Genomic DNA, 71,439 nt, shown 5'->3' on the forward strand with positions numbered 1-71,439 from the left:
CCTATATTCCTGGTTTTACATAGCAGAGGAAATGGGGCCTTTGAATCCATAAGCAGAAGACAACTGAATGAAGGCAGAGAAGCATTATAACACTGTAAATGAATTACAGGACTGTTCATGGTTTTAGTGTCCATGCTTCAAAAAGGAAGTTGTAGAGGTAAAGAGGATTTGGGATGAGCACTGAAGTTTGGAAGCCCTCCTTGAGGTGAAACACCAAAGAAACTCAGTTTAGTTCGTTTATTTAACAAAAACACTGAGGTGCAACTCGCTCCCAGTCACCAAATACTTATATGCAATAAAGATTTCTATGTAAAGACATCAGTCTAGCAAAACAAAACTAACAAAAAGGTATAATGAGAGCTAACGGCATGAAGCTGAAACTAAACAGATCCCTTACAGATAAAAGAGAAAGGCGCTCATTTCCACCACACCGACTTACCAGGCAGTTAGTTGGCGGATCCCTTCCACGGCAGGTTTCTTGAGCTGCCTTCTCCATGGCTGATCTGCAATAGCTCAGAGCTGCAAAGGTTGTGGGCTCGAAAAAGGATTCTGTGGGGGAAATTATTTGGCCTTTGAAATGAATAACGTAGAGTAGATGGTTGTAATGGTCCATCTTAGTCATAAATTTGAAGACTCTAGTAAAATGTTGATTTTTAACCTCTCAGTGCCTTAAATCCTGCAGCCAGAACATGGCATCAGGACAATATCCTCCCACATATTGGCGAGAAGCTGGTCTGTATTGCCAGAAAGGCCCGTCCTGAGTACAACAGGGCAAAACTTACTTTTGCAGAGCGTAGATTTTGCTGTGCTGAGAGAAGACGTGCGCCCAGCACCAGCTTGATCCCAAGCTGGGGGAGGCCAAAGCCAGCTGACTCTTACACCAAACGGCAGAGGCGGGGATGACTCCTTGAGCTCTCCCCAACATCCTCTGTAGATACGATGGCTGTCACAGCGTCACGCTGTGGCTGTCCAGAGCAAAGAGCTCCTTCTTCCGTCACCCCAGTCAAAGAAATCAGCCTGCCTCCCTGGTAACGCGGAGTGCCGGGGACGGAGGCTCTAACACAGACTTCCCTGTGGATTACACAGAAAAAGCCATCAGCTGGCTTCAAGCGTTAGAAAGGTAGAGGGTTTTTTTGCATCAGTTCTTCATCCTGATAAATGCCAAGAGCTGAAATAAACAACATGACAGTTTTGTAATGATAAAGTCCCAGTATATTTTAAGGCCTGATTTTTTTATTATGGCAAGATTTTCATTTGGTGATAGCTTCACCTGCATAACAGTAATATATGTTTTGTGTCTCTAAATAAAACTAAGCAAGAAAGGGTTTTTAGGGTCCTTTGAATTCTTGCTTGATCTATTCTGTCCATCAGAATAACAGTAACTTTTAAAATGATATTGTCATAAATCACTAGTTTTTGAAAGCACAAAGAGAATGTTCAAAATCTAACTACAGCTTTGCAAGACCAATAATAACATAAAGCAAACTTTTACCTCAAAGGATTCTAAACACTTCGTCAACTAATACAGGCAATATATACAGAGATCACTTCCAACTCGGCTACCAATCTCGCACAGATGGTGTAGAAAACTGGGGTAAATCTCGTTGAGACTAATCTATACAAACATATGCTTAATTAGCATAGTGCATCTTACACAGTGTAAAACAGAAACAGACTGTATTGCAATAACTGATCACAGCATAAATTGGTTTATTTTGATTCTTCCTAGGGAGGCACAAACTAGTTTTTTTATTTTGCAGATTTCACTGTAATGAATTAATTTCAGCTTGCCGGAAAAAGCAAACAGAGAAAGGAAATAAGGAGGATGATAGAAAAATTAATCATACCAAGGTTTGCATTTATGCTGAATTTTGTTCCTATGACTGATGCCACTGCCTTCAGCTGGCTTATCCACTGCATAGATTTAAACGCGTACACAAATCCTTGCTGGACCAGGGCCCACCGTTAATTCAGAAACAAAGCTATTGTCCCTTAGGCTGACTCACAAATTACACTTGTTTATTTAAGTCAATAAAGATAAACTTGTGTAAATCTCTTTGTAAACAAAGCTATTTCACTTTAATGACGGCTTATTTAGGGTTAGCATAAATGTGTTTCTAATCAACGTCAACTAATCCAAAATAAAGGATGTAGGCAGATGAATGGTGTAGTATTTGGAATAATAAGAAAGGACAGAGGGATAACCCTAGAAAGAACTGAAACGCTGTCAACATGAAACGTTTCTAATCTATAAAAATCAGGAAAACAGAGGAAAGAAAAGCCAGTTTCAGTGACTATTGACGACTGACAGTGGACGTCCCCTAGCCAGCAGTGAGTGGAGGGCGTATGTCCAAATGGGTCCTCAGGGAGCTCGCACGGGGAGCCCCTGCCCCTCCTTATCTCAGGAGGGAGCGGCGAAGTGCTGAGGTCCCGCAAAACCATCTCCGAGGCTCCGCAGCCTGCTTAACCGCAACCTCCGCTGCCAGCCAAGCATAATTAAAAAGTGTTCTGAGTTCAAGCAGCGTACGACCGTACCGTTCATCGGCGGTGGCTGGCCACACCTAAAGTTCGGCGTAAAACCGAGGCTTCGAAGCCGGGAGACTGGTATGAAATTGAGTTCACCGAGCTTATGCATAACAATCGTGATCGCATCTGAGCTACCACGCTCCCTGCACGGATCCAGGCCTTCGGGATTTTCCTGTAGCAAGACCTTACTGCCCGGTTGTGTGAAAGCCCCCCATCCGTCTCAGTGCAAAGTCAAGCAAGTTAACGCAGCCTCAAAAGAATTCAAAATTCAAGTGTTTGTCTGACTATGCCGAAGTTGTCTCTCTCAGCTCGCTCTGCTTTTGGTTACTCAGGGCAACTGGGTTTATGTGCAAATACGCACTAGGAATTAAGATAAGTTAAGGCAGTTAAATCATTTACTCACCAGAATTATACAGTGTAAATGAGGAATGTGAGCAGATACATAGATCTTCTCATTGTGTTATGAATTTCTTACAGGAGATGTCACTTCTAAGGGTTACTATCTAACTCCATTCCACCTGATAAATGTAATGTACTTCATAACATAAACACCGACCAGTTAGTGCTATGATGGGTCAGAAAGGCATCTCTTTGCTTTTAGCGCATTATTTTGAATACTAGTTATTTCTCAAGTCCACTTTGACAAGGGTATGAGACAGACACAGCCGGCTTACATCAAGGGCTGTCAAATTTTTTTGCACTGAGGGACTGTTTCCTTTTTCTTTTTGCTCTGCTTTGAAATCTCCTAACAGCCCAGTCTGAAACGACAGTGATTTATGTAATATTGGAAACGTACTTCTGCATTTCAGAAGAGGTAGTGAGCAGATTTGAGTTTCAACATTTCAGAGGAATTTCATTACTGAAAAGATAAATAGAAGAGCAGAAATATGAAATGCCTTTTTATGTATTTTGCTGTTACTCCCAGCCTTAAGTCACAGCTTTTTTTAAAGTTTGAGGAGTACTCGGCCCTGTGCCCATATTTAATCTACTATATGTCGGTATGACTGAGCAGAAGTTCCTGTTCGTTTTGGAGATTTTTATGCCTCATGCAATAGATTCCTTTTCATTTATGATGTTAAAGCTCTTCTCTAGTCGCTCTAATGTAATGCCTGTTTGGACACTACGCCAGCAGTTAGTTGTCTTGAAAATCAACCGACACGCTCCTCCTTATGTGATGGGAAAAGCATAGTGTGGTGTCCCCTTTAACCCTCTTCGTGCTGCCACAAGAAGTGACACAGTGTGAAGCTGCTTACAAACTTCATGTGACGTAAGGAGAAGTGGTTTAAGCCCGTACTGAACCCTCTGAGGCTTAGGGAGACACCAGCTCAATCCTAGAGGAGTTGTTCCATGCTGTTACCTACACGGGGGGGGGAAGTTTTTGCCAGCGCTGCACCGTTCGCCCCTGTGGCAGGCAGTCCTATCGTGACATGGAACGGCTGCTTTCACGCCGTTTGGCCATGAAGTAACGCGGCATGAAAGGGAATCTGTCCCTCTCTGAGTTTCCAGACGCAGCTCCTCTACGCACCATTCTCTCTTTCATAATCTTTTGCAGATTGGTGGATGATGGAAGCTACCTTCACGTCAGTTTAGAGAGAAAATAACATGCTCAGATGGCATTTACAGTAAGCAGGGAAGCAGCACTGCAGGCGCTGATGTAAGAGACAAAGCACTTATTGAAGTATTTGCTAGTGCTTCAATAGAATGAGCTAAGAAATCTGGGAGCATTTAGCAGGCGTTCTCCGTGGATTTATGGTCATTTTTGTCATACGTTATCTCCTGTCTCGAACATGCTGGCTGATCTTTTTGTATCGCAACTCTGTTCAAAGCTCTTCCTTTTTTTTTGGGGGGGGGTTCAGTTTAACAGGTCATTTTGACATATTGGTAGTAATGACCTCAACGCAAAAAACATCTGCTCTGCCTCCAAGCCCTGCCTTCCTGGCGTGGCACTTCACGCTTGCCTCCACCTTCAGGTAGTGATAGCCGATAGCATCGGGTCATTTAGAAATCCTACATGTCTTTGAAGTTATCCGACACCAGTGTCGTATTTCTTTTACCTCTTAGGGGATCTGGCCACAGCCTTTGGGAAGTCAACATGTATTCTCTGTAGCATTGCGCAGCCAGCTACCGTTTCATCATGTGTTCTTTAGTTCTGAGATTATTTCCCTTGTTCTTTCTAGCAGACAGGTGACTGCGAAATACCGCTGTGCTGCTTCTGTCTCTCTGCACAAGGACGCCGTCTGTGAGGATGTGGATCCCCCTGACACACGTTAACATACTTTCTGAGAGATGCTGATGCTCTTCCGCTGCAGGTTCAAATCCAAATGGGACTGTCAAGCACCTGTACCTAACCGCTAATGGCCAAAATGTGCTGAGCTACACGGCTTAGTTAATAGCATCCAGCTTTGGTATCAGGGATTGGTTTTTGCCATTTCTTTGTTTTCACCAAATCAGGTACTATTTCTGCAGTTGCAGGTGTGTGGCCGGGAGCCCTTTCTAGAGCGGTGTTTAAGTTGCAGATGCACATCTTGCCCGGCTTCTCCACGGCGGCCATGCTTCTCAGGTAACTTCTGGGCTCTGTGATTTGCAGCCCCAATGCCGCCTTCTTCCATTTGATTTATTTCTCCTGCCGCCTGCCACTTCTGGAGAACAAGTCTGATGAGGAGCGGCTGAGGGGACTGGGACTGTTTAGCCTGGAGAAAAGGAGGCTGAGGGGAGACCTCATCGCTCTCTACAACTCCCTGAAAGGAGGTTGTAGCGAGGTGGGGGTCGGTCTCTTCTCCCAAGTAACAAGCGATAGGACAAGAGGAAATGGCCTCAAGTTGTGCCAGGGGAGGTTTAGATTGGACGTGAGGAAAAACGTCTTTACTGAAAGAGTGGTGAAACATTGGAACAGGCTGCCCAGGGAAGTGGTGGAGTCCCCATCCCTGGAGGTATTTAAAAGACGTGTAGATGAGGCACTTAGGGACATGGTTTAGTGGGTGGTGGTGTTGGGTTGACAGTTGGACTCGATGATCTTAGAGGTCTTTTCCAACCTCAATGATTCTATGATTCTATGATTCCTTTCCTAAAGAAAGAAGGTTTATACAAACGTTGGGTTTTTTTTGTCCGAGTGCCCCAATACAAGCTTGTCAACCTTCTGACCTATTTCAACGAAACCTTTCCGAAGCAGAGCTTTTGGAAACACAAGGTCTGTCAAGTTTCCCGGCAAACAGCGGCTGCGTTAGGAAAGAAAAACCTTGTTAGTGCTCCGCCCAGGAGAAAGGCAGAGAAAGCTCAGCCCTTATCAGCACCGTTTGGCTTCCTTGGCAGTAGAGAAATGGTGGGCAGCTGGCCAGCCAGCAGACACATAGCCCTGAACCAGCCATAGCATGTGCTGCTCTCTGCCCAGACGGCAAGCCAATAAAAGTAGGTTGGGGACATAGAAGGGAGCTTTGGATATATCAGAAGTTAGCCTCAAGGATATGAGAGGAGAGGGGGCTGCGGATTTATTGCAGTGGAGAGGCGAGGGGAATGTCTGACACAAATCCACGGAAAAACTGAGCTTAATTAACTTGCTGTTCATAGAAAAAAATCTCTCCGAATGCAGTGAAACCTCCACAAAGCAAGTGCTGTGTTGGCTGAATAGCCTGTATCTGCTTCCAGGTACAACATGCCTGGAACACCTCCTTATCTTTCAAAAACATGATGGTAATCTGTTAGCAGCTCTGCATTGTCTGCAGCAGATATCTTCTCCATTTTACTTTTGTGCTTCTTTCATGACCGGCGTGAATCTCAAACTGATGGAACTGGAGGAAAAAATACAACAGAAGAACTGAATAAGCTATATGTCTGCTTCAAGCTGGGAAAATCCAAGGACAGACGAGGCAAGAGGGAGATTTCTGCGAGTCCACATCCATCGTTCTGTCAGAAGGGCTAAATGATGGGAGAGGTGCCTCACCTGGCTCCTGCGAATACCAAGCCTGTTGAGATGGGATACGTGCCCAAGACGCTGAATCATAGCACCTACGTCACCGAGTGCAGAAACCGTTTCAGTCCGGAACAGGAGCGTTCCTCTGGAAAGCAAGCTGTTATGCTGGGGAGATGGGGACCTCAGGTACTAGAGAAGTGGCCTGCAGTTGAGATATATGGGGAGGGGGAAGTAAGGAAAAGTATCAAAAAGTGGAAGCAAAAAAACCAGAGCATCTCCAACAGACTTACAGCAAAGCAGGAACAGACCTTTTCACCCGAAGAAACCCCATTAAACTCCCATCTTGTGGCTTCCCACTCATGCTTTGGGGAACCTGCCGGGCATCACCGCAAGGACCTCTGTAGACAAAGCAGCAACGGGTTTTGCACGCTGGTGGGTCCCCGGCCGCCAACAGGCTCTAATTTACTTGTGGTGAGCCTGGGCATTTACTGAGGCGCAGGAATTTGGTTATATTACAGCATTACCACACCAGAGGTGGTTAAAGCTGTGAAGAGTCTACTGAAGGCAGTCGCTAAGAAAAAAACCCCACAACCCAACGTGAGGGGAAAACCGCCCTCTTAAGAGCCATTGACGATGAGGGGGGCAGCCCCCACGCCGTGCGGTGGCATCGGCAGCCCCGAGGCTGGTGCAGGCGGAGGGAGGCCGGGCAGGGCGGCCTTATCTCAGCGTCAGGCCTTGGGGACCGTCAGGATCGCAGCAGCCCCGCAGGGCCCGTCCCAGCCTGAAGCCGTACGCGATCGCAGGAGACGAAGGCTCGGGCAGTTGAAATCTGTTTCGGGACCAGGTCAGGGAAATGGGGCCGGGGGAGCGGGGCCACGCCGCCCTCAGGCCACGGCTGTGGGGACAGTGGGGCGTCGTGCCCCCTGAGGGGCCGCCATGGCCGCCGCGCTGCACCGGCCCTCTGAGGGGGGAGGTTTCGCCCTCCCTTGTCCAAGGAGCATTTAAACTTCGATTTAGCTACAGCTTTATAGGCCGCTCGAGGGCAGGCGGCCCGGGGGTATCCCCGTGCCGGGCCCGCCGCGGTCCCTGAGGTAATTTCTGGCGGGAAGGAGCGCACTACTTTTTCTCAGCTCCCACCCGCGCCCGGCGCGGAGGGTTACGGGGAACGGCGCCAGTGCCCGCTGACGCCGCCAGTGCGGCTGCGCGCCTGCGGGTCACTCAAACCGCCGCCCCGCGTCGCCTTTCCCGATCAACCGCCCCCAGCGGGCGCGCGGGGCGAAGAGTGACGGCCGGCCAGACCAATGAGCGGCGCCGCCCCGCCCCCGCCGCGCGGGGCACGCAGCACCGCCCACCCGGCTCCGCCTCCCTTCGCCTCGCGTCTTTTTTTTAATTTCTCTCGCCTTCTTTTTTTTTCCGCCGCGGGCACTCGATTGGCGGCTCAATCCGCCAATCGGCGGGGCGGGTCGGGCCTCCGCGGCCGCTGCCCAATCCTCGCCCTCTCTTTCTCAAGTGACGGGCGGCGCAGCCAGTGCGCTGCCTCCCCGCCCACCGCCGGGGGCGGGGCACGGCGGGAGCCAATGGGCGCGGGGAGGGCGGGCGCGCAGGGGAAGGCAGCGCTGAGGGAGGAGGGCGGCCGCGCAGCTCGCCGAGGAAGAGGTTGGTCCCGGGGCGGTTTCGGCGGGCGGCCCGGCCGCGCCGCGGGAGGGGGGCGCCGGGCCGCCGCTCCTCGGGAAGGGGTGCCCCGGCGGCTGTGTACGGGCCGGGGGGGGACGGAACGGGCCTGGTCCCGGCGGGGGGACGGGGGCGCCTCCCCACGCCCTCCTCCCCCTTTGTTGTGGTGGGACGCGGCCGGCGCTGAGGGCGGCGGGCGGCGGTGGGCCCCGGCGGCGGCGGGCCCCGGCGGCGGCCCCGGGGCTTGGCGGGGAGGGGGGGGGGGGCTGCCTCTGCCGGCGGGAGGAAACGGCCGCGTGGGGCGAGGGGGGCGGCTCCTGCCGGCCGCTCGCTGGGTCTGCGAGAGGGGAAGGGGGGTGGGGGGGAAGGTCGCTGTCACCCCCCGCCGCCCACACGCCGGAATAGCCCCCGACGCGGGGCGGTGAAGGGTGGGAAGGGCCGGCTTGTGCCCCCCCCCCTGGAGTCTGTATGGGGGGCGACGAGGCGGGGGGGGGGGGGGGGGGAGTTCTGCTTCTCCTCCCTTTCCCCCTCCCTCTCTGCCCGGTCTTTTTTTCTTGCAGAGATCAGGTGTGCAGAACTTCGTGCCGGGGTGGCGGAGAAAGTTAGGAGCAAGTTGCAAAGAAGTGTTTAGGATTGCAGGCTTTGCTTCAACCAGTGCCCTTTTGTCTGTTCCTCTCCCAGTCCAGAGCCATGGATGTGAAACACGCACAGCTTACATGAGACGTGTACATGTGGATCGAGATTAGTGGTTTTCTTCATGGCACCGGTTTTAGTGCTGTGGCTATCTATGCATTGTAAGATGTAAACAAACATCATCTGCTGAGTGTTTCACCCACCTTGATAAGCACATGGGAGAAGTTGTGTTGTGATAAATACAAGTCGTTGGTGTTACTGCAGAGTTGTGGAGTTCCTAATTGTAATTTTTGGTGGGGAGTGGAGGGCAAGAGAAGAAGTGTGACACAGTACGGTCTTTTAGTCTTCACTCCGGGGAAATACAAGAAGGAAAAAAAAAAAAGTGGGTGAAGAGCCCTTGTGATAGTCTTGGAGAGCTGTTGAATTGAACAGCTGGGATTCAGACTGCAGCCTAGTCTCATGTCTTTTTGGTTGTCCATCACAGTTTTTGACTAAAAAAACCCCACAACACGTGTGTTGTGCTTTTCAAATACTTTACAAACAAGTGGATAGCATTAAGGAAAAGTTTTGCTTCCTGGGTTTACCAAACAAGTATTTCTGAAAATGCTGCTAGTGAATGCTACAAACTGTGTATGTTGCGTGTAAAGCTCATGTTGTCACAGTTCATAGTTATAAACGAGTCAGATTCCATCCGTAGCAAGAAGTTTATAATGACAGCTTATTAGGAGACCGCACATAACAGCAGGTTTTTCTGTTCTTAAGTGTTCCTCTCTTAGCCTGGAGAGCTGTACTTTCAGACTGATTCATGACATTATTTCTGTGGGGGCTGGACTCTGTAGTGAGAGACTGATTAGTCTTTGCTCTGTTCTCCAGACTGAAGGGGAGGAAAAAAAAAAACCTTGTTAAGGCAAAAGGCTTCTGTTAGCAGAACAAGGTTGCTGTTTAGACTTTCCTATGCTTTATCGCAGTTTTGGAGCTTGCATGGTGCTTGAGTAGATTATTTGTGTGTGTGTGTTTGTTCTGAGGCGTAGCTTTAAAACTTTAGCATTTACAAACTGTAGTGAATTAGAGGGGAATGAGAATGTAAGTAAAGGGGAGGTTTTTGAAGTCCCTTCCCCCCGTTTGCTTAGCACTATCGTGATGAAAGATAGCATTAGTTACAAATGCCTTTAAAAAGAGGAAGGGGAGGATCTCATTTAAGGTGGTTTAAACTTAACTCAAAGATGAGTCTAAGCACATGTTTAACAACATATTGGGATGTTTAATAGAGTAACCTCGTAGTTGATTGTTGTTCTGCAGTTGTGTGGATCAGACTTGGACTACACTGATAGTCACCGAAACGAATGAAAGTGTTTGAAGATCCGGTTTTCTTTATGGAAGAAGCTGGGTGTGTGTAATATAATCTCGGAGAATAATTTGTCAACTTTCCTGAGGTTCTGTTTGATGATAAAAAGAAGAACACAATTGAAAAAATGAGGTTAAAAAAATTGGTCTCTTAACTGATCTCTTCTTTTCCTCCACCCAGAAGCTAGATTCATGAACAAAATCAAATAAGTTTGAATTACACAGTGAATCTCCAAATGAAAGGCACTCCTGGGTCCTCCTCCATCTTCCTGTTCCACTTGATCTTTCAGAAGTGTTGAGCACCAGTTGATATAATTGAGTTTATTGGAGCTCAAAAAAACCTCTGCTACCGAGAGCAACTTTAAAAAACAAAACTTGTTTCCATCTCTCTAATCCCTTTCCCACAAAAGTACTGGGAGAACAGGCTTTGTAGTAGGTTCTGGATAACAATGAATCTGAGCTCTGCTTGAGACTGAAGAGAATTCCTAAGTTTTGTTTGTATAAAGAACAGTACGCAAAGTTTTAATTATTATAAAAAGTATTCTAGAGTTTTCAAATGTATTCAACGCTGCCTTAATGATTGTGCATGTAAATGCCCTGTAATTGAAAGCATCCATTTATGGGCCTGACTTGCTAAGTGAGGTGTAAATTCTGCTTTTCAGATTGGATTTAATGACTTTTATCATAAAGCCACAAACTGGTTGTGAGCTGTGCCGAGAGGCAAACAATACCTAAGCTTACTTTGCCAAAATATTTGTAATTGTTGATTTGTTAAACTGAATTGCTGCAGGTCATGCGATGGGATTAGTTTTTTGTAATAGAATGGAGAGTACAGGCAGCCCTGTGTTCAATACTCTCTGGGCTAGAAGAAATTGGCTACTGCAGAAAACCTTCCTAAACGTTGCTCTCCACTTCCAGTAGAGAAACTGTGTTACAAACAGTAAGGCTTCGTTCCTCATCACATTTTATTATGATTATGTGTGTTTGACAGCCACAGTGTGAAGTAAGACCAAGAAGAGGCTGCGAGAGAGCAGGAGCTCCTGGGTCCCCTATCAGTTTAGTCTGGGGCTCAAGCTTGATTTAATGACACTGGAGCAATACGAGCTTAACGTGAGACAACTCTTCAGTGCAGAGTGAACTCTGCTTATCAAGGGGGTGGGGGGGGCTGGCCTGTCTGAAGAACATTTATGTTAGGCCTGTTTTGAAAGTGAACTTGCATTAACTCATTGCTAAGTGCAATTATTTATGGTTTAACAAAGTGGAGAAACTGCTAAGCGATACAGATAAAAACAGAAACAGGTACCTGGGTACCTGATGATCAGTTCTGTGAATATTCGTGTCAAATTTAGCCCAGGAGTATTTCTTTTCTAAAATAAACTGACGCTTGCCTGTTACGGGATGGAAAACTTTAGCCAAAACAGATGAGGTGAGAAGGGCTTAAACTGCTGTGGTTTGGAGTGCTTGTTTGGTGCTTTTGTGGGGGCTATTGAGGCCTTTTAGTTTTAAGGAGCAATACTGTGAGGTTGTTCATAATACTAAGTACGTGGAAGAAGGTTGCTGCTTTGCAGACAGGTGGATTGGCCAACTGCAGTTGTGGTAATGTTCCTCTTTTGTAATTCTAGGAGAGTTGCTTAAATACATCAGTCCTATTAGTAGTTTAATCAAAGGTCAGTAAAATTAACATCTCTTCTTTCTCATGTCTCCAGTTGCATGCAATTTTAGTGTACTATGAATGCATAGTGTTAATACAGTGTGCTAATTTTCTAATAGCAAGATAGCTTTTCATTATTACATTTGTCTGTAATTTGCAGTAGTCTTTAGTAATTGAAGACAAACCCAGCTTCTGAAGCTTTCATAACATCATGATCGTGCTTATTTTAGTTCTGTGTATGAGAAACATGAGTTTTCTCATTTGATTCATAATCAAACTTCATGAAATGAGTGAGAGGAAAAAAGTCTACTTTCAAAGTAGGTGGGTAATTCTGTTCTCAATGAGCTGTATGAAGATAATACAGTTACACAGTTTCAAGATGCATTGCAATACTAGAGCATAATAAAAATTAATGTGTAAATTGATTCTGCGTATAGGCACGTTACAAAATCCTTGTTCTAAAGCTGACCCAGAGGAAGAATTTTATTCGCTCCTGTCCCCCCAGATCACAAGCAGCCTGCCTTGAATTTCATCGGCTCGTGTCAAAGCTGAACCAGGACCTTGGCTTTACTTCTCAGAGCTTTGGCCTGTGAGCTGGCCAGATGGAGCCCCTTGGGAGGGAGCTCTTTAGAGCCACTTCCCACTGCTGACCTAATTGCCTGAAAAGCTGAACTGGGGGGTGGATCTGGGGGCATTGCTCAGTAGGGCTGGATTCCCCTTCCCCAAAGCAAAAAAAACCCCAAACACCCAAAAACCAGTAAGGGGATACTTGAAGCTGTCCTGCTCTGACCTGAATATGAGGAGGGAAGGATGGGCACCATCTCACTTTCTCGTGTGGTGGTTCTTTAGAAAAGTATGTGTGTGGCAGTAGGTTTTGAGCTTCTCCAGTATGACAAAACCAGGTGTCTCTAATATGCATTTGTAGGGGAAGAAAGAATTAGCCCTTCTGGAATCTCAACAGGCAGTTTTTGGAGGGGTTGTGGGTGCAAGAGAAGTAGTGAAATGTCTTCCCTTGTGTCCCGGTTTCGGCTGGGGTAGGGTTAATTTCCTTCCTAGTAGCTGGTACAGTGCTGTGTTTTGGATTTAGGATGAGAACAATGTTGATAACACACCGATGTTTGAGTTGTTGCTGAGCAGTGCTTACACTAGTCAAGGACTTTTCAGCTCTTCATGCCCTGCCAGCGGGAAGCTGGGAGGGGGCGCAGCCAGGAGAGCTGACCCAAACTGGCCAAAGGGATATTCCATACCATGGGACATCATGCTCAGTACATAAACTGGGGGGAGGTGGCCAGGGGGCGGTGACTGCTGCTCGGGGACGGGCTGGGCATCGGTCGGTGGGTGGCGAGCAATTGCATTGTGCATCACTTATTTTGTATATTCTTTTATCATGATTATTATTTTCCCTTCCTTTTCTGTCCTATTAAACTGTCTTTATCTCAACCCATGAATTTTACTCCCCCCCCCCCCCCAATTCTCTCCCCCATTCCACTTGGGGGGGGGGGGAGTGAGCGAACGGCTGTGTAGTGTTTAGCTGCCTGCCAGGTTAAACCACAACACCTTGTCCGTTCCACCGAGAGCTTTAACTAGAGTGTATTCTATCTGAAAGGGAAAAGACTGGCTTTGATTTTAGTTTGAACAGCATACAGAATTCAGGTTTCCTGCAAGTTGAGATCATTAACGTTGGGGAAAACTCTCAGATTCCGCTGAGAATAAACTCTCTCCTTGTTGTTTGGAATGACATAGCCTGAAGGATCCAGAAGCAGATCATAAATTAGTTTTGTTTTGCTTCTGTTCAATGCAAGATGAAATACTTGTTTTATCGTTTCTCTAAGTCTTAATGACTCTGGATTAATATAGGAGACATATGCAGTACTGCATAAGCTATGTCCTTTAAAACTTCAACTCTCAGTATTGTTTAGCCTAACGTAAGGTCTTGATACTGCCTTAAATAGACTGTGCTTCAATTAATGTTACCTTATTCTGAAGCCACTAATATCACAGGGATGCAGATTTAGATCTTCTAAAAGATCTGAAACATTGTGCACTTGGTGAAATTGAAAAAGAAACTTGTCCAAATTCCAGGATTAATGAAAAAAAAAATTGCCTTTTAAAAAAAAATCACAAAAATGGGACTAAAACAGGGAGGAAATGAACTTGTAGACTCTCTCTCAAATGCCACAAATTATTTTCCTCGATCTTCTTTCCTCAGGAGCTTAACTTCTGTCCTCTTTATTCCAGAAGAGCTCTCGCAAATGAAATTCCTCTAAGCCAGAATACTTCTAGTAAAACCAAGAGAGATCAGATTTCTTTATTTCAAGTTTAAGATGAATAAGCAGACTGATATGAAATATGTTGCATAAGGCTTTAGAAGAAATCAGCCAGAAATCACTTGATATTTTTGGTAGCACCAATGTGTTTATAGTATGTTCCAGACACTCAGGAAAGGAAAATTTCCCTTGAAGATTTTAGTCTGCTAGCATGCTGCCCTTAAGGTTTTCATCTTTTATGCTTAGTTATTGCTGGGATCATGAGCTTAATACTTAATACTTGTTCCAGAGAACCACGGTAGAATGGAATAATAGCAGACATGACTCAAACTGTGACTTTAAAAGTTGCCAACTATGACACTGTTTGACCAACTATAGAAACGTGTGCATCAGGAGGCAGAGATACACTACAGGGGCAGAGATAAAACAAATACCACCAAAGTTAGGCAATTTGTAAATTTTCCAGTATTAATCTGTTGGGGATAACAGCACGTGCTCCCTATGTTCCAGCAGTCCAAAGAAACACTCGTACCTCTCTGGGCAAGAGAGTGAGTACTCCTTGAGTACTCAAAGCTGCAGTTTTAAGGCATGATCCAGAGAACGTGGAAAGGGATAAAATAGTGGAAGCTTTCTGCTCTGTGTCGCACTGCTGCCTTGATACTAGTAGCTCAGCTATAGTTGAGCTCAGAAAGGGGTCTTGAAAATCTCCCTGCCATTACTCACAGAGTCCCAATATGTTGGTGTGTTGTAGTGGGAACAGTACACAGGAAGGTAAAAGATCAGATTTGGGCTATGATGTTGGGCCTCAGTAGAAGAGAGTGAGCAAGGGAGAGACAGTGCAGAGAATAAGCAACGGCAAAGCACATTTAAGGTCCTTAAAAGCAAAAGCAAACTGAATGAGTACTCAGTTTTTGGAGATGGTTGGCTGTAGACTACAAGGAAATCACAAAAACTGTATTGCAAGGAAAAAGGCGTATTACATGTTTAGCGTGTATTTAATCTGCAGCCATTTTAGCAACGTGGGGATGTTTCTTGCAGTGTTGGCAAAGATTGTTTTCTGGGTGCATTTGGGGGAAAAAGCATTTTATATCTTTTTCCTTGTACGCTTTCTTCATCCACGAAAAGACTAGAGGAATGTTTTTAGCAAGAGGCTAGTGTCAACAGTGACAGTGTATGAGAGGATGATTCTTTAGGAGCAAAGATCAAAACTCCTTATGTTACTGTATCAGTTTGAAGGCAAAAGTTACAGGTGCTGAATTGAAATGGGATTTGCTGGTCAAAAAATGAGCTGCAACAGTGACTCCTAAACCCATTGGTGTAAACATGTTGTCTGAGACTGTCTAGGTGGATACAGATAGAACCCAACGCAACTGTAGGGCTCCTCATTTTTATTTGAGCTCCTGCCAGATGTTCAGCAGCAGACATGTGCTGTCTGCCTTCTATGTCCAAATTCCTCATGAGGTGTAGATTTCTGTCTTCGTACTTTTTATTTTAGTTATAATGTTGAGAGCTTTAGGATAATATGACCAAAAAGATAAGTGAAAAGATAACCATAGACTGATAGAGTTTTTTTCTGTGGTCTTTAGATCAGTCCTTATGAAATGTCTTCAAGTACTTGTAATTTAATTGAAGTAGTAAAGCTTTTTCAGGCTTGGCATCTGTCCAGAGGAGCTTCCCAAACTGTATGAGCTGTGTTCAGATACTTTCTTTGTGACAAAAGGCTGATAGTCTTCTATTTGAGGGAGGGACATGATTCAAATGTACAGAATCATGAAGCTTGTGGACGAGATGAATACAAACAGTTCTTCAGCAAAGCTTGCAGTGGTAGAACAAGGGGCACTTTCTGACACTAGAAAGAGATCAAATTAAAACAGCTAAAAGTACTTCTTCAGGCAGTGGGCAGTTAAACTCTGGTGCTGTCTGCCACAAGAGGTTGTGGAGGCAGGTTCAAAAAGCGGTTAGATGAATTTGTGGACAGCAGGTTCATAAATGGGTGCTAAAGGGAATAGGCAGGAATGTAGCCTTTAATTTCCTGCTGTAGCAGTTTAAGATGCTGAAGAACTATGGGGAGAATGGGCTACATAAAATGGCCAGGCTCATCTGCTTTCCTTGAGTAGGGTGTCCTTTTGCCACCTTTGGAGACAGAGCACAAGACTAGATGCACTGCTTTTCTGACCCAGTAGGGTATTTCTTATTAATGCCTTTATTGCTGCTTTTTCCTTGCATAATTTGCATTTATCAAAATTGCTCCCAGTTCAGCCTAACCATGCCTTGTACTTTGCAGCGCCTCCTCTAGGCTTGGAGCAGAGTACCACTTTTACATAAATTAAGCTGGCTGAAGTATTCTCTTATGAGTACTCATCGCAGTCGGCCGAAGTATTAAGCTGAATGAAGTCCTGTCCTACTTGTGTCACATTCTCTCTGCTCAGCCTTTGAAAGACATGGGGTCACTACTGGAATAACTAAGTGAAATTCTTATTGATACTCCTGGCAAATCCCTGACATGGCAAAACAATACCTAGAAGGAAGAAGGTAGTTTAAGCCTCCCAGACTCTTAGTCTGCAGCTGTGGTGTATGTTGTGTTTTGTTTTTTTTTTTTAAACAGCTGCTAAGCTGCAATAATCATTGTAATAAAGGGCTCTTTAAGTGTGTCCCTTTGTGGTTTTGCTTTTTTTTTAAAAAAAAAGCTTAATTTTCACAGGGGTAGCAGATCAACCTGTGCTTTCTGACATCTACAGAAACTGCATGAGCAAAGGTCTGCAAGGGAACTGGTTAAAACTAAGTATAACATCTGGAAATTTCTGATTAGTTAGGTCTGAGCTGACAGTCCTTTGGAAATGGGAAAAGAAAGATTTTTTCTTTTTTGCCTCTGAGTATGTCAAAAATAGTATGAGAGTTCAAATATCAAGAAAAACTGAAATGTATGGGGTTTCTAAATTCTTTCCCCCTGCAAGACTTAAATCACTCAATGTGCATTTGAAGCAGAAAAGCAAATCTTAGTTTAAAAAAAAAGTAAAGCACCAGAGAATACAGAAAGTGATATATAGATCAGTGTTATGTCTTAAGGGAGAGAATACTGCAAAATTGGACACCTCATCACAAGGAGTATTGTAAAGCTGAGAAATTAGATAAAAGCATTGAGAATGTTTAGAGGGCCTGGAAGAATAGGCAATTTACCTTGGTGGTAAATGAGACCCTACTGAAGCGTGTGTTTTATAAGGCTGATAGTCAAAGGAGTATTGTGGGGCATTGAAAGGTGTCAAATCTGAAGGTAAAGAACAGGAAATACGTATATTATGTGTCAATAAACAGCAGAAGAATTGGGGTGTGGATAAGCAATGATACTGGTACTCGGTTGCCTACATCTGTCGGCATTGAATTTGATGTTCAGATATTAAACCATCAGTTGCTAGTGTTTAAAACGGGATCTTTGCAGCAAAAGAGGCTATCCTCTTTGGTTTGGTCTTTCTGAATTTCTTGCGTGTGCCTCTGAAGCACCTAATGTTGGCCTTGCTCAAATGTTGAAGTCTTTTTACAAAGCTCCAAGTGACTGTCGTTCCCTGTTTCAGAAACCTAGTGTGAGTGTTTCTTAAAACAGCCGAGGCCATGCAAGCCTCCTGTTTCATCTCTGGAGCTACCCAGTGTACTGGATTAGGGTTCTAATGAGGTTCACTCCCAGGCCCGCGAACAGTTCAGATCATGTGGAAAAGGGTCTAAGACTTCTTAATTTGGCTTTGCCACCAAAATAAATGATCTAAATTAAAGTGCATGCCCAGGTTGCATTTCCAGTGATGCAGTCAACCCTAACACCGCTGCTGAAGGCTGGGGCTGGAGCCTTCCATCCATGCTCCTGTAACTCACCTCAACTTAGAGTACCATGTGTGAGCTGGTGCAACGTGTTAACCTGAAAGAGAACTAACTTGGCAAAAAAACCCAACTTGATCAGTTTTTACTTGGTTACCTAGCTGAGTCTTTGTGCAAAGGTATTAGTGGTGCTGAGGTGGTGGTGGTGCCATAGGAAAGAAAGGAAGGAGACCTGGGCTTCCAGTGGCAGGAAGCTGTTGTGTTGGCTTGGCTCCCTATGAAACCGTACCCTGAGTGTCTTAGTGTTTAATTTGAAAATGTTGGATATTGAGTTTATTTTTCTTGTTTGCTGCAGCCGGGGCTCCAGTGCAATGCTTTTGCAGGCTGCAAAACCTGCAGTCTGAAATATCGGGGACAATTCTGTAATAATTTAACGTTTCTGAAAGAATAAAAGTTCTTTTCATATTATAGTCTTGTGTGAAAATGAATGCTTTGACTTTTCACCAAGGCCTCTACTGACAGGACAAGGGTCAATGGTTTTAAACTAAAAGAGAGTAGGTTTAGATTGGATATGAGGAAGAAATTTTTTACGCTGAGGGTGGTGAGGCACTGGGACAGGTTGCCCAGAGAGGGCGTGGATGCCCCATCCCTGGAAACATTCCAGGTCAGGTTGGACGGGGCTCTGAGCGACCTGATCTAGTTGAAGATGTCCCTGCCCACGGCAGGGGGGTTGGACTAGATGGCCTTTAGAGGTCCCTTCCAACCCAAACCATTCTGTGATTCAGGATCGATTATTTTGAAGGGGTTTTTTTTGCATAAATTACCAGTGTTACTCTTGAGTCTCTGTTAATTGGAACCTCTGTCTCCTTGACCCCAGAAAACTACAATTCTTGCTTCAGTCGTATTTTAGGTGCTCTCAGAAGCTGGTGTATGGAGGTATGATTTAGTTGAAACTGAAATGTCATTCCTACTGAATGTTCTGTTTTGTGGAAGTTGAGAAGTTATGATTTAAAGTTACCTGTAGAATATGATCTAGTGTTTGACTTGTTGGTCCTCTCTGAAGCAGCAGAGATGTGACAAGGCATAAATTAGCCATGAATGCTATATCCTGAAGTATCCCAAGTCAACCATGCTGTTTTGCAGATGGGAAATTTCAATAAGATGAAGTTGGTGTATTTTGGATAGAAGTGAGGCGTGCGCCTGTAAAGGATGGAGAGACATGTAAGCTGCCTTGAAAGCTCAAATCGAGTAGCCTGAAGGTGGTGTTAGCTCTTAGCTAAGACAAGGTATTTTCAGCTGACTGAACTAACTTACACAGCTTGGAAATAAGGTACCTTTCTGGAGTTCGAATACCCGTTTGCTGCCTGGAAATAAGGTTGGGTTTGACTTCAGTGCCATACTTCTATCCATGGGACCCTTACGTCTTCAAGCAATTTCTAACAGCTTTCTGCCTGAAATAATATGGTTGATTTGGGACTTATGTTTTAATACCGAAAACTAGCTTAATAGAAGCTGCAAAACCAAGATGTTTTTTCTAAATTTCTCTTCTAAATTATTTGAAGTGCAAATCGCAGTGAATGCTAAACATAGCCCAAGTTTCAGCATCCTTTCTAATCTTTCATTTTATATAAACATCCTGATTGGGTAGTTGATACTGAATAAAAGGCTATCAAAATCAAAAACAGACAGTTCTTCTACTCGGGTGCCTGCAAACTAAGATTTTTAAATATCCTTAATGAATTTTGAAAGACTTGATGATTTTAGGTACTGCCAGTTGAGAAGATTCCTTATCTGTAGGCCGTTGAACTCTAGATTGAAAGAAAGATGGGAATAAGCTTATTACCAAACTTATGAGTGAATTTCAAATTGGATGTCCCTAGTGGAACAAAAATTGGTAGTTATTTAAAACATGACAAACAACATGAGAAAAGGCTCGTGAAATGGCTGGCTGTTGGAAGACTTCTGTCAAGCCGTAATGACTAAATGACATTCCAAACACAATTTTGCTTGCTAAATTGATTTGGAGACGGGCAGAACATGCATATATGTGTATGCAATTTGTCAATCACTTGTGGAAAATTTTAATAAATGACTAAAACCAGGCAGCCTAGGTGCAAAGCTAGACTCAAGTTAACTTCTGTATTTTTGCTGGAGTTGACTTTAGCCAGGAAAGACTTGAGGAAAAATGAAATGTCTAATCCAACAGTAACCTTAGTCTGCACTAACTGTTGGAGAGTCTGCAGCAGACTTGCATTTTAACTATTGATGAAGTACCTAACCATGATGCAGACTACTTCTGAAGTATTATCTGACTTGTTTGGGGATGCAGTGTCCTATAGCATTTGGTAATGAGAGGTCCTAAGCAAGGTATTTGTTTCATGTGAAACCTCAGTGCTAACGTGTCTGTTTTGGTTTGTGTTTTTAGGGCTCAGACGGGAATCTCTAATTTATTGCTTGCTGAGTGTTCTGTCTGGTGAAAGTCATGTCATCCATATTGCCATTCACTCCACCAGTTGTGAAGAGACTTCTGGGGTGGAAAAAATCTGCTGGTGGCTCTGGAGGGGCTGGTGGTGGTGAGCAGAATGGTCAGGAGGAAAAGTGGTGTGAAAAAGCAGTGAAAAGCTTGGTCAAGAAGCTAAAGAAAACAGGACAGCTGGATGAGCTTGAGAAGGCAATTACCACTCAGAATTGCAATACAAAATGTGTGACGATACCGAGGTAAGTGCTGTTGTGTTTGAAATTGTTACAACCACTTAAGAAATGATGAAATGGATGTTTCGGCTATCCTGTGAACAAATGACTAAAAAATCAGTTGCATGCTTTTGGTTCTTTAAAAATTCTTTAAAACCTATTTTGGTTTTACGTAGTGCTTGCTTACAACTGAATCACATGCTTTGTAAAGTCACAGTTTCTAATAATAACTTTACATTTCAATTTTCATTACTACGTAGATTCCAATTTATATGTATTCTGGTGGTGCCTAGCACAGCTCTTAGTTTGTAGCACTGCCTTATGCTTTTATTTTATAACCCTGTCTATAATCGGAGGGGCATACTTGAACCTACACTTCCAGTTAAAAAAAAAAGACTAGTTTTTCCTTGGTCAACACTTCAGTCATCTAATTATTTTCACTTGTAGTTTCATGTAAGTTGTACAAGCTGCATCCATTCTCCCTTTTGAAGGGACGTTTTATCTTTGGAGGCAGGTTGTCTGAAGACCAGTTTATTTACTGTAATTATTATTTGTTATTGGTTAATGAAAGTGCTTTTTATTTAATAACTTGGAGTATTTCTAGAACTGCTCTTCTGCTCCTGATATGTATATACATTTAGGTGAGTGACTTGCATTCTACCCCTTTGACTTTCTCAACTTAATTCATAGCAACTGCTGTGCGAGAGGCAAGGGTTACGTCTGTAAGTATAATGCAGTCTGCTCTCGATTCGCGTTGTACAGAAATCCCCCTAAGGTGCATGTGTAAGCTCAGTACGTGCGACATAAGTATCAAATCACTTCACAGGTGTGTTTTTCTGTGAAAAAGTTAGAGGATCTGGTGGCACAGAAATATTCTGGGCACTTGGCCCCTCGACTCTTAAAATAATTTCTAGGGGAGAGAAACTGCGTCTGGTTTACGACCTTACTTTCTGTATTAGCACATTCATCCCAGCTACTTTTAAGCTTTGCATTAATCATAGCGCAAGCTAGATTTGACTGGTGTCAGTAATGATTTCCATGTATCAAATGGGTTATAGGTGTTATCTGATAATGGTTTTAGCATTCTCTTTTAGAATTGACACAGCTTTCTGGGAAAATCATGAGTATGCTCTGAATGAATTACTACTTTAATTCTGTTCTCTCTTTTCTGTTCACAAATTTGTTTCTAATGCTGCCCCCCATGTATTTTCTTCCCTAGAGCAGTCCCAAAATTCTGTGGGTTTCCCTTCTTCTTTCTTCCTTTTGCCAGCTGGAAAACAATCAGAAATAAAATATTGGAGCTTTCTTGTCTTAGTGTATATCAGTAGACGAAGATTGAAACCTGTAGGGATATATATTTCCTGACTTGACATGAGATGACTATGTATTTAGCAAGTCTTTACCACGACAAAGACAAAATGCTTAATTGGAAGGCATTTCATACGACAGAAGCCAAATATGCCATGCACTTGATAATAATATGTGTATCTAACTTTTAGAGCTCTTAGACTTCCTAGAGCTCTCCTGCAGGGGTACTGGGGATAGTAGTAGTAATAGTAAATATTGCTACTTCAGAAGAATAATTGTCGAAATTTCATTTTGCAGATGATGTTGGAAGATACAAACAGTATGCTAATATATCATTGTTTTCCTAGTCTACTTGTCTGTATTTGAATCTCTCCTCCTGCTTGCGTGACCTTTTGTGTTAAAGTAGTAATAGTAAATAATTCTTTAAAACAGAATATGAAGCTCTATTGTACTCTGTATAGCCTCCATGTTGTGACCAGCAGTTCTTGCTGGGCTGTGATGTACTGTTCTGATTCTCATTCTCTCTTGTCCAGTCAGCTGTAAAAAGGACTGGACCTAGGTTTTACTTTTCTTGATTACCTTAGGGGTAAGCTGGTAGCTAGAGAGCTCTTCAAGTGGTGTTGGCTATTATACAGGGTTTAATTTTAAACTAAGAAATGGCTTTGGTATTAAGGGGTGAGATATCAGGGTTGCCAGCAGTGCTATACAGAATTCTTGAGTTTCATAGTTGGCTTTTGGACTGTTGATACTATTTCACTTTGACAACAGTAGTCTGGTTTCCCAAGAAAGAACAAATGTCAACTCACTACTGTAATGACTTCTGGAGATTCTTGTTCTTGGATTTAGTACGTTAATGAAACTGCTGCTTGAGGACCCACTTTAATGAACGTCTTAAAGATCTGCAGATCAGCAGGGATAAATAATAAAATGCTGAATTTGAAACTTTTTTTTTCTTCCTAGTCAGTAGGAAGTTTGAGGTGGTAAGCTGTTGAGGTGCAGTTCTGATGTGACAGCTGGGCTAACTTTCAAAACATTCTTCTGCTTGGGGAGGGTTTTTGTGTTTGGTTTTGTGTGGGTTTTTTTTTTAACTAGCTTTAGATTTAATTACTAATACTGTTTAACTTAGTGTAAATATTGACAAGTGTTGTGGGATGCTTCTGTTTGCAACTGTTCCATTATTCCCTCAACAGAAGTTTCACTTGCGGTTTCAGAAATTTCTGGTCCCCTTGGAGATTTCCAGAGAGTTGATGCAGTACTTAACTCTACCATACTTTTTCATCATTGACACCTAAAACAAATAAACACCTACAAGGTTTTCTCAAAACTGAGAGCAGCTTGGACAAAAGCTGAACTAAATTGCCTCTTCAGAAATCTGCATATGCTTCTTGTATGTCATTGGTAATCCTGCTGCGATTAGGATTGTTCTGTTTCTGCGCTGTTTGTCAAGGTGACTACATACTAAGTGAGGCTGATACTGTGTGTACTATGGAAAAGCTGCTCATGTGGTAATTAACACAACTTCTTACGCAGACTAATAGAGGTTGTGAGAAAGCAGAAGCAAACAGATGGAGTGGGTGTTGGCATCGCACAGCAGGGGTGCTTAGCTCTTCATAAGTGGGTCAGTAATCTAGAGCAGAGGCTAAATAAGTACAGAGGTCCTTTTGACACTAGCCCTCTAAGTAATTTGTAGTTATCTTGCTGACTCCTCCCAGCAAGCCAGCGGGATTCTAATCACATAATCCCTGTGTATCCTACAACTAAATGTTGGCACGTGAGTTCACTTTTCTAAAATACGTAATTCGGTAGAATTTAAGATCCCGTCTTTGTGCTCTCCCTTGCAGTTTTGGCACAAGTGGAGCACAAGAAGCAGTCAGTGACGAAACAGAGCATGAGCATCCATTTGTATAAGTTGTCTCCTAATGGAGCAGTTTCTTCCTTATTAGCACGGATTGTTCTGTTGAAATAAATACTTTGTAACTAGTGATAGCTAAAATCCAAGCCTTTAACAAACCAAACCATGCCGCGTAGCAAACAGTCAGCTGGCATATTCATAGTCTGTCTTCATTATTTAAAAAGTAATTTCAGTGGTGACCGAACGGAGTATTAGACTCCAAAGTAGGGAAACACAAATGACTAGTTTCAGTGTCCCAGTATTTTGGTGTGACCAGCTGTGTGGTTTTTCTGTCTTAGAAAGAGAATAGATCTGCTTCATGCTTTCTTCTTGCTTCTTTTAAATAAAACTTACCAAAATGTGGTTGCTTTTGTAAAATGCCTGATAATGTACAACTAATAATAGAGTTTGGTTGGAGTAGGTTTGGGATAATGTTGACCTGGGATGTTGTAGCTCCTATATTTTTAAAATTAAAAAAAAAAAAAGACTAGGGGAAGGGAAGCATTGAGTTTAGACCCCTTTGTGATGTCTTATGTTCCTCTAGAGCACACATATCTGAAAACTAATGCAGAACTGACTGTGTCCTTCCTGAGCTGTAACTGCGTACATCCGTATCACATGCTGAGTTCTGCTTCCATGCCAACATTTGGGTAATGTGACAACTGTATTTAGGGCCTTATCTTATATGAAGGATGAGTAGTAATGGAGATGACCTGCCTATATGGAGTACTCCCCAGGTACAACTGTAGTCCTCATTTATTGCATGTTGTAACCCATCCAGTCTTCCCCAGAAGATTCCGTCTTGCACTCTGCTTTCGCTTACCCGTTGTTGAACCCGCAGAGCACTGCTGTATCTCATCTCCTTGCTGGCAGCTTCCCTGTTCTACTGCTGACGTGGTCTGCATGATGCAATGCTGAACTGAGGCATATGAGATCACTCAATGTATAGGTGCACCTTTTTTCCTTCCGGCATATGCGGGAGGATAAAGAAGAGATAGGTGCCTCCCATCAATCTCAGCATCTCTAGCTTTCATTCGTTTTAGCTCTGCATAGTGAATATAGCTTTCATGCATGCCCTGACAAAGGCTATTTGTAGTTGGGAGGAAGGGGGCAGCTAAAAGATGCATCTATAACAGTATACCTCCATTTTCTCTTTCCAGATGTTTGCGTACTCATCTCAGTACTGTAGAAGGGTTTGATACAGCATCAAACAACTTCCTGATTGATAACTTAACTTTCTTCTTGAACGGATAGAATTTGTGTTGCTGTTAATAGTAGTAGTTATACTACAGTTACTACGTAAACTTGCTTTTGATACTGTGTGTGGAATGGGACTTAACACTTGAATCTTAGCTTTAATGGGAGGTCCTGTGTGTCTGCAGAGGAGGCAAATTTTATCACTGCTTTGTTAGAGGAAACTACAGTGCAAAAGCAAAGCAATGTTGAATGTTGATGGAAAGTGATCTGGCAGATTACTGGCTGAAGTAAGGTTTTAAGACCAACTTCCTTAAATCCCAATTCAGAGATTCTTTGCTGGGGTGCTAGTACCATGCAAATGCTTTAGAGTCTTAGGCAAAATGCAGCAGTTGCTTCCAGCGCAGAGAGAAGGCTAATACTCCTGTCAAACCCTTGCTTTCCAGCCTGCTGTGGCATTAGAGTTTTAGAAGGTATTATGTGAAAAATGTTTTTTCTTGCTTAACAGTTCAATATGTATGTAGAAAATGCAGTCTTATCTGTGCCCTCTGTCCTTCTTGCTTAACATGAGGATAGCATCCCTTGCTCTGATTCCTGGTTTTCAGAAGCTTATTTTTGCTTTTTCTGCAGCCTCCCAATTCTGACTTAAGTGAGAGGGGCTCAAATCCTGCCGTTGTTTTTTGAAGAATGTAGCTGATTTGTGGAATTTACAGTCAACAATTAGACTTCTGAAGCACCTGGCTTCTGCTTCAAATATGAGATGAATTCTGCATTTTTTTTGTACCATCCAGAGGCAAAGAAGAAACCCTGCAATGGGTTCCATGGTTTTGGGAATATGGAAGATTGTGAGGGAGTGTTGGGAATGTGAAGCAGACAGCTGCAAGTGAAGTGGCTGGTTGGCATTGAAATTAGGAGCTACTTACTGATGAATTTCACTAGCACTGCTGCTTCTTAGAGCTTGCTAGGATGAAGTAGTATTTTAAAACCATACCTGTTGCATATCTTTCACTTCAGCCAATAGTGAAGGCTGATAACTCTTTAAACTGCTGTCATGGAACCAATCACACCCTGATTCTCCTGAGGAAATAGCGTGGCGGTGGTATTTAAGCATTGCATTCAGAATACCTTTTTAATATTTTTTCCTTAAGAAAGTAAAAATGTAGTAGTATATTGACTGCTTCTGAAGGCTGTAATGTTTTTTTTTTTTTGTGAAGCAAAAATCTACATATCCAGGAGTTTCTTTTCCATGTGACTTCTGAGCCTAAAAGGCTGCTCTTGGTCTTAAAGTGACTAATGCTATTGACACTTGACTTCTTTTATTTGCTTACAGTGTCCAGGAAATAAATCCAGTACATCTTAATTTTGTTGTACTTCTGGTGTATTTTACAAGGATTCAGATACTTAAAACTGCAGAATCTGGTGCAAGTTCATCAAACGTGTGAAGGCAAGACCATTTGACATGGTCAAAATTATCTAAAGAAACTATGTATTTCTCTATTTTGCTGATGTTACTCCTTCGCTTGCTTGTCCTGCAGCCCTTTCTTCGTTCCCTGCTGTGAGTTAGCATTGTGGATAAGATAAGCAACCTAGGCATAGCTTATGGCACATGTTAAAATTGTTTTCTGAAGGCTGGCTCTCTTTATTAGTTAATAGAAGCCTCCATACATGGAACTTGTTAGTGCTGATCAAAGCATCTACAAAGGAGTTAACTGCAAAAGTAAACTAGGCAAAGAAAAGACCTGTTTAAAGATGGGACAACTGGCTTGGAACTGCTGTTTGAGAGCAAACAAATCTTTTAAAATGACGACATTTTGATGCTTGTTTTCTTCACATAACTGAGTAAAAAGTAATTTCTAATTTAGGTCTAAAGGGCACAGTTCTTCTCGAATATAACCTGTGCTACCACTTAGCATGGTTGGTTTTTTTTTAATTCCTTGGGAATATTTGTCAGGAAAGTGATCACATAGCTGCATGCGGTAACCTAGTTTTAGGGATGCTTTTGATCACCCGTAGAGCAGAGTTGTCAAGCTAATGTGGCTTCTAGAATAGATTGTTTTCAAGCTTTAAGATCTTTCCCCAAAATAGGTTACTTCAGAGGATAGCAATACAGAAATTTGTATTCCTTCTCAGGTTAAAGCCATAGGATATGGGTGATTTCAACAATTACACTGGGGGGGTGGCATGTGGAAAGTTCCTCTGGAAACTGTTTTAGGAGAGTGCCCAACATCTGCTGCTGAACTATGAGCGAGTTAGCTAAGAGGACAACAGCAGGCGGTTGGATTGGCACGGTAGATCCTAAAATAACATTGCTATCCAGACAGAGGTGAAGTCTGTTTTCCCAGAAACAGAACTTGGCACTGTCTGTTAGTTTGTAGCAGAGCTGGGATAATTCACTCTTCACACTGGGGATGGGCATTGATTCTTAATCATAGCTCACAAGCTGAGAACTGCTACATATAAAGAACGTCCTCAAACCATATACCATATTTCAGTCTGGATGCATTCACTTAGATGTAAATTGGTTCTATAAATGTTTGAAGACTATAGTTGAACATCTTAAGCTTTCTAAAATAAGTATAGATATTTAAGACAGTACATCAGAATACACTAAAGCACCATTTTTATTGCTAAGATTACAGGAAGAGCGTGCTTGTAAATTGTTTGTTGATAAGCTGACTCCTTTTTCTCATGACAGGATTATTGAGGATGAAGCAGAGCCCCCTCTGCTTTTCTCTTGTTGGAATTTCAGTAAAAATAATGCTTTAGAACAAGGCCAAAGTGATCTTTCCTGGAAGTATGGTGAGAGATGGCTGAGATTTTGGGGAGTGTTGGCCAAGATTAGCTTCAAAATCCCCTGATCCTGCTTGTGATAGCTGGTGCTGTGAAGACTTCGGCTGTGTTCACTGGAAAGGTGTAGCAGGAGGATCAAATTGCCCTTGCTCTTCTCAGTCCCGTAATTATGGTGGGGCTTGAATGTTGTCTTTACATTCTCTGTAAAAGACTAAAGGAAGTTTTTGGTGGTTTCTAAGTGTGTCGCGCCAGGCTCTGGCCTCCGCAGGGCAGTAGGGACAGAATGATGGTGTGCGTTGTAGTGGCTTCCTGTTGTGTGTGACATCTCTTCATCTCAGAGTTTGCCCCGTGCGTACGTACTCCTGCAGCAGCTTGCTGTGTAGCTTCCCGACTTCCTCTTAGTAAATGGTGTTGTGCAGCCCGAATGTCAGGCCTTGCAAACAGACAGGCAGCTGCTTGCCAGGTGAATAGAGTCCACCTGCACAGCCTGAACGCAAAATGTGAAGAGACAGTCCTGCAAGAGAAACTGTCCGTTGTTGCTGAAAGTGGCGAGTTGACTTTGGGGGTGTTTTTCTGACGTTTTGCAGTGTCTTCTAATCTGTGTTGAGAGTTTCTTTCAAGAACTTTATGATGACAGCTTTCAACTGGTCCATGTTCTGTAGTGCTGTATTGTGCAGTCTGGATTAGTGTGCAGAGAGAACAAGAGTGCTCTGAGAGACTGCACTAACTCCCTTGGGGTCTTTCTCGGAGCTGGGGTGGCAGAAGCTGGTGCCTTGTTTTCTAAGACCATCTCCTGTCCAAAGATAAATGGGTCCAGCCCTTCTTAGTTTCCAAATGTTCAGGATGGTGTCATTGTAGACAGAAGGATGCTGGCCCTAATTATATATATGTAAAATGACATGCTTAAATTCTAGGTTGCAGAACACCTTTAGATGCTGCATGGACATATAATGGGAAATAAAAATTCATGTCAAGTTTGACTTCAAGTCTCTATGAAATTTAATTTCTAAACTTGAGGTAAGCAATCAGTAAGACAGTTTTGTACTACCTGTTTGAAATCTACTCTTACACATTTCCTTGAACTACAAAACTATCTTAAAAATTATAGCCTCAAGTTAAACTATGCTTGCTTTCTCCTGTTTGATTCACAGCATCAGTGTATTTGATGTGTAGGGTAGGATGCAGGATTAATATGAGCATAAGAGAATGCTTTTTTTCCTAATAGTACATTTTTCCTCTACCAGCACTTCCTACTTGAATGGCCACTTTAGCAGCAAGACCTTATTCCTGATATCTGTGTACAGAAGAATATATGTGCAATCAGTAGGGCACTGCCTAGACGCTGCGTATTACAGCAGTTTGGGCCTTGCTGTAGTGTAGGTAAGTCATTCTTTAGAAGATGAATTTGAAGACTTAAGTTTTCTAGCCTTCTAACGCAGTGTTGATTGAAATTAAGAGTAGTGGTTGTGTTCAAGTGTAATTGAGTGAGGTTTTATTAAAAATACTAAAATGTAACTGTTAACTTGGTTTGTTGCACAGCTGTGGCTGATGTTGAGGACTGAATTGCTGTAACTAAGGTTAAGCTTTAGTGTAGACACAGTTCAGGTTACAGCATCTTATAATATTAATGTCATCCTGAAAAAGGAAATCTTAGAGTATTAAACAAAGAAACTTAGGGCTGCCAGCTTTAAGCTTGTGCAATTCAGAAAGCCACATGACTTACCCACGTAATTTGTTACAGAGTTGATATGCCAAGCAGAAAGTATTGGCATGTCATTTGAGGTAGGTCAACGTGTAAAAATATAAATGTGCAAGATACTTGGCCAATAGCAAAATGCTGCATAGTTCAAAGGAGCTTGCCCCTCGAGTCAGGAGGAAAAATTGTTGAATTTTGGGGACTATGTTGTATACTAACTGGATAAAGGCTCAGAGGATGTGGATTCTGGCCTTGGCTCTGCTGCTTTTTCCCAGGTAACCTTACAAGTTTTTAATTTGCTGTCATTTTTCAGTCTGTAAATTGAGATGAATTTTTGTAAGACGTGATAATGCTACCTCCCCACCTCCCTGGTATAAGCTGAATTATTTGGTTAGGGAGTTTAAGTCATTGTTCCCATTGGAATATCAGTGATATGGAAAGCAAATTTAGGGGTGAAAAGTTGTTGGAATTTGTGGAAGTTTTTTAGCTTCAAGTTACTGTTGCTCCTCATTAGGATTGCCTTAATGGTAAGAAGCAGGAAAAGTCAGAACCAAAAATAACTGTTAAAGCTTGCTTGATTATTATGCCATTAATTGTTTGGCAGGTTAACAACCGATGCTGGGGCTGTTGAATTTTAAGCACGTGAAAAATAGCTACTTGTGATTACTTTAGTGACTTACCTGCTCAGTGGATCCAGGTACAAAGCTCTAACTAGGAAGAATAATATCTGTATCTGACACTTCATGCTGCCGTTAAGAAGACATGTTGGTCACTCAAGAAAAATAAGTTGACTGTGCTTTATTGTCAGTATTGAGCCCCAAATTATCTCATAAATAGTACTTATTTTTCTCCAATAAAGGAATTGGGGCTTTAGTCAGCCCAAGTCAATGCTAAACTATTCCCTGGCTTACTGTAGTAATTAGTGTCTTTATATCAGGCCAACTATTCAGTGTGGCAAAGATTCTTTTCCTCATTATATTCTTCTTTTGTAGAAGTCAGCCAATTTAGTTTTCTTGGTACTGTAACAAAACACCTGAGTGCTGTTTTCACTAGTGTGAATGTTTTATGATAACCAGAGCAATTTTGCAGGAAAGCCTTCCCAATTGTGTAGCTCAGGCTGTTAGCCTAGGAAGAATTTATAGGATAAACAACATACTGCAGTTCTTTTACTGCTGCAGCTTTGAACACAAATAGCTAGTTAACGGGTTCCCTGCTGATTTAATCCTGCTTGTAATCTACACCTGCTAATTTAATAAAAGTAATTTCCTGTGTCTTGTTTACTACTTGTTTCTGTTCACTTACTCTGACTTGGTTGCAGTGCTGATTGGTGGAAAACTTCTAAAATTTACTGTATGCAATGCCGTAGTCTCATCATGAACAGCTTTTGTTGGCTTCTGTCATGCTGCATTGTTTGAAGCAGACCGGCAGGATACAAGAGAACAATCGGGAGCTGGAGTAAGTTCACATCTCGCTGCATATGCTTCAAAACTGGCAGAAGAACAATGAGATTGGGGAAATCCCCTTGGACAAGTGCTGCACAGTAATCTGACTTCAGCGTTTGTTCAGAAAAGATCCCCCAAATTGTGGCTTTTTATTCCGAAATGTACAAGCAAGTTTCAAGAGGTCAAGAATTGAAAGTTTTCATTTAGAGTCTTTGCCTGTAACTGTAGGTAAACCGACCATTTCTTTGGATGCTTGGGTTATCTTTTCTTAGGTACTGGATAGAGAAAAGCCTGATGCAAAAGAAGCAAACTCTGAGTTTTGCTTAAATGCAGAATTTCAAAGTTACTGTTTAGTTGAATTGGTGAGTTACATCCCAGAACTGGTCTTCACTTCCTCTTAGTTTTGTGGGAGGCTTCAAGTCAAGTTCCTCTGTTGATACTTGAAATAATTTTAACTCGTGCTGTAGTTTTGAAATTTTGAACAAAGAATGTGGACTCTTTCAGCTTTGTGGCATGGAAAGTTGCGTTTGAAATAGTGTTTGACTCTTGAGTCTTTGGTTGAAAAAGTCTCTTTTCTTTAGCAGACAACTCAAATGTGAATTTCATGGACTCCGACTACATTTTTCCAAGAACCACTTCTGAACCTTGCTGTGTTTGTGTAAGCTTACAGCAGCGCAGCATCCAACTGCCAAAGCTTATTGATAGGTCTTTACATCTTTCTGTAACAAATCACCCCTTCTGTTATAGTGGGGGAGACTTGAATAGAAACTTAAGGGCCGTATCAGGGAGGAATTCAAGTGTGTCCGTTCTGATGAATTCCACAAAGCTAATAATGAAAATACCTTTTTAGTTCCTTTGTATTTAAATTTTCTGTGTAATGTTCTGACTCTGTCCCATGTACCTGTCTTGCAGACTTGATTCCTTGTCTAAGCACAGTTAGTAACCAAAAATCAATGTTTTGCTATCCCCTATATGTCTTAATTAGATGAATATAGTAGGAGAACAGAAGGCCTACTAAAGTGATGGTGCCTGTTGCAAGCTGCATTGGTGGCAGCCATTTTAAAAATGCTGTCTGTAATAGTCTGTTCAATGATGGGAAGACGTTTTTACTGGAGCACAGTGTCAGCGTGTCTGTTCATCATGTGGGAACCCTTCAACGTTCTGGCCAATAACCACAGACATTCCAAGAAGGATTTAAGCAGCTCTCCTTGCAGCGAGAAGCCACATAACCGTTTACTTGAACGCTAATGTTCCTCAAGCCTTTGAAACTCTCATCTTTTTGGCTGCAGTAGGACAGGGAGAGAGAGCAGGGCAACTGCCACCTCAGCAGAGGGCAGATGGTGGTAGATCAGGGTTGACTCCTGTTAGGTGGAGTGACGAAAAGAAACTGTTGGATGTCCTGGGAAAGTGCTTTAACTGTTAAGCAATTGCATGTGAGGCAAGAGTGCTTGTGGGCATCGCCTTCAGATGCGTGTTCTGGGTGTGGATCGTGAGCAAGATGCCGAAGACCTCAGGACTTGTCCATGATCTTAACAATTCCTTTCTGTCTAGCTCTGGGCAGCGAAGCTCAGAAAATAGATTTTGATTCTTGTTGTAGGGGTGTCCCCTGCATACTCAGATTTTCTGTCAGTAGTATCTAATGGGGGGTCCAGTATTCTGTTCTGGGCCTGAGGAGAGCAGAGGCCTGTAGTTAGGCACCTTAGCTATTAAGTCTCTCTTGATTTTGCCTTTGCTAAGCACATAAGGCAATATAGTATCTCAGCAAACATGCTAAGTTCATTTTAAAAATTAAATACTGCTTTCTTGTACCTGAACGCTGAAACTCTTCAAGCCTTTTATGGCTTCCTTGCTAGTTGTGAATTTTCTTCAATTCTCATAAAATATGGGCATTGCTGTGAGTGAAGGTAACGTCATTGTCAGACTTAATTTTTGTATTTACATATTTATCAAAATGACGTAACAGTCATGGCCAAAGTACCATTCTGTTCTCTTCCTCAATACGTCGCTTGGGGAAGCTTCCTCTATGGCTCAAACCTTAACTTCATTTGAAATATCTTATAGGAAACACTGCATGCCTTAGCTATATGATACTTGATGTTTCTTTGAATTTTCATTTTTAGAGATAGTCTCTTGTTTGGACATGGGTCAAGTTCAATGTATTCTCTGTTTCACCAATTTTCTGCTAGGTATACATGGCTTGGGCTGCAACAGGGGTCGTTCTGGCGTGGAGTAGTGGCTTCCCTGCATTGAGCACTTTATATATAATTACACTATATATTCTGTGTTCACTTGTCTCCCTGGGTTTCTCGAGATGGGTGTGTAATTCATAGGGGAAGCTGTCCAGAGGCAGCTTCAGCTTGAAATGAGGTATTAAAAGATCCTGTAACTGTTGTTCTAAGTTTTTGCCATGTTAGCATATTTTCCAAGGAACATGGATAAGATACGTGTCTTGCAGAGCTAATCCCTCCCTCTCACTACCCCAAATACTCACTAGTTTGAGGTTAGTCAAAATGTCACATCTTTTTTTCAGCTGCCCATCAGTTGCAAAACAGCCCACTCATGCGGTAGCATCAACCGCTCACCCACTTGGAGGATGACGGACTACTTGAGAAAAATTATTTGACTTAGCCCTTGGTAGCTGTACCTGTTAGCTTGTGGGAAAAGCTTTCACTGCACCTACTATGACTAATAGCGGTTAGAGAACTTGAGATAAAGGTCATTTTTTAATGTCTGTCTGGTGCTAGTCCTGAAATGTGTATGCCGAGCTCTGTTTATGTCTTGAAAGTGTGATCTTCTATGAGATTGCTATCTGCTGTTAACAAACCAATTTGTTGTGGATAGATCAGCCAGTATTGTGATGGATATGTCTTCCTATAAAGATACTTTGTCCTTTGATACTTCTGGATCTGTTAAAGGATCATACAGAACGTTAATCTGTGAAACTGCATTGGGTGTCATCTTAACTCACTGCATGATATTGCTTACTAATACAAAACAGAAAAAAGAAAAAGTAACCACATGTGGTGTGAAATGAAATTGAGATGAATCTGTTAAGTTGTTCGTTCCTTATGTAACTTGCAAGTAAAAGGTATTTAACAGCTTGACATTGTTCCCAGTCTGGAAGACCATGCTAGTCATCTGTCTCTTTAGTTGGAGCATTTCAGTGGCAATTTAAATATTAGAAAGGGATTGCTTGATCAACTGTTTTCATAGGCATGGTATAATGAGAGTGAAGAACAGATGGTGATTTCTCAGCTAGACTGAGCTGCTGAACATACTTGCTTCATAGCTGCCTGCTACATGATGTGGTGCAACGTCTCGCTAGCTACCTGGAGCTCTGATTCTTTTCCTAAATGGACGTTTTTGGAGCGTGTGTTCCTGGTTGTGTTTCCTTTACTCCGATAACAGAGTTCTGATCCTTTATTTCTTTCAGGAGGTGGTGGTCTTGTGTTCTCTGGAAAGCTTTTGTCAGAAAGTCCAAAGACATTTTCAAGTGTGATGTTCTCAAATGAAATACAGATACCTTATCTTCAACATGAGTTTGCTCAGACATGTAATGAACACAGTACTTTCAGCTGTGGGAATTTCAAACTTGCAAACTTCTATATCAGTTGAAGCGCTGTATTTACATTTCTGAAGATACTGTAAGAAACTGCAAAATAATACAGCAATCAGAAAGCCTTTATTGGAAATGATAGTGTAACAAATGAAAGCAGTGTAGGAATTCCAAGTTATCATTTCAAGAATGCCATCTTAATGTACAAACAACCATGTCCTCAGAGCTTGTGGATCCACATGATAGTCTCTTCTTTTTTTGTTGTTGTTGTTTGGGGGTTTTTTTGTCCTGCCTTGTTAGTCTCTGGGGAGCTGCCATTGTGAATGCTGTTGTACGTATGTCGTCCACACTAGATGCAGGGCATCTACAAGTCACTGTTTTTGATGGCTTTTTTTGAACATATGACTGGGGGGAGTAAATCTGTGTTGTGGTTCATCTTATCTCCAGTAAGACTGCTTCAGAGTTTGAGATACAAACTGCAGCTGCTAAAAGCTGTGGTGTTATATTGGGAGTGGGGAACTGTAGGGCAAGTTTCCCAGCAAAGCTGTTAGCTCATGATTTCCATAGGCTGCTTTTGCATGCTCCCTGTCTTCAGTCTCTAGCATAAGACTTGTGGCCAGCTCCCTGCTGACTCTTAAGGGAGGCCGAGCTGTACTGCATGCCTTTTATTTCTTAGTCCTGAACACCATCTCTGTGCTGCTTGACCTTGCCATTTAGAAGCTTACAAGTTTGCAGGCTGCTCTCCACCTGACTTTGAACAGAGAGTAAAGACTCCTTGATAGGATCTGCATCGGAACAGGCCATATGGACAACAAGAAAAGAAATAAATATTTTACTTCTGCTTGGTTTCCATGGCATCCTGGAAAAATTGCTCTTGAACTCTGAGGTGCTATCCTTCGAGCATCTCCTAGCATCGAGAGAAAAATAAAGGTAACACTGATTGTTGGCTGCTTTATTTTGTCTGACAGTGCCTGGGATAGCATGTCAGGATTTGGGAGAAGGGATGAGGATAAAGTGCTTTGAAGAGGCCTGCCTTATATCTGTATTTTTGCCTTTGTAGGCAGTTTGTTGAACATGTGACCAGGAAGAAGTGTGCCTTTAGAAAAAGCAACAGAAGCATATACTGTTCATCAAGATGACTTGTTGGCCTGGCACTCTGCAAAACTGGAAGAAACTAGCTACTGGCCCTGAAATGAGCAATGGGCGGCTCAGATGTTAGGCTGTAACAGAGTATCTTTTGTACCTCATGTTCCACTTTTGCGTCCCCTGTGGACATCCTTAAAGTTTAAGCTGAAGTAAATGGGAGTTGTTCAATTACTTTTTTTTCTTTTCCCACAGTGTTAGAGAGGTTAATTGTATCCTGTCCCTCCTGCTTTTCTGGCTATGTGTTAATTTTTTAGCATACATCCATTTATAAGGAAGGTTACTTAAGTCATTTTCCTCAGTTCAGATGCTGCATTTTGTATTTGATGTAATGATTTTGAATGTATTGCAAAAAATTCTACGTAAACTTTATTCATAAAAGGGTTCTGATTACAAGATCTTGTGTAATGGTTCCTGGTTTATATTCCACTAAATATGCACATACATAAGCATTTCTTTCTTGGACGTAGTATGTCCTGAATGTGGGGGGGGGGGGGGGGGGGAGGAGGGAGGCAGGGAGAGAAGGTACAGTTACTGTTTTGAGCAAGTAATCTTTCTGTATTGCATATCCTTGAAGAAAAAGTCTGCTTTTGGATGCTGGGGGAGAGGGCAAATAAGGCTTTTTTTTTTTTCTTACGTATGTAAGACCAATTGCTTAAATAAAAGTAAATCTAAGGGGTTAGAGGCACTTGGGGAAGCACTCATAATTGTGGGAGCCGAGTGCCCCAGCTGCCAGTTTTACTATTGTTGAGTTTGTACTGAGAGAGAAACCTGTGCTTTCAGTTCTGTAAGAGCTTTCTTTTCTGGAGTCCAGGGCTCTTTTAGACATTACTTAATATCCTTTTCCTAGACTTAACAGGTTCTGTTTCTCCTTTGAAGAATAGAAGAATCTGTAAGCAAACTAACTGCCCACCTGTACTTATAACATGTGTAAATATCCTTTTAATCTGGTTGCTAATACTACCCTTTTAACAGAACTTTTCTAGGTGTCTGCTTTTCTACCCCAATGTCTATCACAGAATGGTTTCCATGGAAGAATCTTGTCGATGTTCCTCTTAAGGATGAGTGCCACTGTGACCTGTGTAAATTGTTTTTAAGAGGAATTCACACTTGTGCTTTTTATTAGGCATTAGTCAAGATATTAGCTCATCCCTCTAGCAGGTGCTTAGAAGAAAAATCATTATTTCATACTGAATTACTGAATCTTTACATTTTCTGTTGCAAGAAAAATGTGTTACTTCACATCATTCACAAGCAGGAATGAACTGCTGTAGCTTTGAATCATGCCATTTGATGAATGTGAATGCCTGGTTATGTACATTTGAGTGAGTAGGTGACACTTTGTCACCGTAATATGGGATGATGGAGATGCAAGCAAAAAGATTGGTCAATTCTGACCAATGATGTAGGATTAAAAGAGGAGTAGGGTAGATAGCTCATGAAAGTAAGTTAGCATTTGCATTGTTATTGCAGATCTCTCATGTTTTCCAAGTGAGCATAGTGCAAATAACCTTTTCCCTGGCCCCCTCAGCATGGGGAAAAGAAACCATGAGTACCCTACATTTAGTAGTTGAGATACTTAGGTCAGCCATACTACATTTTACAGGAAGCTTTTGTTCAGCCAACTGGCTATACAGCTAGCTGAGGTGCTGTTTGCAAAGACAGGTAGCATAATTAGGATTGCTGCTGGCTGGTACGTAGACATTTTAGGCTGTAGTAGGGAGAAATGCTAATTGCCAGTATATAGAAAGGACTGTCAAGTCAGACTATAAAAGCAGCTACACATATTTTCATTTGAAACCCAGAATTAAGGAAACCATGATCAGGCAGATTTGGTAGGAACTGTCGTCTGTGCTGAATACAATACTATATGTAAGCCAACGAACTTCTTCAGTTGCTGACTTTGATTCATCTGTATTACACCTAAGCCTTTTAAATCAGTCTTTCCTGTTACTGTTGTCTTCGAGATCCTCTCTGAGGTAGTTCCAAAGGTTTGGTACGTGTCCCTCCCAGCTTTACAGGTTCTTGAGCCCCAGTTGCGTCAGGAGGAAGATAACTGGTATGAGAGGAAGGACTCTCTTCTTTAATCCATCAGTCAATCCTTTTCTCAAAGTTAGTATCAGTGGAGTAATGGACTGTCGTCACAGGAGTGAACCTCAGTCCAGCTACACCAGTGAGGAACCAGAGCCCAAGTCAATATAGCAGTGTTCCTGCCTTGGTTTCCTGCTCAGTATGTTGCTGTATAAAGTCTTGGATCTAAGATCTTACATAGTAAGATTTAAAACAAACACAGAAAAAGTTAGTATGCAAGGTACTGATCTTCAATCTATAGACTATAACCTGTTTTCTCAGGCAACTTTTACAGAAGCAGTCATGAGCAATGTTAAAGCAATGTCATTTGCCCATTTGTTATGAGAAAATGGAATTCCATAAATCTAGTGACCATTTCTTACTGCTGTAACTCCATTTTTGGATAGCTTGGTGTAGCTCTTGAAGCAAATTGTGCAACTCTTCTCTGCCCCCTTGACAAAATCTCAGTCAAGGTAGTAAGTCCTGTAAATATTAGGCTGGTATAAAAGTGTTTGTGTGCGAAGTAACTTTTCTAGTTCAAGTGAAAACATTATATTCTTTTCTGTTGTTATTGCATTTTTCTTGTTTAGTCTTTGAGCGAAAACGTGAGTGAAAACAAATGTCAGTCTCACATCGGTAGGGAAGATTTTGCATGAGAATTCTAGAATTTGAAAACTAACTTTCATTCTCATCTCCCATTTTAAAACAGATAGATGGGGTACTATCACAGTTTACTGAAATTATTTTTCATTTCAGTCACAGCTCCAGCACTGCAAATGCCTCAGAAAATGTAGGGACAAACAAATCAGATTCAGTGGAAGAAAGGCTCGTGATTGTAAGATGTAGAAGAAAGACAAATGGAGAAGATTGCCTTGAACGTGGACTTGCAGACTTGTTAGTGGCTGTAGATTCTGAAAGATCTGAAAGATTCCGGAAGAATGTTAGGGGCTAGTGTAATACTTCACAAAAAAGCAAGTTAAATGTCCAAGACCATTCTATAATGACTCCTGTATAATATGGGCTTTGACTAGCGTAATGCAATTTGCATTTCAGGTTTTATTTGTTGTCTTTCTAGTGCTACCACTTCAGGTAAAGAGGAGGCTGTCAACTGACCTCTGTGCCTTTTAGCTCCTTTAGAGGTGTTCCACTTCTTTGCAAGACTTTGAAGAAGAAAGTGGAATTGTAGTTATATATGAATTGTGATGATATTTAACACCTTCTGTATAAAGTTTCTGGTACTTTGTATGTAAATATCTTTGAAGTGGTTCTGTCTGCTTTCATCTGATATTGTACTTGTTGCAAGCACTTTATTTAGTACAAAAAGTACCTAGAGCATGCAGCATTGCCAATACTGTAAATAGTGTTAGTGGTAGGATAGTTGCTTTGTTCATTCTGTGTCTCAGTAAAAACTGGTAATAAATTCATAGTAGCAACAGCCTGGAATATACAGGTACCAGCCTAATTGTGTGTGTGACAGTTTTGGTGCACGTAGGGTACTGTTTAAAACTCTGCTGGCTTCGGGTTCTTTCAACTATAGCCTCAAATAAAACAGCATCTCTGTAAAACTGGAGTATTATTGACGAGACCTACCACCTTTATCCCTGTCTGTATCTTCTATTTTGCAAATGCGCTTGGGGAAAGTACAGGGGTGTCTTGGAGTGTGTGCAGTGCCGTGCCACGCGTAGGCACTAGTTTGATGCTGTGGTCATGACTGTTTGGACAGTACTTGCACATACTTGCTTGGATCTACAAATCAGTACATCTGGCTTTTAACTGTGCTGAGAAACTGAACCTAATTAAGTGGCCTAGGTTGAGTACCAACCTGAGGTGGCTTTATTAGTTGGCATCTGGACATTAGTGAGGGGACTGTGGATTGTTCTGTGTAGCCGCAGCTCCAACTGCTGAAGTTTCTAATTCAGAATTAGTGCCACTGCAAGCCAGGATGCAAATGGTTTTCTGTATTCACTAAGATGAGGTCGTACTGTCACAGACTAACATTAATATGCTGGTTGGCAATGGTTATCTTATCCTGTTCAGCCTTATCCTGTTCCTTTTTTCACCTACATGGGTCAGCGTCCTTTGCCACCTAATCGTATTGCAAATATAAGAATCTATTTTTGGGCAGCGTGTTCCAGTTGAGATGATGTCCATCTGTATTTTTGGACTCTTGAGTGTGACTATAGTGTGTTACTTTAGACTGTTTCATCCCATGTAGTTCATATGTGGTTATTAGGGATTTTGATATGGACTTTGATTCCTCCAATAGGTATATAATACATTAAAGCAAGCAGTCGTATTGCTTACTTACGAGAGTGGCACAAACCACGTTTGTCCATGTTCATTCTTCATGGGGCAGATCAAGAATTCCTCTGTATTTGAACAGAGATTTGATAGTCCAGTTTTGTAGTAGACTTACTACTATTCCAGTAAGATAGTTTGCACTGTTGGTGCTGATTGGCAACATCACCCGTGACACGTAGACTAGGCAATACAAATACTTTTTGGTTGTCTTTGATATATAGGTTTTTCCTGTGTCCACATTTTTCTTGTGTGTGTCAGTATTTTCTGTCTTACTAAAGAAAGGCAGTTTTGGCACTTTTTGTCTCAAAATTGTGAAGCATTGCTACAGCTCTTTGCTGTTTAGGTAATTTCTTGCCCAGAGTAGGGTTTTTTGGAACTCAGACTTTCCTGTTAAAGGAAATGATGAAATGGAAGAAGTGAAGGCATACTGTGTGCTGTTGCATGCTGATAGCCACATTAAAGATTCTTCTTGCCAGAATTGTACAATATCATCTGAGATGCTGCTCCTTATAAGCAGATGAAAAGTCAGGTTGAAATGCCAACTCTTGCAACCCTTTCCACTTAGGGAAAGGCTTTGATGGAAGTAGCTTTGATTCCACCCAGGAATAACTTGTCTGACCCTTTCTTCACCACATCAGTCCTCTGGTCAGTCCCGAGATAGGAATTGCAGTTGTCGTCCCAGGTTTAGTGCAGCTTAACCAGATGTCTGCTAGACTTTGACTTTTCCCTAAAAATCCCTGGGTCTCAAAGAGTAGTTGTTATTCCTTGCAAGTATCCTTTGAGCACTTCTTCTTTCTCTAGGAAATGGTTTTCTTCTGTTAGAACTTCAAAACACCTGGGAAACTGAGCCAATTTGGTGCTTTATATCCCTGAAGTCCCTTATAATAAATTCACTTATTTTGTGGGGTCTGCAAAAGCAGCAATCTAGTATTCAGGCAAGCTTGCTCTGGGAGTGCTAGAGGCCACAGAACATGGTGATTTGCTAATCTAAGCTAGTGTTGAAAAGATAAAAATATTAGCTTTTGTATAGTTGACCTCGTTTCTGTCAACAGACAAATTGTTTTGAGAACAGCAATGAAAATGTTCCTTGTAATGAAAGTGTCTGCTCTGGTGGGAGAAAGTATATTAGCTGTAAGCTTGTATTTTGGAGTATATTTAAGTGCTGTCTACACAGGAAAGATTTAAGTACAGCTTGGATGCAGGAGCCAAATTATATTTTGGAAACAGTGATGGAGGATATACAGTGCTGCAGTATACAGTGAGTTCAAAACCAAAAACCCCTGTTTGGTAAAACATGAAGCCCAAAGTGTGCTTCTAGACTTGGGTTTGAGGGCAGTCTGCTTTCTAAAGGTGAAATGGTGATATGTCTTGGCTGCCTCCCTCCTCATAAATTAAACGTGCCTGGGAATGTTCCCAGGCACCGTGGCCAACTGGCTCAGGACTGCCTCGTCCATACTCTTAAACTCTTAGCTACCAGGGCAGGGTGGCTGCATCTGAACTGCCCAGTGCCAGTGGTCCCGATGGTGTGCGACTCACAAACCTGGGAATTGTGTGGGAGAGCAGTAATTGGCACGGCCCAGTGCTGGGGAATGTCCTAGCTGCTTTCTAGCATACATGATCATGTTCCAGGGCCTGGGAATGTTTCCAGACAGGACTTAACTTATGAGTACAGATGTTAGTCCTTGATTCTTCCAAATTCTTTATGGACTAAGGCATAGAAGGACTCTTGACATCACAAGGGATTTGGGACGCTTCAGAAAGGTAGGTTTAGGAGAGAATGCCTCCTATTTATTTTGGGGCAGTAATTCTGTACTACTGAAAAATCTGTACCTCTTGTCTCCCTTTTAGATGGATTTAGTGGTTGTTTAAATATCTTTCAGAATGCAGTCACCTTCTTTCCAGGCACTACCTTTCTGGGTTGAGCAGGAGTGTCTGCCCTCCGTCATGGTATTGCTTGCGTATGAAGGAACATACTGTGGCCTTTCATGGAAGTGCCGTGTATGAAGTATGCTTTTTATGGTTGTGAGGAATTTCATTCTGATTTGGGATGCGTGTGCGTGAATATTAAGTTTACTGTCTGGGTGACTTGGTGGGGGGACGGTCTTGCATCTTTTAGGCAGTGGATCTTTTATGTGAGCGGGAGAGTGGGGAGACCACTTTATTTCCTCAGATGTTTCTTCCAGTGAACAGCAAAAGCTGTGTTGAGCTGACTTTATTGATCATACAGGATGATTTCCTGCAGGCCCTTCAGTGTTTGATTGTGGATTATTGGAACTGGAGTATAGTCCTAGTGTAGATGAGCCAGTAAAACATTGATATTAATCCCAGCTCTAAGCATACGTACATCCTAGAAGACAGCATGTCATGTAAGCTGCTGAATATTGGAGAAGTTTTGCTCTAACTGATCACTTTTTCTGTACCTCCTGGCCTGCCCTCCCTCCATGGTGTCCTGAGTTTCATTGCAAGCTATGGCTCCGTCACACAGTCACTTCAGGATACTGTTTGTCTTTCCGTAGGTTATGGAATATGCTGTCAGCTTTGATAGTTTGAATATTTATAGAGAGAAGAGGTTAGCAATATAAAATACTGTTCCTGTTCATCGTGCTTTATCAAGGGCTATAAAATTTTACTTTAAGCTGTCTTAAGTCTTGCGTAGCAACTGTGTGGCATGTCACATTTACACCAGTGATGCACCCCACGATTTTGGGACCGTGTAATCTGTGTGACAGCATCAGCTTTGGAGCACTGCTTTGTATAAAGGATCCATTGCTCAAAGGTAGTAAGCTGTCAGAGCTGACTGTGTCAATTAATATGCAGCAGGCTTTGTGTCTGCTGATTGTTCTTCTAATTTTAATGTGCGTGATGATCTGTCTTACCAGCAGTAGTGGTGCATATTTAAGGACACAGTATGGCGCAGGGATGCTCCCTGATGTCCCACAGGCTGCCTGTGTGTTTTCAGGGCAACTATTTCAATCCTTACGCGGCTTCTGGCAGCCCACCATCCTGGAGGCGTCTTCGGAATATGAAAAAGAGAGGTTGCAGGCTTTACTGATGCCGTGATGGTCAGTATCCCTCTTCTGCCCGCTCTGTTTCTGGAGATGTGTGATGCTGCCTGTGTCTGAGATGGATATAACTTCTTCAGGACAGTTGGCTCTTTTGAAGAGCGGGATGTATGTCAGAGAATGGGCCTTTGCATGTGGCTCTGCTGCTCTCTACTAGACAAAAAGTCAATCTAGTACAAGATTTTACTTGTGTCCATAACCCGTAAAATGTCAAAGGCCATATTTTATTCAACAGTTTTATTTGTGATAAATGCAGGCTGCTGCCCAAAATTACACTCTCGCTCCTCCTTCGTAGTGCTTGTGTAGCTCCACAGTGAATAGAAGAACTGATCTGGCTGAAAAGTAACTCAAAACATTAATTTTCAGCCACATGTTCTGTGGTCAGATAGCCAGTCCGTTGATTTGGGTTGCTGCTCAATTGCATGGACATTTCAGCCTCCCTGGAATGGCATTAGAAATGAGGCATGTGGGACAAAGCAAGAAGGGGACGAGAACCATTCGTTCCCTCTGTCAGTAGCCCACACATGTTTTATTAAAGTCACTGGAATTGAGGTGGTTGTCAGCCCTGAAAGTGGTTTTAAGTACAGTGCTGTGGTGTCTGCTCTTTTGTTTCATAACACTAATGAATTTTCCCTGTGTAGGGGCAAGAAATAAAAATACCTGCTTCACTTTTCTTTCCTTGAACACTCAATCCAAGCTTGGGAGTGTATCAGCTAAGCTTAATAGCTTAAATTTAAATAGCAAAGCCTGTATTTAAAACCAGGAGTTTGGTGAACTTGGATTCTTTCTGTTGCAACTTTTCAGAGGCTATTAACTTTAAAGGTAATGTAGCAGCCAGTCAAACTTCAGGCTTTGTAATTAGGGAGTGGAGTTGTAAGTTGCTCGTCAACCAAATTCTCTTCATTTCTGAGGTGCGAAGTCTAGTTGTGTGTTACTTATGTAAAATAAACCGTCAGTTTTCAGTGGTCACAGAGCTGTGATAGAGCTGAGCTTGATTTATGATTCTGAAAACGCGCTGCCCGTTTACAAGCCCATGCTGGTTTCTTGCTTTACTTAAATCTGCTGCTGCTTTTAGTTCGTGCTTATCAATGGAGGCTCCTTTTTCTTCACCAAATTGGTTCAATGACAAGATCACAACAGTAAAGAAATAGTTGTCTTTCCTTTCCTCCTGCTTGATTTAGCAATTAAAGTTTTGTTATTCTATAGTTAAGGCTTAAAATACTGTACTGTGAAACTGTGTTAAACATTCTGTGTTTTGTATGCAGTGGAAAAGAGTATTCAGTCTTTTAATCAAGGATAGTACAGAAAACAGAAGTATCGGTTACAACGCGCTTTTCTTCAGAGTCCTGTTGTCCTGTTTTGGGAAAAGCAGCAAATTAGTATATGCATGGAGAAAGAGATCAATGCTGAAGTGGTGGTACCTGAAAGTTAGGTTGTGATGTTCGGTTTCAGATACACATGGCCTTTGTTTGAAGTCTTAAGGAAGCTTATGTTTAAAAACAAACAAAACCAAAAAACCCAATCCAGAAACTACCCTTTAAAACTGAATTTTGTTAAGAGCTAGGCTGAGGAAGTTTTGCCTGTTTTAAGGAACATTACAACTGTATTGACTACTTAAAACCAGAGAACTTGTTCACCTTTTAAAAACATTACCATTTACCTTGAATCACGTGTTCCATTTTGATAGCCTCCTTCATATAGAAAATATAGCATGAGATGTCAGTTTAAATGCAAGTCTAACAATGCTCTATCTTCTATGTGAAAGGAAGTATTCTGTACATTTTTCCATGTTTGACATCATGGTGTTTTGAATAACCATGTTCCATATTCATATCAATTTTTTGTTTTTGTTTTCAATTTATGCACAGCACTTGCTCTGAAATTTGGGGACTGAGTACACCAAACACGATAGATCAGTGGGATACAACAGGCCTTTACAGCTTCTCTGAACAAACCAGGTGAATATTCTGCCCTCTCTCGCATCATAGAAATCTTGTGGGAGGGATTGGCTTTGGAGGGTCTGTAATGGGATGCTTTAGCTGTAAAATAGACTAAAATGCTTCCTAGGCCTCTCATGGTACAGCATTTTAAAATATTTGCTTGCCAGTGTAGAAATCCAAGTGTTCTCAGCTGATGTTTTGACCAATGAAACTCTAATTCTGGAATATTCCTTTTTCACGCCAGTGCCATTGAAAGAATGGGAAGACTTGTTAAATGCAAGCTCTAATGTGATTTGGTATTTATATTAACAAAGTTGGGATACTTAATTCCTTAGACCTAATCTTACAAAGAGTTTAAACTGCTTTGTACGCCACAAGCTTTCAGTTAAATCTTGCTAATTGGCTCAGATACGAGCTACTAAAGAATTGTTTGTAAATTCTTCAGTAGTTAATGGTGGGCAAATTCTAAACAGGGTCTTTATTTTTTCATGTCACATTACTTGATTTGTGTATTGAGGTTTGTCTCCCATCCCATAACAATCATGAACATCTGCATTTGTGTAAGCATATGCAGCCTGTCTTAAAACTAGCAAAACGTTTTCAGCTGGTAGCAAGGCAGATGAAGTCACGAAGATAAACTGTACAGCCCTTACAAGATGTGCATTCATGCTTTTTGCATTACAGTTATACTGCCGTGTGGATCACTTGGGCAGCTGACTGCTTATAGGCTTATTTGCAGTCCTGTGGGAATTCTTGTGCTTAAAGCCATAAAGTATCCATGCCACAGCAAAGCCTTGAGGTTTAGCAGTGGAAGGGACTATTAAGTGTGTGACTTTTTTTTTTCTTAACAACTGTCTTCTGCATTTAAAAAAAAAAGCATATGAAGCAATCACCCTAAATACTTGGTTGGAGGTAAAGTGGCTTTTAATGAACTCTAAATTCACTGGCAATAATTTGAGCAGCTCAAAAATAACTTAAGACACTGCTCGATACCATCGTTTTTATCACATTTGAAGCCTTTTAACAAGAGTATAAATGTCACTAACAGTGTCAATCCACTGAATTCTGAGAATAAACTACCCATCCCATGTGTGTACACTGTTGCTTGAGCGATTAAGAGACAGCATGCAGTCTGTAAATGCTTCTCAACATCTTTCCCATATAGATCTCTCGATGGCCGTCTACAGGTATCTCATCGTAAAGGATTACCGCATGTTATTTACTGTCGTTTGTGGCGCTGGCCAGATCTTCACAGTCACCATGAACTTAAAGCAATTGAAAACTGTGAATATGCTTTTAATCTTAAAAAGGATGAAGTATGTGTAAACCCTTACCACTACCAGAGAGTGGAGACACCAGGTAGGAAGACTGCTTCTGACTTTCTATAGCAGCATCTGTACGTACTTGTTCAGCATAACGTTTTAAATGAAAAACAGAGAAAGATGATGCTTTCTCTTGCCAGAAGTACAAGATGATTAGAGATACAGCTTTTGAGAATACCATCCCCTGGAAGTTTTTAATGGTAAAGGTACTGAAAAAATCTTTTCCTTTACAAATGTGTTGGATAACTCAATAAACACTTCCAGTACCACTAGCAGTTTCCAGCTGGCTAAGCACGGTCCGGCATGACAAGGAGAATAGAGATGACTTACCTTTGCTAATGTGGAATAGTCTTACTCAAGAGGCACCTCAGGAATCTGTTTCTTCCGGTAACTAGCAGTACAATTGCAGTATTCGCAGTGCTGAGAGTCAGAAAATTTCAAAACATCTGAAGAAATTGTTAGATACTTTAGATTTGTCTTTTTTTTTCTTTTAGCTCACAGAAGTGTGTATTTTGAGGGTCTTACTAACGCTTTAAATTTTGCTTTTCCAGTCTTGCCTCCCGTACTAGTGCCACGGCACACTGAGATTCTAACGGAGCTTCCGCCCCTCGATGACTATACCCATTCCATTCCTGAAAACACTAACTTTCCAGCTGGAATTGAACCACAGAGCAATTACATACCAGGTATTTCTTAACTCCCACCATAAACAGTACACTTAACATTGTGCCACTGGAACAAAGATGGTAATTTCATCCTCCTAAGCAATCAAATTAATTGGAAGATGCACCAATAAATTAAAACTAGTTGATTTTGTGTATTAATTCCAATGGAAATACCTGAACACTGTTGTTTGCAGAACACGATCCTGTGTGAAACCACATTGCTGTGGTTTCACAACAGCTTACTTGGTTTCAATAGCTTATTTAAGATTCAAAATGCTAATGAGTACAAAGTAGGCCTTCACCTTATGCTTTAAGCCTCTTTTACAAACATATAGGGGTTGCCAAATGCTGTTTATTGGAGATTGAGTAGTAAACTGCTTCTCAGTCTCACCATGTGTAGTATGTGGAGAAAACTTTAAGTTGCAAAACAGTGATTTAAAAAGCATTTTGATCTGTAGTTCACAACCAATGAAGGTCTGCTTTGTGTATTTGTTACTATTGTGTGCATACAGTTTTGTCTTTTTAGTATAAAAGAACAGCCTAACAATATTGAACTCTTAAAGAATTCCTCCTCCCCCCCTTTGCCTCTTCCCCACCCCAAAACAAATACCAAGACTAATGTGCTACAGCGCACCCGAAAGCCTGTACCCTTACTGAAACATAAAATCAGTGACCTTTTGTTTCCTGCCCCAACTTCCTGTTTCCTATCTCTTCAGGAAGTTGCCTGGAGTGTAAAACCAAGCAAAGCTGAAGTTCTCTCATAAATGTTTAATGCAGCTATGTTACGAACAAGCTGAAAATTCAGATCTGGACTCTCACGAGGAATGAGAGGACTTTCTTGAAACTCAAATATGTGCAATGTACAAATTGTATCTACATGTCTTAAACAGGATGTTGCTTGTGTTTTCTTTCAATGTATCCAAGAATTGAAACGGCACCAAAAAAATTTCAATGAATTTGATCTCATCTGTTTAATTTGTGCCACGTTTGTTGCCACCTAGGGACAGCGGATCTTTAAAAGCAATTTAAGGTGCTAGAAGTTGGTGCTGCTTTCTTACGTATACTTTTTTGACTCAGTCTGAGGGCTTTTGATAGCATTTGCAGACAACTTACTGGAAAGCCACCATTTGAAAATCCAGTGCTATGGAAATGAGCTAAAGCAACTCTAGGTAGTTATTTGCAGGAAGTCTGTTCAAGGTGATCGCGGGTATTCGCATGATATTCAAATGTTTATGCAGCTAACCACATCTTGCCTCCTTCTCTTTGTCACTGACACCCTCCTGTTGTATTCGTATCATGGCATCTTACTTTATTTGACCTTGCTAACTTAATCTTGAATACTTAGCTAGGTTCTGATAAGTCTTGTATGTCTTGACAGCCTGCTTCAGAGAACCGTTTTCTTTAGCGGTAGGCCAGACTAACAACCGTGCTAGTTTTGCACCGCAATACCGTCGCAGTACTTGGTCTACAGAGAGAAACCATTCACCTACAGCTGGGAAGATGGTGATCGTGAAGGTGCAGGATGGCCTGCGGGGCTGTATGTTCCCTTTCAGGTTACGGATGTGCTGAGCTGCATTGTCCAAACTTCTGGCAGCATTCAAGCTCTGCTAAGAATTTTTAATGCCACGCTTGGGCATTTATTTCCAGCTGTGGTGGTGCTCAACCTCTGACCCTAAAACTGTATTAATAGTACTAGGTGGAGGAAACCTTCTCTGTTCAGACAGAGACTGGATATGGAAAATAATCTGTGCCAAAGAGCCTAGATTAGCAACTGGAATCAGGAGGCATGGGTTGGATTGGAAATGGTTATTGACCTTTTACCATGGCTGTGGGCTTAACTGTAACAAATGATTTGGAGATGGGTGGAGTCCACTTTATCACAATGAGTTCTATTAAAATGTTCAAAACAAGTATGATTTTTGTCATCATACTTGTTGCTAATAAAGATTTCCCTTAATCTTCCCTTTAAATTCTCACTTGAATTTTGTCGCATCTATATTTAGCACACTAGTTTTGCAGAATGAACCAAAGATACAATTCTTTTGGTTCATTTTTTATTTAATCAACTGACTTGATCTAGTTTCCCCTCACTGACTTCCTTCTGATCTTACTATATTGCTGCAAATTTCAGACATGACATTTGATTTCAATTCTTAAGCAAAAGGCTTTATCTTTAAATTTCTGCTGTTTGGTAATAATGTAATTAAATGTGTTTAATCTCTCAGATGTCTCTGAGACAATTCTAAGGCGATTGTAGAGATAGCTTCAAACACTTTGGCTAAAGAAATCCAGGTTTTGCCTTTAATATATAGGAAAAGACATTTGCCCAGTTCAAAGGAAATTATTTCCTGAAGGGCGGTTGGTTAACTCATTATCTGGATTACAAAGTACATTTTGAATGGAGAAAAGGAACAACCATACTCTCCTGGGTTTTGAAGACATTTCTGTGGAATTAGACAGAAATTAGTTTCTAGTATCAGAATGCTTCAAACTTGTTACTGAGTTTACTTTGGTCTGGGAAACTCCATCTTTATAGAAAGCTAGTTAAAAGAATAGATGATCGTTCTAATAGAGCTTAGAAGTAATAATAATAACAGAGCTTGTGCAGCGTAACTAGTTAGATAATTTGGTTATCATTAATGAGTAAAATCAACTGTTGGGTACTGAAGAAAAATGGATTTGGGGACTGAACTTTAAATCTAGCAACTTCTATAAGGTGTGGGAGGGTATCTGATCTGATGGTTATACTACATAAAGACAGCTCACTTTTTTTGTAGAAGTCACCAGATGGTTTTTTCATTTGTAATTCTACTAAATGTGAAAGCTGTTGATCACAATTGCAAAATTGTTACTCATTGACATGAAAGTATCTTGTATTAAATGGAACAAACAAGGATTATATGTTAATTATAGAACATATTTGAGCAATTGACTGCCATACAAGAGAGGATACATTTTATGTAGACAATAAGGCAGGTAATGCATTTGAGGTCCCACTGGAAGGAAAAAGGGACAGTAAAATTAAATTCTAATTCAGTATTCAGGTATCATATGGAGCTCGTGAAGACTTGAGGACAAAAACCCCAAATGCTAAATCTTACAAATTTCCTCAGTCATTGAACCAATAGGTGGATTTTTTTTTTGACAGAAACACCACCTCCAGGATATATCAGTGAAGATGGAGAAACGAGTGACCAGCAGTTGAACCAAAGCATGGATACAGGTAACATTTATTTTTTCACTCCTTTCAAGACTTGGGAATACTAGTTGTGATCCCTCTGCATAGTGGCATGAATTCAGCCCAAACGATGATGGCAGTAGCCCTCTGTACAACCTGATGTTTTCTGTTTAAAATATCACTTTCAGTGTTTTGTGAAGGAAATAATTTTTTGCTAGGGGAATTCTTTTAAAACATTCTGTGCCATGTTAAGTACCTGTCATTTGTTTCGTAATAAAAGCATACAGGTCTAAGTCTTCATCAGAAAGCCATAAAAAAGATTTTAATAGTTGACTGGTTTCAACTTCCCCTGACTTTACTTTCTGGAAACAGGTTCATTGAAGCAAAATGTCTGTTTGGCCTAAGCAAGTTGAAAGAAATGCTGCATTTTGAGAACTTGTCTCTTAACTCTGACCACCTTACCATTTCTGCCATGTTTCAAATTGATTCTTGTATGGAAGGCTCTATTGAAAGAGTAGTAGAAACATTAAGCATTTGTGCCTTTGTATGAAAGGGTTTCCAGATAATCTGGTTGGCCTTAGACTTGGACAAAGCACAGTTCATGTGCTGGATAAGAACCTCCTGCTATGTGCTGGCAGACTTGTGTGTGTGCTTGGTTAGCTAATGTTAGCAACCTTTTTTCAGTTAATTGGAATCAACTGCACTAGTTTCTGTAAGAACTGCAATATTTTCCCACTATGTGACAATAGGTACCTTAATTAAAAAAGCCTGATGTGAGCAGTCATTGTAGGAATGTTTCTGCGCGAAGCCTCTCTGTATTTTGCCTACTAGTGCACAAATTGTGTTGGAGAGTTCATGTTTTTCTGAGTTTTTTCCTTCCTCCTTCCAGGAAAGAATAATTTCCTCAAATGAGGAAATCCAGCTTGTTCTTTTCTAGAGATAAACCCTCTCCTTTGAGAATAGAGAGGTAATATCTTGATTGTCTTGTCCGCTTTTTCTTAGCTTTTTTTCACTGAATTTGGGAAGAATTCACTACCTTCTCACTAGAGAAGTGCATAAATAAAGTTAAGTTCACAGGGTGTGCATGAAGTGAGAGCTCTCCCAAATACAACACTAAGATGTTAATCGAGTCTTTGCAAGGAGGGGTAGGTTCCCAGGAGTCTGGAAAATTAAATGTAATCTTAATTCAGAATAATCTTAATCCAGAATAATCATGTGACATGCTGGAAAACTGGTTGTAGGATTTCTGAGGTTTCTTATTCCAAAGACTTTTAATGTAAAACTATATCTAGATAATGGTCATACCTACCCTTCTGAAATAACAAGAATCATTTGCTCTGAAACAATCTGTATTGCTTCAACAGGATCTCCAGCAGAGCTGTCTCCTAGTACTCTCTCCCCAGTTAATCATAGCTTGGGTAAGCAGGAAATACTTTTAATTGTTTCTCTGTGTGTGATGACTCTTCTTTATATATATAATTACCTTAAAAATGAAAATGTACTTTAAAAAAGTAAGAGCTGTATTAGGAGGAGACTATTGGGTTGGCTTCCTGATGATAAACATGATAGAGCTGGGTTAATAACTTGTTAATAACGCCTCTATTTCTGTAACTGTTGAGCTTCTAGCAAAGAGAAAGAATAATATAGTTGTGTGTGTGCAGGAATAGCATTTATTAAATAAATAGTTTAAAGGACATTAGCCTATCCATAGTGGTGCCCAGACTTTCTGTCTCCCTTGTGTGTGTGTTCTGCTGCTCTTCTCATGTACTGTTTCACCTGCGCCCACAACACAGTTGCTGTTCCCGCATTAGTTGCCCACCTGCTTTGATCAGGTGCCATTGCTCTGTGTCTGTATAAATGCCTCAGGAAGATCAGATTCCCTTGGGTTTATTTAAGGAATGGTGACAGGATGTGACAGGAAAATGCTGTTCGGAATGCTGAGTGAGTAAGTAAGTAGGGTAGGTAAAAAGGGGAAGCAGCGCAGGAAAAGCTGAAGGTGCACGGGGAAGATACTGAGCTCTAGTAGGGGAGAGTAAAAGGAGCGTAGAGCTGCCTTTAGATAAAGAGGCAGTGTATGATATAGTGTAATACAAGGGAACATCATTTTCATAATATTTTTTGCCTTTGTGTGGTTCAGTGTTTGATAGTTTAATCTTTTCTTTAACGGTGCCAAAATGTTTGCAAGTTATAGAAAGGCAACAGAAATGTCTCAACGTCTGGCACTGACAGCAACATTAGCTTAATCATTTTACCAAGAAAAATGCAAGTACTGAATTACATGAGCTGTGGTCCGATTAGATCACCCCTTCTTCCCCTCCTCCTTCCCTTGTGTGGAATATTGAATTCCATTCTGTTTACTGGGGTAGGTAAAAATGGCAGCAAGCAAAATATAATTTGAGTAGTTTGAGGAGACTACCGCTGTCGTTTCTGGAAGAGATGAATAGCAGGGCAGATAGATTTCTTTTCAGCCTCAAATTCTGTGTTTTTTAAATTTCTTTTTAGACTTGCAACCAGTTACTTACTCGGAGCCTGCGTTTTGGTGTTCAATAGCATATTATGAATTGAATCAAAGAGTGGGAGAAACCTTCCATGCATCACAGCCTTCTCTGACCGTAGATGGCTTTACAGATCCATCAAATTCAGAACGGTTTTGTCTAGGTCTGCTTTCCAATGTAAACAGAAATGCTACAGTGGAAATGACAAGGCGACACATAGGTAAAAATCTCTCATCTTTTAACTACATAATTTCATTTTAGCCGTTAAATTATCTGGAATGATCCAGGTAGGATGGCCAGATCTGTGTGTTGGGATCCTTTCACTCTTGTGCAGCCAGCCATTGAGCTTCTCTCTCGAGGCTTGCCAAGGAGAGCTTGGTCTCTCTTGCTGTGTGGAAAGACACACGGGTCACCGCTTCTGAAATCAGGGAGAAACGTAGCAGCTTCTGCTGCCACAGCCAGCTGCAATTGGGAAGAGATGTAGTGATGGCTGGAGCTGAAAGGAGCTGCCTTTCCTCAATCCGTAGTCACTGAGTCGGTGGCAGCAGCAGTCACACAGCTGTCAGGCTGAGAGCGGCACAGGAGGAAGCCGCTCAACTGTATGGGATTTCTGTTGCTCATGTTGCTGTTCTCTGCCTTCTGGAAAAAGGTGACGCACCGAAGCATCCTGAGGGGCAGGTTCTTGGCTTTCAGGTTCCTCCTTGGACCACTCTGCCCTGGGTAGCATTTATAGTCAGACTTGCTTATCATGGAAATTTAAGCTTTAATTACAAAATATTAACGTGTTGCTTAGTTTATTCTAATTTACAAAATGCAGAATGGACATTGGTAGTACTTCTTAAATTCTTTTCTGAAATGGGAAAAGCTGCCATTGAGATAACACGCTGTTTCGACATGATCAAGATTTTCTTTGTAGTGGTTAGTAGAGAGTATTGTTTTCCACAATGCAGCATCTTGGCTTTAAGTTTTTCAATAAACTACTTTTTTCTTTTTTTTTCCCCTGGATTCTTTTATTTAGCAATATTCACGAGGTTTTTTTGTTTTTACTTTTAGTAGAAAAAGTTCAACCTCTTTAGTAGAACCTTCTGACTACCTCTATGCCAAATCCAAATGCTTGTCTAATAAAATTTTAGATGTGCAGAAACCCAGGCTATGCCTGTGCTGACTGATCAAAATGGTCAGTGATGAGGAAAAGCAAAAGTGTTAAGGAGCTCTCACTTTTTTTTATAGAGCAGCTCTCATTTTGCTTGAACAATAATTTTAAAGAAAAAGGGGAAGAGAAACTATCGTCTTTAAAGGACCTGTTACTTATAAATAGTTTTCTTTGGGAGATCAATTGTATGTTACTTCTCTTGTGCTAGAAATAACCCATACAGATTTTTTTCCACTCAGAGAGAGAGAACAAGATCACAATTTAAAAGTGAGCAGCAGGATTTCTTAGGGGTGTTTTTTTGTAATAGGGCTAAGTGAAGTCCTGTTGGTTTTGTCAAAGTAGTACAGAGAAGGGTTATGCAGTGGGTTGTGAAATAGTGTGGGTGCATGTAAGCGGAGAGTGTTGAAGTGGTATGCTTGTGTTTTCCTTTTTTGCCACTTCACAGACAACACTTTATATTGGCACAAGTTTTAATTCTGTTGAATGTAATCTTTTTATTTCGGTTTGGGTATTTCTTTAAGTGAAAAAGGTAATGTACACTGCTTCCTAACTTGGCTTTGGTTACAAGCCGTTGGCTTGTAGAAAATTCTGTCTCGCTCTTGACAGAAGATTATTCTGCTTCTCCTTCAAATATTGTGTGTTCGTGGGAGAAAAATGCAAGTTAATTGTGTTCTGCTCCTGCTACAGCTGTCAGCCCAGCAGTGTGGTCCTGTAGATAATTGATTTCTGTTGTAAAGAAAAACCTTGGCCTTCTCTGAAACAAAATACTCCCTTGTTTGTTAATCTGCTTGGGTCATGTCATAACTAGAGTTCCTTTGAATTTTGCTACAGGAAGAGGAGTACGTCTCTATTACATTGGCGGAGAAGTTTTTGCTGAGTGCCTAAGCGATAGTGCGATTTTTGTTCAGAGCCCCAACTGTAATCAAAGATACGGCTGGCATCCTGCAACTGTGTGTAAAATTCCACCAGGTTAGTAGCCTACCAAAGGTCTCACGCAAACATATCTAGTGAATGTATTCACTGGATGACATTTGCTTTCCTTTTGATACCTAGAAGGGGTTTCTTCATAGTTTTGGGCTTCTGTGTAGCAAACACAAGTATTCATTGATTGTACCCTTTTGAATTTTTTTTTTGTTTTATAGGATGCAATCTAAAAATCTTTAATAACCAAGAATTTGCTGCTCTTCTGGCTCAATCTGTGAATCAGGGTTTCGAAGCAGTTTATCAGCTTACTAGAATGTGTACCATAAGAATGAGTTTTGTTAAAGGATGGGGAGCTGAATACAGGTAAGGAAAAAACCTTTGCTTCTAAATTTAAAGTTAATTTTTCTTCTTTCACTAATACACTATTTCTGTCTGGCTTGAAAGCCATATGTACAGGCTTCTTACTGCTATTGTAGATATGCTGACTGCAAGTTGAACCGATATTTTCCTTCCCCGCCCCCCCCCCAGCTATGGAGCTGCTAAGTCATAAAGACCAGTGAACTGATTTTAGTATTGCATTGAAGTCAGCTGTTGAGCAAGGAATGTCGTCAAAGTTCCATTTCCTCGCTCAGTCCTGCTTGCTTGTGTATTGTGGTGAAACCACTGACAACATCTAGAAGTCTCAGAGTTTGTGCTGTGAGGTTATTCGCCGTTTTAGACGTACGGTCGTTTTGGTCTGTGTCCTGTTCTATATGGAGTATGAGTTTGTTAGGTTGTGGTGTGGGATGCAGCTGATGGTACCTGACAGAAAGAATTGGAGTCACTTGGGGTGCATTCTGCAGAATAAAACAGCTGGAGAACACATATTTAAGGGATGGCAAATATGTCGGAACTTGTAGCTGCTAAAGCTTGCAGGAGTAAGATGACTGTGTTTATGTAGTAAAACTGCTAAAACCATTTTTTTGAGTGGAAAAAATATTTTTTTATCTGCTTTTGAATAGATTCCAATTATATTCTCTATTAGCATAAACTAAGAACTATAGTTGAGGACTGCCTGTTTTTAATGTACTATGGGAATTTGGGAAGAAAAGGCATTGACTTCTAACTGAGCAGTATTAAAGATTTCATTATTTTGGAGAGCTAGAGATGTGGTTTTCAACAAAACCCTTAAACCTCTCTAGAAATTGTCCACTGAAAAATGAAGTCTGACATATCAATACCCTATTTCAATACATAATGATTTTTTAAAATCCATATCGTTCCTGAAGTTGAATAATGGCATATAGGTTCCACTGTAAATCCTGGAGTTTCGATTCTTTTATCTGCCCTTGAAATATATACATGCAGATAGCAGCGTCAGTACGTGGGGGAGGCTTCTCGGCTAAATGAAGCCAATTTTGTAAAAGCCTAATTAGATGAAATGAGAAATTTGAGTAATGGAATAAATTGGTACCTCTTTGTTAGCAAGAGGTACACAAGAAAGAATCTGGCTCAAGTTTAAAGAACTGTTGGATTTGGCTCAAAAGGCGTATGTATACACTTACGCATAATTAAATACAACATTCAAATCAGAACAGAAGAAAGGCTTAATCAGTCAGATTATATGGAGACAACTTGAAGTGAATGGATTGTAAGTGCTGGGTTAAAACAGTGGGGAGGCTTTTGGTAAAGTTATTTCTAAGGAGAGAGAATGTTGGTTGTTAGTAGTCGATAAACCCTTCAGAGATCATAGGGTTGAAAAAGCTCCAGTGGAAACCCTGCCAGAACAGCACAGAAACTGATTACTGACATAATGCTGAACTAGTTTCTTTGCATCTCTGTTTAAGATGGTGCTAATAAATTATTGATGCACAAAACTTGTAAGTTACGCTGCAGTTGTGATTAAAGCAAGAAGAGGTTGCTCCTGCAAGCACAACCTTGAATTTAAATGAATGTAGCCTGAGTTGTCAAAATAGACCAGGAAGCAGGGTAAAATCCATCGTTCTTGTTAAAGCTTCAGTGCTTCATTATTGCGTCAAAAACATTTCTCATGGAACAGGCTTTGGTAAAGCCAAGGCATTACTGACATTTTAGGCTTATGGCATATGTGCACAAAGGTGTAGATATGGCAAGGTGGTAGATTTTATAAGCCTGGTAGACAAAACAGCTTAGAGCTTTTTGCTCGATACACGTTGGCTTGAATTGAGGATGGTGGTAGAAGTTCAGATCGGCAATCAAGAGTTCACGTTAACACAGGAACTCTCCAGGGCTAGGATCATCTTCCGAAGAAAGTTAAGTAGAGGCAATTACAGCAAAGAGACTTAGTGATACATGAACTGGAAATCCATGGCTAGAAGAGGCTGAGTTTTAGCTTTGAGACAGCTGCTAAGTGACTGTCACTATTTTATCAGCTTTTGCCAGTGTAGTGCAAAGCCAGGGCTGTTGAACAGAACCAGTTATAAAATTTTGAGGAAGTGTGTTGTGGAACACATTGTAGGGGAGTTGACAGCGGTGGAATAATGAATTTCCTTCTTTGGGAGAGGATTCAAGACTAAATGGAATTATATTTCCTGTGGTTTAGATTGTTCTTTTATTGGATCACTTTGTTTTGGCATAGGCATTCAGGGCTAAGATAACAATGTTTTTGAGAGTGCTGAGAGAGCACAGACCCCAGCCACTTTCTTCTCCTAGAAAATGTGAAACCACAGACAACTTTTGAAATCCATCCTCTCACTGGCTTAATCTTTCTGCCTTTTCAGTTCCTCTGTTTATATAAACAGATTTCCTTGAAGCGAAGGGTTGCAGTGCCGACAGTAAAAATGAAGGGGCTGGGTTTGTGTCTGACTGATCTGCTGCCTTTGAATCTTAATGCCTCCTTGCTTTGACTTTGGGATAGCTAGAAATTACTAGGAAAAACTGGCTTGGCAACAGTAGTCTTGCCAGTCTAGTTTGGGAAAACTCCCATGCCTGGAGTGGGTACAGTGAAATAACAGGATTTCTCAGGCAGAGTGTGTCCAATACTGATTTCTTCACTTTGGAGATGAGAAGGAAGATTTTTGAGTAACAGGTCTCTGAAACAAAGATATATGGGAGAGTGAATGAAGCTTTTATGGTTGTAAATCCTTCAGCTTTACTGAGCCTTTCTATATGGTGTTTAATGAAGGGCTTCTATTGTGGAAAATTATAGGCAAGTTTATATAGAAGACAAGGGAAACACAATTTTTACTTAACTTGTTTGTGTGAGGATGTTACAGTACAAAACACATGCAGAAGTGTAAGATTACAGGAAATCGGAGATAAAGTTTGGTGTTCCTTCGAGATAGCATCAGTTAGCACAGTATAACCACACACTGTGTTTTGACGTAGTGTTTCTGACAACATCTAGCAGTTTCCTTCTACATTTCTTGTCAATTGCTCCAAAAAGCCAGACCTTATGATTGCAATAGTATCGTGCTGCTTGGCCCTGCTGACAGTGCAGAGCCAAGTGTTTCTATTCCGTATTTCTCAGTAGTTGTCTGCAAAATTCAAACCCGGTTATGCATGAGGACTCTTTGAAGGTTGAGATACAGCTGCACGCAGCTATCTGATGTGAACACCACATTGGTTGGACAATCTTCAGGTTTGAATTTCTTCTTAGAAGTAAGGCTTTTGGTGTGGCACTTGAAGCAAATGCTGCAGTCCTTATCTCATTCTCCAGAGGAGAATATTCTCGATGTATTATGGACAAGCATGTAATTATTGATGTGTGTTATAGATATGGGGTGTTTGGGGGTTTTTTGTTGCTTTTTTTTTCCTTCTTCAAAGATGTCTGAAAAAAGCTTAGTAACAGTTATGGTAATGGTTGCAGATTTTTATCTTTCTGTGTAGTAGATGTGATGGAGAACTTTATGGCAGCCGAAGCTGCTTTCTGACTTTGCTATTACTCTTTATTTTCTAGGCGGCAAACAGTAACAAGCACTCCTTGCTGGATTGAACTTCATCTGAATGGACCTCTACAATGGTTGGACAAAGTATTGACTCAGATGGGCTCCCCTTCAGTACGCTGCTCCAGCATGTCGTAAAACTCCTTCCTCCGTTACCAGTGGGCTAAATATCGAGTCCAATCAACAGACTTAATATAACAGCTCGTCTGTCGTAGTATTTGTGTGTGGTCCCCATGAACTGTTTACTATCCAAAAAGGTTTTTAAAAAAAAAAAAAAAGAAAAACAGCACTTGAGGTCTCATCAATTAAAGCACCTTGTGGATTCTGTTTCCTATACTCTGATACTAGATGAAAATTTAGTGTATAGAAATGCCTTCTTCAGAAAGAAGAAGGGACAGTTCTAAAGACTCTTAATGGTGTTTTTATTGGGTATATAATTGAGTGTCCTAATGGTTTATCAATAACATGAATAGCTAAGTATATGTACAGGTAATGTATCATGATCTCAAATATCACAGTATTGTGCTGTTCTACATTTTAGTTCCCATAAATAGTCGTTTGTTTTTTTGATTGGGGCAAATCTCTCATAAAATTCCAAGACTCTACTCCTTTATTCTTTTATATTTTTTTATATAAGCAGGTTTTCGAGTTGTCCTAAACATAAAAAGCAGACTTTCCTTGTAGAAAAGCTTAACTTTTTGCTGCCTTCTTAAAGAAAAAGAAAATCCCTCCATTGGAAGGGAAAGAAATGTCTCGAGATTCATCTGTGAAATCTTAAGACACTTTATATGCTTAATGGGGCCTAAAATGAATTCATATTATAAATTCCGAGTATCCATCACACTAGGAGTCTACTTTTCCCTACCCATCTGAGCTGATGCATCTGTTGCCAGCAGTATTGCTGGCACAGATGTAATTTGGGACTTTTTTGTACTTTGAATCATTGAAATCAGTGTTTTTTCTCATGGAATGAGAATTTACTGTAGCATTGGATACTGGCTTTCAGTACACAAGGTTATTGGCTTACCCCTTACATCTGTGTTTTTTTCATTAAACAGATGTCGCTAAAAATCATGGGTTTTAGTTTTTGGAGCCAAATACCTTGAAAAATCCTTTCCCAGGGTAAACTAGACTCTTTCGTATAGGTTTTAAATAGATGCAGCTTCTTAACATATTTCAGTAACAGAATTTAAATTTCTGATCTGAGTGGCTTTGTATAGCTTACTTACATACCAGATCATACGCATTCATTATGTCATAATGGGCCTTGTTATTAAAAGTAGTTGCTTCTGCAAAACCTCTAGGATAGTGGTTGCTGAGGTATGACCAGCGAAGGAGGACTTCTAGGTTCTTCGTGACAGTGCATGTTATTGTGAACCCTTGGACACTACAGCTGCACCATATTAAAAATATTCTGAAATATATTCTACAAATAAGTCTGGGTTGGGGAAGGGTTGGGAAACTGTATAGAAGGGTTATTCTGACTTGAAAAATATACATCTTACTAACAATCTTGTGATCTAGCTGTCTGTCATTCTTCTGTTATCGTGGCAGTAGCAGGATTGCCTTTGTCTGTTTTTCCCATTGTTTCATCCATTACACTAGTACTGTACTTTGTAAGTACAGCTAGTGATAACTTAGCTTTGAGAACAAAAATGTGGCCAGTGTTACAGCTTTTAATCAGTTGACTGAATTGATGATCGTGATGGATATTTTTATGCCGTAATGACTAGGGCATAGAAGCAATACCAAAAATCAAGCCTTGAAAAAGTGGGCCGGACACCTTTAAAAAAATTGGCAAAGCAGTTACCAGTTTGTGCTAGTTTTACCAGTAGACTAATGTATTGGTAGAACTTGTGAACCTAAGAAATAAGCTTCATGCGTGTTGCATTTGCCTAATATGTGAATACACTAATAAAAGTTTTAATTCTCATGATGGCTGGTTTTTTTTATTAATTGCTGTACGTATCTTCTGTTGAAGGTTAGGAATCATTCTAACCCACCCAAATAAACAGCAAGTGTCCTGCATGTTGTGGCTGGAAAGGTGTAGTTTAGATGTTAAAAATCACTTCTTACACAACTACCGTGGAGGTTCTGGGTCTGTGTGTGTTTAATGATACAGGCTTCTACTCCAGATCGAGTTTATTAAATCAGTTGCTTTTTCCTACCATAATCAAATTACATCCTACTAGCTCAGATGTTTACTTTCACCTGTGAAACAGTTAGATAAGAGCGACTTGTCTGGGTGAAAAGACTCCATTGCGTTTATGAGCAGGTTGCAGCTTGAATCAGTTGGGTGACCTAATTCTGTAGTCTCCTTACTGCGGATTTCTGTATGTGTTCTTTCAGTTACGGCGATATTACTTGCTTTGCCTTGAACATTGTAATAACCTTGACTGTACCCTTTTTTGGTGCGCGCTTCCAAGTAGCGTGCGAGGACGCTGCAGGCATTATCTGTGGACCTGTGGTGCTGCCTGCGTGCAAGGCCATCTCAGTCTGTGCAGAAGTCACTTCTTTTGACTTCTGTTAGTACCGCTAAAATAATTCTCTCCTGCCATTACCGCTTCAGCCACAGCTTAGTGGAACAAGGGAACTTATCTGCATTCGAAATGTTTGCTTGCCTGTATTTCATTTAAATGCCTTTGGCAGTTCCTGAGTAATTTTAACCTACTCCTGTTTCTTAATCCAGTGCCCTTCTGATTTATCCCACTGCTGTTCTGCTCTTCCTCAAAATCTGACCAGTGCCTGCTCAAGCATCTTAATGTGGAATGCCTGTGGTACGTAAGGAATGTGACTTCATCCCTCTTCTCTTCTGCCAGTCAAAGTACTGCTGTCCAAAGTACAAATGAAAAGTGAATTATTTTTTTTCAATGAGGCTGTCTTGTTAAATAAAATACCTACCAAGCAGGGAGCACTCAGCTGGAGATACTTTAAGTATGGGTAGCCAGCTGCTTATCTGTATTGTGAAGCTGGAAAAACTCCGTATAGAAGTGTTGCCTTAAGTTTGGACTGGGGTACCGTGTCTGGGTCCTGATCTCTCTCTTGTCACCAGCCCTGTCTGAGCTTGATTTTCATAGCACTGCCAAAGCCGAGGAATCAAAAATTAGGTAGTTGATGTAAACTGAACCTAAAAATTATTTCTGAGTTGCTGTTTAGCAGCTTGGATGCACTGAGCCGACATTTCAGAATTCCCCCCCCACCCCCCCAGAGTAAAACCCAGTTTCATGTAGAAGTTCTTCCAGTGCCAGGGCTGGGGCTTCGAGAACAATGTCCAATGCTTGGAGTCTCGCACCTTTAAACTGTGAGAATTGATAGCAGACCACGGCCTCTGTGCATTTCCCCCTTCCTTTGTGCATGTCTCCTAGCTAGGTGGGCAAGCACTCTGCAACAGGAATTCTCCGCTGTTACTTTAGCGTCTTGCACGGAGCCCTTTGGCTTCCAGGTGCTGTTACACAAATCTAGAATGTGGTGAGAGCTGAGGTGTTTTCTTGTTCTTATTCAGGACGTTGTGCTAATCAGAACTTAACCTCCTTGAGACTGATTGCAGGCAGACAGTGTAAATAGTTTAACTTCAGACTCGCTGTATAATCAGCAGGGAGAGGTATAGTCTGAATTTGGGGCTCTGAATTGCTCTCTGGTAGAGGCTGTTGGCTGAGGCGCCCGATACAAATGCATAAAGGAAGTATGAATATCTGCCTTAAAAAGTTCTTGGGTGCTGTCAAAGTAGTCAGCTTAGACGTTTAAGAATAATAGCTTTAAACTAATGTACACAGTAAAAACCAGAAATCACAACTACCGTACTTCAGTAAGCTTTTTATTTTTATGTTTCCAACTTGACTTTTCGTGTTGAAGTGGGAGGGTGTGACGTTTGGGGGTTTGATAATCATCTGCAGCTCTAAATTGTTGGCACAGGGAACTGTGAGTGTTTTGTTTTAACCTTCAAACTTGTCATACTTCATTGTGGTTACGGCTTTTTTTTTTTTTTTTAGCATTGCAAACTGAAATTTTACTGCAGCTGGGTTTTGAGTTAAAATATTGTGAAATACAGGATTTCACTATACTCCACCCACACAGTGTTTTACTTGAGCATGAAGCAGTGTTCCTTTTACCAAAACAAGTTTGACTATAACCTGATTTTGGGGACGCTGAAGCTTCAATACTAGCTCTGAAGAGTCAGTGAGGTACTGTCTTGGTTAGAAGAATGACACATATCGCAAGTAACATGCCAGCTGTATTAGAAAGTGCTTCCAGAAGGACCTGCTCAGGGAATGAAATTGCAGCTGGTCTGAAAGTTTATTACTATTCAGAAAGTATTAATGAAATGTGTGTTTTCCTGACCAGTTAAGCTTGGCTAGTAAATAACCATCACGACCCGTATTAAAGGAGGCCATTTAAAAATAACCTTCAGTCATGTTGGTCCTCTCTTCCATCTCTCTTCTGTAAAAAATTCTCCAAGTAAGGTCACTGTTTCTTCTCTTGGGAAAGCACAGTTTGTGGAGTAAGTTTCTAGTACTAGATTGTCACAGCTACGAAAACTAGAATCAAGGCTTCAAAGCTGAGAACAGGCTTTGTTGTTACATTAGCTGTTGTTTCATTAACTGTAATCGGGATTAAATCTAGTTAGTTGGCAGAAGAAAAATGAATGACAAATAATGGATCTGTAAAGATGTCAGACCTCGATGCTCTTGCTCCTTTTCCCCCATGTGGAAGACCTAGTCAGAATGGATTCAGTAAAGCCCCAGTTGCTTGGTTTGGAATAGGATCCAAAGTGGCAATGGACATATATGCTCCAGCCCTACTGGTGGTTTTTTTTTCCTTTTAATTTGTGACAGTGAAAATTGAAACAAAGCTTCTGTCACTCTTGATTTTTCTGCGTTAGCAGCATCTAGCTATTTTGCTCGTCTAAAGCTGTAGTAAGGTAACGTAAAAAAAAATATGTATGCCTCATGAATTAATTGAGCTTATGAGCAGTGTGTACCTGAGGCTGCAAATTCTGTTTGATTTTAAAACTTACCTTTTGCTTTAAAGTCTGCCTTACTTGCCTTTTCATTTTGAAGTAAAATTCCAAGACCAACTGTTGTAGCACCAAGCGTAGAAAACCATTGAACTTAGGCTGCAACTGCTGGCACAACCTATCTTCGGGTAAAGGGGTGGGCGCTGTCCATCAGTTCTTATTTGATCTTTGAAAGGAGCGGTCTTGGCGGTTGGTCACCTTTGGTCAAGGAGTAGCGAGGCAGGGAGGCTGGAGCCTCGAGCACGCAGCCGGTTTACAAGGAAGGCGGAGTTGAGGCAGGTCAAGCTGTAGAGCCGTACTCCGGACCAGGGAATTGCAGACTCCCAAGGGTTAATTGTGATATGCTCCAAACGTTTAAGAGATACAAAACAGTTGGACAGGGAATAGTATACAGGTAAGCTTAGGTTGTCTAGATTCATGAATTACTTTGAAATAAAATTAACGCATAATGGGTTTAGAAACGCTTCAGAAGTCCTGTCTCTTCTGTTTGTGTTGCACGTCCTTGAAGAGTTGATCTGTAGGATTCACAAAGTGAAGCTGAGACAAAGATGCGCTTAAGCTGTTGAGATTTGGGTGGGGGTTATTCAGCATGGACTCTCCAGGGCTTTCACAGCTGGGTGTTGGCGTATTTTTTTTCCTGTGGGATCACTGATGGAGCCTGTGGTTAAAAAAAAAAAAAAAAGCAAGCAGCCTCAGGCAGGAGAGGCAGGCTTCTCAGGAGAGGAGCAAGACTTGATCCTACTGAAGCTCCGAGATGAGTAAAATTTATCTTGCCACGAAACAGTGGCACGGGCAGTGCCGAGATTCGTGAGCCGGTGGAAATCCGAGTAACGCCGCGTGGGGAAAGGACTGTGTACTATCGGAGGGGATGTTAGCTCAGGTACAGGTCCCGGTGACGTTTCTTACGGACCTGAGCCAAGTTGTGCTGTGCGTCTGTACTGTGCTTCCTCACGTGCTTGGTTCCAAAGCTAGCAGAGGCAGATGAAGCTTGGGCTTGTCTGCGCTGCCAGCGTAGACGGGTAAGAGCTCAACAGGGTGCACTTGAAGGTTGAATGAACGTTCACTACCCAGACTGCTGTCTAAGATGGAGAAAGGACTTCAGGCTTAGTTGCCGTGTGTTTCTGTAAGCGGTCTGCTGAACAGCAAAGAGCATTGACTCTGGTAGAGGAGGATGTGGAAGAAAAACTAGATTTGTAGTGGGGAGCAAATGAAATTGTCTTTTGGACGAGGACTGTCATGCATCTGAGGAGCTAAGCAGTCTCAGAAGTATGGGAGGACTGTCGAGCACTGAGGCAGGCTGTGGGTTGGGAAGGACTGTCTGTGGTTGCTCTGGAGAGCATCCACCTCCAGACTGGATATACCTAACAGGATCCTGGTTTACAGAAGAGTTGCGTATACAGCACTGAGGTGTACATTCATACGCCAACATGAACCCTCTCTCCTCTTTTTGTAGTTAGGCCTTGGAAATGATACCATTAATTGAGGAACAATAAACAACAATCCCCTTCTAGACAAGTACGCTCTCTTTTCTTTTACAGCTTCAGAAGTCTGAGAGTCCAATGGGAGGAAAAACCACAGCTATTAGCAATGCTGATGTTAGTACTGATGTGGGGGAAAATATCTTCATAATGTGCTCAGACTTTGAGGTTTGAGCAGCGTAGGCAAAGAGCCAGGGCTGAGAAATACTGAGGTTTAGTAGAACAGGGAAAGTGGTGGAGCTGGAAAAAAAAAAAGAGAGAGTGGCTGATGCTCAGCTTCAGCAGTGATACGCAGTCACAAAAGCACCCTTACCAGTTACCTGAGCGCTCTTGGTATGTCTCTGTTAGTTAAAGATCATAAAACTAGTTTTCCTTTTGTTACAGCATTGAAAGAGTTGTTGGAGCACAAGAGCAGGCCTGATGGAAATTGGGCTGAGGGGAGCACGGATCTCGTTTTGCACCTCTGTTGTCAAAGCTAAGACTCAGTGTAGTCCCTTGAGGAGCAACTTGAGCTCAAGACTGAAGAACTGACGCAACTTGTCCTGCAGCCTGGCACTGGATGGAAGAGACTGTTACCTGACCGCAAGGAGAAGCGGTCTTACGAATAAATAAATAATAATAGTAATAAAAAGCCCACAACCTCTGTGGGAAGAGTAGTAACTAAATGAATTTTGGTTTTGGAGGAGACGATTTTGCTTTTTCTTCAATGAGAATGCTCGGACAATCCTTGGGAGTGTTCAAGTGCTTCTCAGCAAATAGTACATCTCATCCTGTGGAGTGATGAAGGTGTTTTGTCGTGGGGTTTTGGGAGGGGAGACTTTTTTTTTTTTTAGGGACTTAGCAGAGAGTCTGACTTAGTGAAACTCTGCAAGACTTGTTCTTTGTCTCCTGGTGTCGTTCTAAAAACGCCGAAATCCAAAGTTAGTGGATTTTTGCGTGGCAAACGGCAGCCGTACTTGTTGAACGTGGAGAAAACACTATGCTCTTCTGAGGCCCTGAGGAAGAATATTGAAGAGGATTTTTTCCAAAATGCTTATTTGCCAACAGCAGGAAGTCATATTAGAAGGGGGGAGGAAAAACCAGCTTTCCAGGTAGGAAAGGAATTAGTGTGCAAGTAACAGTCTAAATATTTTAATTGTGTTTGGATTGAGAACAAGCACTGGGTTGAAACTTGCCCGGCTGATGGACTAAAGCCTAGTTGAAGTTAAGCTTGGAGAGACCTAATTTCAAGTGTGGGACACTTGATCACAGATGTGTATTATATTTTTAGTTTGTTGTGTCAACAGACACCGTTTTGTGTAGTTTTGTTTGGCTGACAAAGCAGCATGGCAAAGGTGTCCCGTCTCCAGTGAAGACGCCTGAAAACAGGTCAGCCATCGGTTGAATTATTAATTGTGTGTGATACAAGAAATGAATTTGGTGCATCTGGGAAGGCAGTTCTGATCTTGGTGCCATCCCAATGGCACAAGCTGAAGCTCAGTAGTCCCATTTCTCACGTGTGCATTCACATGTACCCTCTCGGACCTTATTTCTGATCATCTAGTTGAAATCAAGGGGGACTAACAGGAGGCTTTGCTGCTTCTGTCGTAATTCCATAATTACATGATAATGACCATAATTTGTGTTCTCTCTGAGCTCTATCTGCTGTCAGTAGAGCTGTGGCCAGTTTACGCTTGAGCGGATGCTATTTGGAGTCAAAACCCTTGAGCGTTGTCTTTGTTAGGGAACCGAAAGGTGACTTTGTGAATTTGTGGGATCTCTACCCAGTGCTTCCCCTGGACGTGCTCTGACAGCTGAGATGCTTAAATGAGCGGAAAGAATGATTTATCGTGACATTGGGAGGATGAGCAGGATTTTGGGAAGCTGAATCTCTGACCCAGGGTAAGCAAAGAAGCTTCTCCCCCTGCCTTCCCCTAATCCCCCATGTCTGGTGCTGTCAAAAGATCTGGGTATGTTTAGAACGAATGTGCTGTTAATTAGCACTGCAGTAGGTAGCACCGGCCACGCTAATTGCTAACGTTGGGACTGTTATGTCCAACTGGGTGGCTAACAAAATAGAGACAGGTGGCAATGGATTAACTGACTTTTTTTGACTGTGGTTCGGATGCTGGCTTGAGGAGCTCCAGTCTGCTTGCAGAGGCTGCTGGTAGGCTAAATTTGCTAGGAGCCTGTCGAAAGCCAGCTTAATGAGTTAGCTAGGTATTGAAATGCATTTGTATTTCTTTAATGTTAGGCCCAATCATTGAAAGTCGTCTAGTTAAGAGAACATGTAGCTGGATTAAAACAGTGGGGGAGCAGGGAGGAATCGGTGGACTTCTTCCCATGTCAGGGGATGTTTATGTGATGGTTCCAGTTCAACCCAAAATTCACGTATCTGATGCTAATACTGGCCTGTCTGCAGCCGTGGAGCTCTGGCTATGAGACTTTTCCCCAGCCGTGGTTGAGCTAATTCCAAAGCAAATGATCCTAAGATGTGCCTTTTGAGGTGCGCAGGAGCTATTCCTCTTCTTCTGATATTCCTAAATGTCCTGTGCTCTAGCCGGCGTTGATGAAACCTAGCCTTTCCCTGGGCAGCCTGGGATCTTTTTTGTATTTTGTGTTCTTGTTATCCAGGTGGTCAAGGCGACGTCAGCTCTATCTCAAGCCAAGTCCCTTAGAGCCTCTTTTCCACAGAAAAGAACTAATTAATTGTGAAGATTAAAAAGGGATGAGAAACTGATATTGAATATGATAGAGGTAACGTGACCATAATTTCAGAAGTCAAAAAAAAAAAAATAGATCTCTTTCTCAGCCTCACTCCCTTAAAAGGTGCTTGCATGGGTTGTTTTATACAGCAGAAGCACCAGGTTCTCTCAACGCGAGCGTCAAACCTCCACAACTATGGAGGAATAGGGGGAAAATGATCTGTTAAAAGTTTGTGTGGAGGAGAGCCAAGGGAGGCAGGGTTAGAGTACGATGAACGGTGTCTATGTACAGATGGAAAGCAGGTAAGTACAGTCAGTGGGTCATATTTCATGCCCTTGTTTTGCTGGAGTCCTCGGGTACTTCTCGCGTGTGTCAACCCTACACAATTCCAAATAAGTTTAAACTCCCGGGGAATTTCTTGGTTGCCGTTCCCCAATGATGCATCTGCAGAACCGGCATTAAAACCCACATCTTCCCCATGTGGCTGATTTCACTAAGCCACAATTTTTTTTTTTTTTTTACAGGGTACCACTGTTGGCAGCCCATAGCTCTGAGTCATGGAAACTTTGAAGTGACTTGTATATGACTACAGGGATGTGTTTTGCTTTGTGTCCCCCTTCCTTTGGCTTGTAGAATTGGGCTGGTTTCAGCCCAATGAGACCCATCAGGGTGGCTCTCTTGTCCTTATTTAATGAGACAGTGGCGGAGGTAGTGTGACCAGACTGTAACTCAAGATGGGGTTGGCCTTCTGACCAGCTGAAATAGGAAAGTATCTTCTTCAAAGAGGCAAAATAATGAGAAACAGGTGTTGATATTTATGAAACTAGTTGTGCATCAGTTGACTGACTATTTTTGTTCTTAGTAGTCTTGGAATTTGCAGATGTGACACTACTACAAGTCATCTTTGCTCATTGTAAGGGTAAAGCTACTTTGCACAAGGCCTGAGGACCCTCACTGACCTTGATTCCTTATGTAAGACAAGCTCATTTGACCTTAGGCGTCAACCCAACGCATGTTTCCAAAGCAATCTGGTAACTGTGCGCTTCTCACCTCACAGAGAAGGTGGGTGAGAATGACCAGTGACACATGCTCTTTCACGGCTAGCAGGGTTTTAAATATAACCTGTTCCTTGTACGAGTGAAGAAATTTGAAAGAACAAAAGCAAGTTAGCACCTTGGCTTTAGGGTTGCATTGAGAATTAACTCAATCCTTTGAAAACTACTTCTCTTAAACAAAAACCAAAACAGAGGGGGTACCTGTGTTGATTACGATGTTTTAAGGAACTTATAATATCAAGAAAGCTTTTGTTGAACAGCGCTAGGTGGTAGTTTTCAATCTACCCAAAGGAAACCACCAAATTTCCTTAGCTTTGGATTAAAAAAAAAAAAAAGGAGGGGAAAAAAAAAAAGCCAGGCACTTTTGACAGAGATGAAATGTTACATGGAAAAGTGTTGATTACACGAGGCTGTTGAATAAAAGCAAAGCAGACAAGTTGGTCCCCTGGTCATCTTTCCAGCCAGGGAACCTCCCTGAGCTTATGTCACACCATGTGTCTCCAGCTATTTCAACACTGAATTTTTCTGACAAGTCTTCTGCTGAATATTTCTCACTTTGAATTTTCCTTTCCCATAGAACATGAAAATGATCTGAGTCTCCCCACATAGGGTGGGCATTCAGTTCTAAAGCTCCCCCAGCTGTTGTTATATATGGCACAATAACTTCTGTTTGGATGTGAGCATTTGTGATACATTGCCCCTGTACTTGGCACTGGTGAGGCCACACCTCGAATACTGTGTTCAGTTTTGGGCCCCTCACTACAAGAAGGACGTTGAGGTGCTGGAGCGTGTCCAGAGAAGGGCAACGAGGCTGGTGAGGGGTCTGGAGAACAAGTCTGATGAGGAGCGGCTGAGGGAACTGGGGTTGTTTAGCCTGGAGAAAAGGAGGCTGAGGGGAGACCTCATCGCTCTCTACAACTCCCTGAAAGGAGGTTGTAGCGAGGTGGGGGTCGGTCTCTTCTCCCAAGTAACAAGCGATAGGACGAGAGGAAACGGCCTCAAGTTGTGCCAGGGGAGGTTTAGATTGGACGTGAGGAAAAATTTCTTTACTGGAAGAGTGGTGAAACATTGGACCAGGCTGCCCAGGGAAGTGGTGGAGTCCCCATCTCTGGAGGTATTTAAAAGACGTGTAGATGAGGTGCTTAGGGACATGGTTTAGTGGGTGGTGGTGTTGGGTCGACAGTTGGACTCGATGATCTTAGAGGTCTTTTCCAACCTCAATGATTCTCAATGATTCTCAATTTCTCTTTCTCAAAGCTGTTGTATGAATTCAGGCTGCTTCTAAACCCCTTCATGGTTTTCACTCCTCTCCCTACCCCCTAACAACAGGACTGTCTTTTCTTCCAAAAACTAACTGTGCTATGCTATTATTTAACTCTCCAGCCTCGTTATCTTACAACTTGGGGAAGCAATCTCTTCATCTGCGTCATTGGGAGGTGTCATTTTCCCCTCTCAGGATGGTTTGTGTAAAACCCTAGGTCTCACAAAGCCTAGGACAGCTAGAATCTGGAAAAAGGCCACAAACACATGTTTCGAAGACGTCCTACAGTGGTTGCAGGTAAGACCTTGTGGTGTCAGGTAGGTGCCAAGCTGGATTCGAATCATGTATTACTGTGAGCATGGAGTTTGTTAGAGTATCTTTTGACTCCCTAGCAAGGCAACCTTGACTTCCTATGGGCAAGGTTTCCACTATGCTAAACTTGATTCTTCAGTTGACATCCCAGCCAACCACCATGGTCGGATGGTGTCTATCGCTCTTGGGCACATGGTCTTTGTTCTTCACATAAGGTTTCATATATAAGCTTCGCTTCAGGGATTCCCAGATGGAGCTGCGCTCTCTTTACTCTCCTGCCAGACTTCCCCACAGCAATCTGGTCACCATTCGTGCTGTGGCAAGACTTGTTCGGTGGTTGGGAACAAAAGCCTGTCTCTCCCCAGGTTGGTGTTAGCAAACACCATCTTTTCTGGTTGGAGTAGCTCATACAGGCAACTTCAGTAGCCTTGGTATAGTCCTGGTAGACACATAAATTTCACATTCATACCCTAAAGCTCTGGGCTGTTTTAAAAGGCATTCATGCAAAGCTTTCTGGTCTGTCAACCACCGTTTGCTATATCAAAAAGATTACCTTTTCCTCTGTCAGGCAGTCCCCGTTTCCCTGTGGGTTTGGTGTAAAGACAACAGGATTTGCTTGTCTCAGCAGCTCCCCTCCTGCTTGTCCTTGAACGCTCTAGGAGATGAATTGAGTGGAGTTTTGCTTTTTTCCCCCCCAGGTAGCAGATCTGTTTTGAAATTATTTCAAGGGCATGTGATGTGGGCTTAGCCCTATGTAAATAAACCCAGCCTGCTTATTTCCCATGTGACCGGGAAACGTTGATGGTTCTGCTTTTGAGTAGCTTCATGCCCAGGGTCTTTCTCAGGTGTTTCAGATTGCATGGCTAAACTCTCCTGGAGTTGATCTCCTGAGCTCTGTTATTTCTCCATGAAGCTCTGAGGAAGATAGGGATGATGCTCTGATGAGTCTCGTCACTGAGGTAGGTTGGAGGCAGTCTTCATATCACAGTCTGGTAAAAACTGTTGAGGTCCCTGAAATCCATCTGGGCTATTCCCTGACTTCCTGAGACGGAGACTTGCCTGCTTGATTCATCCCAAATCTAGAATGCTGCTCCTCAGAGCTGGGATG

General features: G+C 41.7%; 1 protein-coding gene across 3 annotated transcripts; it reads left to right on the forward strand.

The window, feature by feature from the left end:
* Window positions 1-8,017: 8,017 nt before the first annotated feature.
* Window positions 8,018-60,462, forward strand: LOC143171883 (mothers against decapentaplegic homolog 2). 3 transcript variants are annotated; one of them, XM_076361018.1, is made up of 11 exons: window positions 8,018-8,089; window positions 20,229-20,521; window positions 44,816-44,905; window positions 46,053-46,246; window positions 46,761-46,895; window positions 50,023-50,097; window positions 51,417-51,470; window positions 52,555-52,767; window positions 54,532-54,669; window positions 54,843-54,987; window positions 58,541-60,462. In XM_076361018.1, the coding sequence occupies exons 2-11, from the start codon at window positions 20,286-20,288 to the stop codon at window positions 58,662-58,664; spliced, it is 1,404 nt and encodes a 467-aa protein (XP_076217133.1). In that variant the 5' UTR covers window positions 8,018-8,089; window positions 20,229-20,285; the 3' UTR covers window positions 58,665-60,462. The 3 variants fall into 3 exon arrangements, with proteins under 3 accessions (XP_076217133.1, XP_076217135.1, XP_076217134.1); XM_076361020.1 differs by lacking the exon at window positions 52,555-52,767; XM_076361019.1 differs by lacking the exon at window positions 44,816-44,905.
* The last annotated feature ends 10,977 nt before the right edge of the window (window positions 60,463-71,439 follow it).

Source organism: Aptenodytes patagonicus, chromosome W (genome assembly GCF_965638725.1).
Source record: "Aptenodytes patagonicus chromosome W, bAptPat1.pri.cur, whole genome shotgun sequence".
NCBI classification, from domain to species: domain Eukaryota; kingdom Metazoa; phylum Chordata; class Aves; order Sphenisciformes; family Spheniscidae; genus Aptenodytes; species Aptenodytes patagonicus.

What these genes read in the sequence shown, in the direction of transcription:
- LOC143171883 (XM_076361018.1), top strand. Translation starts at nt 20,286, where the DNA reads ATGTCATCCATATTGCCATTCACTCCACCAGTTGTGAAGAGACTTCTG. An exon ending in ACAGAGCAATTACATACCAG is followed by an intron (nt 46,896 to 50,022) that starts GTATTTCTTAAC and finishes TTTTTTTGACAG; the next exon opens with AAACACCACCTCCAGGATAT. An exon ending in TGTGTGTAAAATTCCACCAG is followed by an intron (nt 54,670 to 54,842) that starts GTTAGTAGCCTA and finishes TTTGTTTTATAG; the next exon opens with GATGCAATCTAAAAATCTTT.